At 40.5% G+C, this 55256-nt stretch overlaps 4 protein-coding genes across 4 annotated transcripts; 2 read left to right on the forward strand and 2 right to left on the reverse strand.

Annotated features, from left to right (window-relative positions):
- Nucleotides 1-1677: 1677 nt before the first annotated feature.
- slc13a5b (solute carrier family 13 member 5b) lies at nt 1678-7902 on the forward strand (the record flags this gene model as incomplete). Its single annotated transcript, XM_080459227.1, has 12 exons — nt 1678-1784; nt 2652-2780; nt 2858-2994; nt 3244-3464; nt 3588-3762; nt 3857-3979; nt 4116-4328; nt 4420-4526; nt 4610-4737; nt 5043-5204; nt 6258-6395; nt 7777-7902. Exons 1-12 carry the CDS (start codon nt 1686-1688, stop codon nt 7900-7902), a joined length of 1758 nt encoding a protein of 585 aa, XP_080315353.1. The 5' UTR covers nt 1678-1685.
- Nucleotides 7903-21170: 13268 nt separating this feature from the next.
- On the forward strand, nt 21171-31167 carry slc47a3 (solute carrier family 47 member 3). The gene is made up of 17 exons (XM_080458972.1): nt 21171-21429; nt 21567-21668; nt 21743-21811; nt 21905-22053; nt 22148-22190; nt 23321-23365; nt 24410-24507; nt 24574-24671; nt 24982-25095; nt 25172-25239; nt 25609-25717; nt 27897-27972; nt 28184-28253; nt 28371-28503; nt 28612-28706; nt 28799-28841; nt 30294-31167. Exons 1-17 carry the CDS (start codon nt 21298-21300, stop codon nt 30500-30502), a joined length of 1653 nt encoding a protein of 550 aa, XP_080315098.1. The 5' UTR covers nt 21171-21297; the 3' UTR covers nt 30503-31167.
- Nucleotides 31168-31322: 155 nt separating this feature from the next.
- On the reverse strand, nt 31323-37819 carry LOC308107743 (multidrug and toxin extrusion protein 1-like; the record flags this gene model as incomplete). Its single annotated transcript, XM_080460233.1, has 17 exons — nt 31323-31619; nt 32558-32638; nt 32772-32866; nt 32968-33100; nt 33223-33292; nt 33422-33497; nt 33578-33686; nt 33766-33833; nt 33920-34033; nt 34121-34218; nt 34302-34399; nt 34615-34659; nt 34756-34798; nt 36670-36818; nt 36926-36994; nt 37231-37332; nt 37712-37819. 17 exons carry the CDS (start codon nt 37817-37819, stop codon nt 31323-31325), a joined length of 1755 nt encoding a protein of 584 aa, XP_080316359.1.
- A 65-nt stretch (nt 37820-37884) lies between these two features.
- On the reverse strand, nt 37885-44169 carry LOC308107744 (multidrug and toxin extrusion protein 1-like; the record flags this gene model as incomplete). The annotated part of the gene is made up of 18 exons (XM_080460234.1): nt 37885-37968; nt 38806-38997; nt 40007-40114; nt 40252-40349; nt 40444-40576; nt 40851-40920; nt 41007-41078; nt 41180-41292; nt 41399-41466; nt 41563-41676; nt 41753-41850; nt 41950-42047; nt 42175-42219; nt 42301-42343; nt 42546-42694; nt 42959-43027; nt 43632-43733; nt 44062-44169. 18 exons carry the CDS (start codon nt 44167-44169, stop codon nt 37885-37887), a joined length of 1764 nt encoding a protein of 587 aa, XP_080316360.1.
- Between the last annotated feature and the right edge of the window lie 11087 nt (nt 44170-55256).

The raw sequence follows: 55256 nt of genomic DNA on the forward strand, positions 1-55256 counted from the left end.
TACATAACATGAATGCTACTGAACCACATTTACAGCTGTGGGACTGCAACATCTTTTTTTTAAGAATAGTAGTATGGCAACAGAAGAGAGAGCTTCACGCCCAGCTTGTCCTCCCATCAGCTCAGACTTGAAGCTCACAGTTCTCTTCTTTGACACAGAACTTATGCTGTGATTACTGGTCAACAAAATCTCTAAATCTGATCCATTTGGTCTTTTATCATCACAACACCTATTGATCGGTTTTCTGTGCCCGATTTATCTTGACTTGTGTCAAGCTTCCCAGCTGACATTTGGTAAGAAAGATCAGATTTAACTCCGTCCCGTACAGTTTTGAAAATCCATCACAATTCACTTACAGCTTATTTTACAGAGTCTGGCTCACAGTAGGCAGGAGATCCGGATGCAGGATCTATACCGGGTTATCCAGGGACCTTGAGAGTAGTCATCAGGACATGATCTAACAGTAGTGGTCAGTACATCAACATGATTTGAAATAATAATGTCACCAAATGGATGATTTGTACAATATGTAATGGGTGTGATTTAAACTCTGCATCACGAGGCCTATTTTGCTGCCTCCTGTCCAAAATGACATATATGCAACATGAACACATTATATCTTCACAACTACAAGGACTGTATGAATCATTTTCACACACACACACACACACACACACACACACACACACACACACACACACACACACACACACACACACACACACACACACACACACACACACATACATACATACATACATACATACATACATACATACATACATACATACATACATACATACATACATACAAATACACGCAGCCATTGGCAAAGGTAATAAAGGTGTACTGAGGAACCAAGAGACTATTATAATAGACTTATAGATAATATAGACTTTGGAATTGCAAACGTTATTTCCACTTAGTGGTGTAAAGTATTGGAAAAAAAATAGACATCAATGACAGCTCAACAAATTTGTCTTTTGACCTCCACAAATCAAAGAGGTAGACTCACAATGGGGTAAATACAGCTCCTGCCACTCATACACGGATCTATGTGTAGAATAGTGTCTGCTCCTGCCTGGGGTGAATCACGTTCAGCTTTCAGTGACTTTGCACTCTTTTTTTAAAAGACAGATTCTAACATGCTTGTGACAGCAGGATCCTATCTGTAACAGTCTAATTATGTAATAGTCCTAAATGTTCAACTTGACAGGAGTTAGATAGGGATAAAGACAAGAATCAACTCGTTCTTTAAGGGAAACGCCTGTAACAAAAACAGAAGAAGAAGAAAATGTATAGAACTTTTGACAGCAATTCTGCTGAGAGCATCAGGTTGTTGAAGTTTCAGACATTTTTATGAGTCTGCTGTGTTCTGCAGCTCAGTCAGTCTGTAATCAGCTTTCAGGATGGGGGCAATGCCAGGAGACATGATCAACACAAGGATATGCTGATCATATGTTAATCGGGCGGCAGTCCTTTTGTTTTGGTGCGAGCAGCACCCAGGACATCTCTCTCTCTCTCTCTCTCTCTCTCTCTCTCTCTCTCTCTCTCCTCATTGTGATTCGCCTCTCTCCCTCCTTTATTTGCTGCAGGACTCCCCCTCCTCCTCCCATGTGCGCCTCAAAAGCGCGTCCCATGGTGCGGAGCCTCCTTTTTCCTTTTTTTTTACATTTTCCTGCACGATGGGATTCTTCACATATCTGCGCTCAGTAAAGAATGAGATTATTCTCTTCTTATCTCCACTTCTTCTTCTTCCACTGCCTTTGGTGATCGGAACGTCGGTATGTAATGTGATCTGAATTAAACTAGTGATTATTATCTGAGATTAAAGGTTTCCACACACTCATTAAAGTTAAAGAAAAAAAAACTTAAACAAGTTTTGCGTTAAAACTTGACTTGAAATTTTAACAACACGAATTGGAACAATAATTGTATATAATTGGACAAGTGGGCGCAGTTTGAGCGCACAGTGGAATTTAATTGATGAAAATTAGGATGAAGATTAACTAGACTTTGTAATTTTCTCACAATAACGCCTGTGAATGTGTGTGACGTTTCTGTCCTGCACCTGTTGGTGGCTGAAAAGCGCACAGCAGCGCACTTTGTGCGTAAAAGCATGAGAAACGACTGTCCGGTGTGGCCTGAGGCTGGAGGTCCTGTTATTTTAACTGGTCGTTGTTAACATGAAGGGTCATATGCAGCGTGGGAACACAGAGTCAAAGGGCTCGGTCCACATTGTTACCTCTACGTGTGACAGAGACATAAGCACACATGTTATGATAGTTCTCCAACATGCAGGGAGCAGTCATGGAGAAGAGCGCATCTCACGGAGGGACAATAACCTCTCCCTCCGACCAAGTTTTCACTGAGAAAACGTTTTTAGTGCAAATCAATAAAACTCTGAAAATTGCCGTGTGATCGTGACAGTGGGGTGGGTAGTGTTTTAGCTCGGAGAGTGTGAAACAACAGAACAATTACACTTAACTTCACCTTCGAACCACCTTAACAGCCTATCTATATTACACAACAGTAAATAACCTTGGTTGTTAATAAACTTTATATTGCGGGTTCATCACAGAGAGTACTGTACAAATAAGATACTGCGTACTTGTCTTTATGCCATGCACTGTGATTTGTTTTTAACGCAGGAAGCAGAATGTGCCTATGTGATAATCCTGATGGCGGTGTACTGGTGCACAGAGGTGCTGCCACTGGCTGTGACCGCCCTGCTCCCGGCTCTCCTCTTCCCCCTCTTTGGCATCATGCAGTCCAAAGATGTGCGTCACATCACTCACAGTGCGTATCAATACGTTGAGCAGGATCCATGTGTCTCATTCTGGCCCTGCCGTCTCAGGTGTGTATGCAGTACCTGAAGGACACAAACCTGCTGTTTGTCGGAGGACTGATGGTCGCTGTTGCTGTGGAGCACTGGAACCTGCACAAACGCATCGCCTTGAGGGTACTGCTCTTTGTGGGTGTGCGTCCAGCGCTGTGAGTGTTAAAGCATCACACCATCTCACACTGAACCATCACCTGATCTTATCTAATCATCAATGACTTAAACAACATCGACTGTGTATGAGACTAGAGATAAGCATGATACATACAAGGGCTTCATTGCTGTCATAAAGTACTGTCTTAGTCTCTCTTTGATATTAACTGATTGTATCCCATCCCTTCCAATAAAAAAGCCTCTATCTGTTACTGATGTTTTCTTTTTTCTTTTAATCTCTCCAATAGTTTGATGCTGGGTTTCATGGGTGTGACAGCGTTCCTCTCCATGTGGATCAGTAACACGGCCACCACTGCCATGATGGTTCCCATTGTCCAGGCAGTGCTGGAACAGCTCAACAACAGTGACGCCGAGATTCCTCAGATCCTCAGCTCAGACGAACAGGTCCTGACATCAGACACCGACAGCAAACTTCCTCTGCAGTCCGAGAAGCAGAGCGAGGCACAAGGTGAGGACTCGTGAGCTCCGAGTAGAACTTAAATTTAGACTGAACCGAAAACGAACAGTATCGGCATGATTACAAGGTTGGCGAAAGATCTTTTCATCCTATACTCTTGGTTCTTAGGCCCAGTGGTGGTGACCTTCTTAGATGCCACGGTGGAGACAGCCAAACAGAAAGAGGCGGATGAAAGACGGAAACTGTGCAAAGGGATGACCCTGTGTGTGTGTTATGCTGCTAGTATTGGGGGCACAGCCACACTGACTGGAACGGGTCCAAATCTGGTGCTGAAGGGTCAAATGAACCAGTGAGAGCATTTCCATCAGTTTGCACTGGCAGTTCTCCTAATTTCTAACTGTGTTGAATAATATTTTTCACTCTTGTTGTGTTCTTTCCACCAGATTGTTTCCAGAAAATGGGGATGTGATTAACTTTGCCTCCTGGTTTGGCTTTGCCTTCCCTAACATGATCCTCATGCTCACGTTGGCCTGGCTTTGGCTGCAGTTTGTCTTCATGGGATTCAAGTGAGTTTGATGATGGTTAAAGCCTAATTTCAGTGACACAGACTTGAATCAACTTCAAGAAACCTTTTACCGCGCCGGCAGCTTGATTGAGTGCAGAGGTGACACAAAGATTATTTTCCCCATGTGATTACTCAAGCTTTAAGAAGACATGGGGCTGTGGGGCGGTGAAGACAGAGAAAGACATTGCTGCCTATAATGTGATCCGTGAACAGCACCGCCTGCTGGGGCCCATGTCCTTCGGAGAGCTAAACGTTCTCGGGGTCTTCGTCTTGCTGGTGGTCCTGTGGTTCACAAGAGATCCCGGCTTTGTCCACGGCTGGGCAACCCATATCTTTAATTCCAAAGCAGAGTGTGTATCTACTTTTAAAGTATTTATTCTTCACCAAATTATCAATTATTGTAGCCTAATTATAAATTTTGGGTTAAACTCCACTCCGCAGGTATGTGACAGACGCTACGGTGGCCATCTTTGTTGCCGTCCTTCTCTTCGTTCTGCCCTCTAAGCCTCCACGTTTCTGCTCAAGGCGGAGTCACAGTTTTGACACAGGTGAGAAATCAGGTGTCTTACACACGCAGTTGAGGAGACGGGTAAGGCCGTGCAGTGATTTAACTCCAATGTTTGATGCATAGGATCTGCAGCAGCTCGTCAAACTGGTCCGACGCCACCTCTCCTTACCTGGAAAATCGTCCAGAAAAAGCTGCCATGGGGCATTGTGCTTCTTCTCGGAGGAGGCTTTGCTCTGGCGAAAGGCAGTGAAGTGAGTAGCAAGTTGAAATGCGGGAGAATCTGGTTCCAGGGCTTTTTTTTTGTTCTTTACAAAAAAGTGTCTGTAGCTGTCATTAGTGCCATTTTCAGGGTTTTGATTACATCTCATAATGTCAACCTCACACTTATTATTAAAGTATTAAAGATGTCCTGATGACACTTTTGCAAAAAAAAACATTTTCACGTATAATTGATATCATGATGCACAGACTTGAATTAAAATGGACTCAAAGTGAAATGAAAAGTTTCCCAAAGCCTTTGCTCACCTTCGTGTGTGTTTAATGTACGTCTCGCCAGGTATCGGGACTCTCCAAGTGGATAGGCGATCAGATGACACCGCTGCAAAACATCCCTCCCTGGGCAATTGCTATCATCTTGTGCCTACTGATTGCTACTTTCACAGAGTGCACCAGCAATGTGGCCACAGCAACACTCTTCCTACCTGTCTTAGCTTCAATGGTAAGAATTGTCAAGAGGAAAAGGCTAAATGAGTTCGATGCACAAAGGCAGAATGTCAGACTGCCAGGAGACAGTTTGGCAGAAGTGATTCATTGAGGTGAAGGGCTTCCTCGTGTACTTTCTTTTGAAACGGATTCCCCCAATTGGAATGCAGCATTGAAACTACTCCCAGCGAGAGACGGCCTATTTTCCCATGTTTGGTTGCCCATCTAGTTGGTCATTCAGGCTGAATATGTTGGGTCCCCCTACTATGGGCCCCTCCTCCCATTAATAAGGAGCCAAACAGACCAGTTCAGCCCAGTGCATGTAACACTGCCTTTCCCATTGCCGCTGAAGAATAGCTGTACTGTGCCCACTGTTTTACCAGTAGAGAGCTAGAGATGGGTTGTGAAAGACCCAGCCAAGTAGACGGCATTCAGACTGACATTTATTGACAGCAGAGCCAAGCAAACGCAGCGAAGTTGCCCAAGCCTGGTTTATCTATAAAGGCAACAGAAGAAGACGAAATGAAGTGGTACGATCAGTCTTATACGAATAAGACACTTGAAAACATGGCCTGGGGCAAGTTGTCCTCCTGTCAACTTGATCTTTATTTAGATTTAGAACACCGTCGTCATGATGACATGATTTATAGCCAACAGTTTAAAGAAGACCTTCTCTAAAGTTTAGTTCCTTCCACTCATTGTTTATTTTGACAAACATAAATTACTGTGCTTCTGTAAGCTGCTGCACTGCAGGATATGTAATTCAGAAGCAAATTCCACAGAGTAATGTTGCCCGTGTCTCAGTAGTCTGCCATTATCGCTACACGTGTACTTCTTTTCTATTTTGAAAACCATGACTCAGCGCCATGCTTGCAGGAAGTTCATCTTAATTACACCCACCTAATGAGAGTTTTCCCTTCACACAGAATTGCACCGATTTCACTCTGAGTTATGAGTCAGTGATTATAGCTGCAGAGAAATAGCTGGACGAACGAGTGAAGGATTTTGTGATCGAGGCTGTCGTCGCCCCTGCTTCAGACTGTTGAAAATGTCTGTGTGATTATTGCAGTCTCAGTCCATCCAAATCAACCCGCTGTACGTCATGGTGCCTTGCACTCTCAGCGCCTCCTTCGCTTTCATGCTGCCTGTTGCAACCCCTCCGAACGCCATCGTCTTCTCTTACGGATACCTCAAAGTTGCTGACATGGTGAGTACGTCGGTGGTTTGTTCACTTTTTGTGGTAATTATATGTTGAACAGGCAGCGTTGAGACTTTAATGCCACAGTTTTAACTTTTCTCTTATTGCAGAATGTGTATTCATTATCACTTGCAGCTGTGACCTGAAACTATCAAAATGATTCTCGTTGCTGAATAAATGGGAACACGAAGTGCATTCTTAAATTCTGTTCAGAAAGAAAGGGATTTCTTCTCCCTCACTGTGACAAGTTTCACTGCTTGACTCTTGCATTCTATGATGAGTAAGCAATCAGTGTCAACTATGGAAATCTCTAAATCTCAATCATTTAAAAAACACATACACCAGCAGTGTGTCCAAGACTGCTCTTGTAATGTATTCATGTTTTAGACTTATTTGATTATGCTACGGTTGGTGTGTTTCCTTCACACTTGAAGCATAAAGTTTCTAACTCAAGGATATGCTAATTCTTTCCGAGATCAAGAGCTTCCATTTCAACTACACTTCTACACTCGTTTTCTGTCTGAACATTTAAAGAAATTTTCCAAGGATTCTAATTTCATCATAACACTCATAGAACTGACGATGATATCTTTTTTTTAGTTCGTTTTTAGTTTTAGTTAGTTTTATTTCGGTTGCATTCATACAAAGCAACAAACAAGAACATTATGCCCCAAAAATTTACCGTCCAGCAACCGAAAGAGGAATCGGCTGAAGCCTGTACCATCAAAGGATTACTACAAACAAAGATCAGTAATCAAATACAAAACTAAATGACAGTTTAAATTAGAAATCACTTTTCGGGTCATAAGTAAATATCAAATTAACAATTCACAGCATAACCTTTAATTATTTGACATCTTAAGCTCTTTTTGAAAACACACAGAGAATTACACCTTTTCATTTCATCATTAAGTCCATTCCATAACCTCACTCCCAAAACTGACACACGTCTGTATTTAACATTTGTTCTTACTTTACAAGTTTCAAACATTAACACCCCACTTAAATTCTTAATTATAATTTTGGACTACCATATGGAATGCTATAAATCATCACACGGAACATAATTTCTAATGTTTTTATATATGTAATATCCAGAAATTCTAATGTGGATGATTGTATGGAAATCCTGGTATCCAGCTCCATTTATGATCCTAATCGCTCTTTTCTGCAATTTGATTATTGAATCCAAGTTAGTTTTATATGTATTTCCCCATTAACACGTCATATAAGGCAGCACAAGTGAACAATATAATAAATGTACACATTTCTCATTCAGTAAATCTCTGGTTTTGTAAAGAACAGAAATGGTATCCAAAAGAAAAGTGATGAAACTGACAAACATTTGCCTCTGCTACTTTAATATGATTGTATTGTTTTCCTCTACCAGGCCAGAACAGGAATCGTTATGAACATCATCGGCATCCTCTGCATTACACTGGCAATCAACAGCTGGGGCAGGGCCATGTTCCAGCTGGATTCTTTCCCAGCGTGGGCCAACGCCACCGGGGTGTGAGCCTTGTTCTGCCACCGGAGTTGATCCACGCACACCCTGCCTTTCCAGTCCACAGGTGCCAGGCGGAGACACTGACCTGCGTGTGTCTGACTGCTGGAAAGACTCAAGCTTCGCCGGGTGGTTTTCTCTCACACTCGAGTCTCACTTTTGAAAGAAAGTAGTGCTGAATTTGTGTAGGAAGGCCGGTTAATGAAACTATGTGTGGGACTATATGTAGGAGCATAAGGAAGTCGTGATGAAATAAGTGAAAACGGTGTAAAAACAATGTGTGACTGAAATATTGTGCTACTATTTATAATCCTAAATATATTGTGGTTGGGTCAGACTTTTTACACAGCCAGTTTTAGGGAACTCTTTCTATTTCTCTAATGAATCAAAGGTGTTATTAATGCGGTGAGCTTTACTGGAAGCATTTTGCAGGGACACATGAGGCCACGTTTCTTACATGCAAAAAGTCCAACTTTGTGGTTTGAGGGGAAACAAAAAAAAGTGTTGAGGTTCCTTTATGCAAAGTTTTATATTGTTTGCTTTCTTTGCTCCATTTTATAAGAGCATGAAGCTCTTTCCTTTTCGTCATACTGGTGTACAATTTCTCGATGAAAGAATATCCCACTTTTGTAAAACATGATTCATTTGTACAGTATCAATATATTATTATTATTATTATTATTATTATTATTATTATTATTATTATTATGTAGTTGTTCATATAAGCACTGACTTGGTCTGGTATACAACTGTAAAATACCACTTAGATAATAACTTGTCTACAACAATAACAAGATAATAAAACTACAAAGAATTCAATGACGACCTGAGCAAATCAGCAACCTTGAGTATTTTTATGACGATTAAACCTGATACAATTCGTGTCAAGATTGAATTTTTTTCCTGATTTAAGAGTCGCTTAAACAAATAGTTAATTAAATTGAAAAAAAAAAATTTACTGCTATGCTATGGTCTTTTAGATTTCAGTCAATCCTCTGCTGTCAAGACTTGAGTGTTTTTCAAGTACAATATTGCAGAAGTGATTTAGGTTCAGCATATGACTCCAGATAAACATTTATTTTTTTGACCACACAAATGCACAATCACATCTGAGGTGTGACGCATAAAAAAACCCTGTATGTGCCTTATACATATATTCAAGTGTATGATATAAAAGTCTCTTAAAAGTCTCTCTGCAATACTGACTTCTGAATTATCTGAAATAAAAGGATATTTAATAAATGCTTTATATATGTAACTGAGTTTCTTTGAGTTTTGAATGGTTTGCACATTTGGAATGATAAAAAACAAAAAAAAACTAACTCAGATTTCTTGTGCTTCTCTTTAAACCTTTTCACACAAAGTGTTTCAATAACACTGAAAACAGATTTTCTTTCTAATATTCAACAGGCCACCACAAAAACAGCGACATTCATCATTTAAGCTTGTGACCTTTGACTCATAAGCGGGAATTATACATGGAGTAATACTTCAGAATGTTTTATTTCAACACACATGTTGAAAGGAGTTAGTTTCAACTGTAAAAACAGCGTCATCATCATCATCATCACTAAGTGACGACCAAAACAAAATTACCTCACTTTCCTCACCGGTCGGCTCCTTCTCAACTTCTGATGACTACGCGCCGCTTTAAAGTGCACATGTGTTTCACTCCTGCATGCTTATTGACCTTCTTGTCTCAGGCGTAAAGCTGACACAATCCTGTAAACACAGTGTGGAAAGCCGCAGTGATCCAGACCTGAAAGGCCACACCTAATAGATACAGGGAGAAGCTCGTGGTCATTGTCCTCCTGTGAGGCATTGCGTGAGCCAAGGGTCAAGGCAGTAATATTGTCGAGCGTCGAACCTGCGTCATAAACATTATGAGCTCAGTGAAGACACGCCGCACGCCTCCATTCAAAGACCTCCTGAGCACTTTATTACAAAATGAGTGACTTGTCACTGTGATGGGGGGGTTATGTTTTACAGGTTTGACAAAAGATCATCGTCAGCAGCAAAGACTTTACATGCATGACGGTAAACAACGCCAAACCACAATGGTGGCATTGTGTGACAGTGGAAGACACACTGGGAAAGGTGGAGAGAAACACAGATGAAAGGATCACATCAAAGATCTGACCTCACTTCTGTTGGACAATTAAAATGTCCGATGGCTGGTTGGTTAACAAGCAGTTGGGTGCGTGGAGCAGCTCAAATCACTATGATCTTGGGTCCAACTGGGGAATGAAAGATTATATAATTACAGTGCCTTTCTCTCCTTCGGCTGCATCTGAGCCACCCACACATTATCCAATTGAAACACATCCTTGTGTATCGCAGTCCATATTATTGGCTATATTTACATGTTCACATGGAAAGTGAACCTGCTGACTGTTGTCGCTGCTGGAAATCCTGCAGACTCACGGCACAAAATACAACCTCTGATGAAACACATCTCTTGTTATCAACCCGGGGGCTTATGGTTGCAGAGTAAGCAAGAAGCTTAATGATTGATATCCGAGGAAATATTAAATGACTTAAGAAGTGGAGAAAATCTTACACACACACACACACACACACACACACACACACACACACACACACACACACACACACTTTTTAAAACCACACTGGCCTTTTACCTCTTCTGTATCAGTTACACATGAGCACAATATACTGCCTGTCTGATACAATCAGCCCTCCCTGCTGCATAAAGACGTGGGTATATGAGGTTTCACTTAACAATTGAAGTACCTCATAGGCCACAAGTTAAAAGATCCAAAGGAGGACAGAAGGTCTTTCTTTGCACTCATGCAGGTCCGTTTCAAAATATCTTTAAGATACATATAAATTTAGCAAGCGAGTGCATGCACGTATGCTTTAATAAAGCCAGCACAACAACAGATCCAAGGTTCAGGTTGTGCAAAGACGCCCCAGAGACGGTCCTGCAGGATCAGCGTACATAGAATGACACAACCAAGTAGCTGGGATAGTGTAGAGAAACATCCGTACCCAGTATGGAGTTGAAGTACCCAAATCCTGGTGGAACGTCCCCCTGAAGGTGGTAGAGAACAACAGGACTGAGACCCGGTGAGACTTCTTGGCTAATCAAGACGAACTTGGTGGTGGCTGACAAATGATAAATGTGGCAGCACCAGCTGACAGCAATATCACAAAGAAAGAACAGGAAGAGGTTGAGAAGTATCAGGGGTTAGAAGAACAGCTGGAATAAATGTGGGGGTTAAAAGCTGACACTCGGGGCAATGACATCCCAGACGAGGAGAGTGTCGGCAGCAGATCCCAGGAATAACATCTGAAGCCTCAGTACATAATGCAGTTGATGATTGCCAAATTCATAAGAACTTTATCCCCTGTGCATTTAAATTAAGACTTGAGCTCGGTGAAAAACATCAAACAGAGGGAGGAGCCTCGAATTCAGTGATGATCAATCATTGTATGAAATTAGTTCCAAAGATTATAAATTTAATAATCATATTCTTTTTCAGGTAAAATTATGAAGCCAGAATTAATTTCCTTGTGTATTTTATCAAAACCAACTCAGCTGTAAAATAATGCAATTCCCTTCTGTGTCGGTATCCACGGCCTGCAAAGTGCAATTAGAGCTGCATACCTGGAGGAACAAAGACACTTTCTTGCCATGTCACAAGGTGATTTTGAATATTTAAAATGGCAACATACACAAATAAAATCAACAGAAACGTTGCCTCTTATTAAGTTTGGGAAAAGGCATTGTTGGATTTTGTCCACCACAAAATAAACAAATAAAGCTTCACCTTTGTGTTCAGTGACTAAATACTGTATCTGGATGTCATTGTCTTAGTAAAAACTCTATCACTATTATTTTGTGGTATTATACTGTGAGGCTGCAAGTTATCAGTCAGCTTATATTTTTAAAACAGTCACAATCTTTGAGAAAATTTAGAATTGTGGATTTCTTGGTGACAATTGGAGTTCGTAACTCTATTCTATGGCATATGTGAGATTGTGAGTCTTCTCGAGCAGTGTTTGACCAACCTGCGGTAGGGGACACACATGGAGGCCGATGGAGATGCATGTGAGGCCCAAGTCAAACGCAGGCTGGGAATTGCTTTTTTAGTATTGCACACTTGCCACTTAAAAAAAGCAAGGTTAACTTCCAAATCAGATCAAACTAAAACAAACTTCATTATCAGACTGGGTCCAATTCTCAGCCGACACTCTATGAATAATTGAACAAAGCAGGGAAATGGGTGAAATCTGGGTTTTGGTAAAAATTATTTTCACAGGAAAAACTGTGGTGGTGCTATTGCACAAGTCAACAATAATTGCACCAAAAGAGAACTTATCAAAATACTCAGTGTGCGAACTATGGCCCCGTTTACACGACAACGTATTCCACAAAAAATGTTCTTCACTTTTGGGGGGTTCGTTTACACGGCACCAGTGTGCGGATGCACTGTGTCCGCAAAGTTTTTAATGCGGCCCCCAAGGTGGAAAGATTCTTTCACAGCCGCTATTCCCTCCTGCAGAGACTGATGGAGGCCTGTTACTGCGCATGCCCATCCCCCCCTTCCTCCTGCTCATCCAGTTGTAAACAAACATGGCGGCCCCGTTGTGGTACGACTCGCGGTCCGTATTCTAGTTTTATCGTCCATATCAGTAGTTTAATAGTTGAGACTCACCCCTGATAGCATCTGTTGGGATTTATGGTTGGTTATTAGCATATAATTACTGTAAGTAATGGATTATTAAAAGTAATAAATCACTGGAAGTAATTTATGAAAAATTTAAATTATTAATGGAAGTAAACGGTCATTTACTCATTAACAACTCCTAAAGTAATTGAATAATTACTTTAAAAACAAAAAAAATGAAAAATTATCAAAAATAATTTTTAATAATTTTTTTTATTAATTTGCATAAATTTCTTATTCATGTATTAATAATAAATCGGGGCACCACCAGATAAACTGGAAATAGCTAATACCAAAATATCAGTCTCGTTTGTAAAAAGTATATTTAAGTTAGTTAATATTTCTGCATAAAATATAACAATCTTAAATAGAATGGAAGGTGTGAGATCCGAGCACAGACTGTTACAAACCAGTGAATTGTCAACAATAAATACACAATAATCACCAAGAAGCGTACAATTCAGCTAACAGGCGTTTATTAATAAAAATGTATTAATTCATAAATAATTTGTAAATCATCTCATAAATCAACACATTCAAATAGCAAACGACATCTAACACGGCGATCTAATCTATTAAACAGCACACACTATGTACAATGTGTGTGTGTGTGTGTGTGTGTGTGTGTGTGTGTGTGTGTGTGTGCGCGTGCGTGCGTGCATGGTCTGGAGTGACGAGGGGGTGTAATGACCTCAAACGTCCACCAGGTGGAGGCAGACATCCTGGGGTCAATGTGAGGGCGTGTCATGACCTCGAACGTCCACCAGGTGGAGGCAGACGTTGGCGGGTCAATGCGGTGACTGTGACGACCACTAGGGGCGTGCGGCGGCGCGCAGAGGGAGAGCGCAATGACTTGATGTGTCCACCAGGTGAATGTCAAGAGGGATTGCGATGACCCACGCGACCACTAGAGGCGTTTGACTCGCTCTTTCTGGGGACGCGGCAGTTGCTTAGCGGCCAGATAAACAAGACGTCCATTGAGCGCGCGTGCACGAGGGCGGTCTCGGAGCGAGTTAGTCTACCGAGGGGGAACAAACGGGCGGTTCCGTTGGCCCGGTTCTGAGCACCTGAGTCCTAAGTGGAGGTCGGGTCCTGCAGTTAGAACTCTTGTGATCAAAACAGATCTGCTCTTGCAGCAGCTAACAGATAGTTGTTACATGCAGTGAATGGAGAAAGGGGGGGCGCATATCTGCGGGTTAGTGAAATAGGGGGAGAGAATGAGAGAGGATGAAGACAAGAGAAAGACAGAGAATTCTGCGCGGCTCGGTTCTGAACCCTGGTTCCTCCACACAGAGCTCCCAGTGGGCCTGGAGCTCACTCGGACCTCTGGTTCTGAGGTGGAAAACCAGAGTCCTGGACTTGGTTGGTGCGGCCTTCTGAGCGGCACATGGAAACACATTGCATTTTCAACAGAACATCATTCTAACTATTCTCTGCCCAGACAACAGCTCTCACCCTTCTTGGGTTGGTTCTGGACAGCACCGTCCGTGGTTTGGACTACAGAAGATGTAGTCCAAACTGGATCCTGCTCGTCCAGTGGCTGGTGTTGGTTCTGTCTCTTTGTTTCTGCTTGGTGCTCTCTAATACCATCCTGAGGAGGGAAAGAGATGTCTCTCCCTCGATGGTCAGATTGAAAAGCAGAGAGATTTGGTAGAAAGTGAGTCTCACCAACTTCAGTTTTGGACCCCTGTGGTGTTCGGGTCGGATTCAAGCACCCTCATTGGCCACTTCCGGGGTCTGGCTCGCTCCCCTGCTGTTTTATGGCCTATCCATTGTTGCTGGTGTTTTCCTTCGGGGGAAAAACCTCTGGAGGAGTTCATGAAATCTTCAGCCCCCAACACATCCCATGAATCATCAGTAATGTAGGGTTCTCTCCATTTTCTTCACGTTTAGAGTCTTTTGTTCTCTGCACACATCTGTGTAGTTTCATTACAAAATCAAGCAACAGCGCCCTTCTGTGGCCCGGCATACTAACTACACCATTGCCTTTGTGTCTGTTGCTGCAGTGAAAACACACTCCTTTTTTTTAAAGGATTAGGTGTTGTCAAGTGAAATGTTGTCGTGTAAACGGGGCCTATATCACGGCATTAATTACACAAGCCTACTTGTTTTCTCCACTGAGCCAAAACTGGTGTCCAGTTGAGGCTTCGGGGCCACAATGGGACACAAAATGGCACAATTAAAGTTTTTTGTATGAATTTCCAGGACATTGCATGGATGTCTTTTCTGAGTCATATGAACATCAATGAAAAAAAAAATGCGACTCCACCGGAAATCAAATCCACATTAACATGCACAAAATAACCTCTGAAATATGTTAACACGCATCAACAAACCAATTATTGACAGCAAATACGCTTGACCATCAGAATTAAAAAAAAAAAAAAATGGTCCAGACTATCAGAGTCCTCAGCACCATCTTATCCAACACAGTGCTGAATATCAATAATACAGTTTATCGACATTACCTTCAGACAGAAGCCTCCGCAGACCTGGATCAGCTTCCTGTTGCTGCTCCTCAGAGTCCCCCACATTATTTTTCTGAGGCAATCCAAAACTTACGAGGTTTCCCTGTTTGAAATTGAGCGGCTGTCTGATTTTAAAGTGACGTTTCAGACTAGCGCCCACACACTTCAATGGTGAGGACAAGAATTACATGCAGGCCGGCAACTTTATTCAAGTGAAGGAGTGAAGATTCACCCTCATGCACAAGTACAGATAAAAAAAAATAAATTGCCTGATTTTACACATGATCATGACAAAACTGAAAACAAAAAAAAAAAGAAAAAAGAAATGAGTAGGAAAAAACAGCAATTTACCAATGTTTTAGAGACCCACCAAAATTTCACAAATCATGGTTGAAGGGGGGCTCCTGGCTCATTAAGGGGGGATTCGCCATTAAACAAAAAAAAAAACAACAAACAATTTTCATTACTTGTGGTTGGATTAAGATCCAGTGACCAGCAGAAATCAGATCATTAAATCCTCTACACCTCTTTATCCAGCTGAGACCACCAGGCGGTTGATCTGATCTACACTGGCAAAGAGGAAATGCAGAGTCCATCACAGTCCACCACAAGGCAAAGACAGAGATTCAATTTAGAGTTGACAAATTACTTCTCATATTCATGTACTTGGAGAGAATACAACACATCCACAGCATGGAGTGGGAAGATACCAAGACCCAAGTGAACAAAATGATGAAGTTAAGCTGGAATCAGACAACACAAGAAAACACAAAAGTGACCACATGTATGGTTTCCTGAGAGATATTTCAATAAAGTTTTTGGGGATTTCATAATTTCATATTTCTAAACATTACCAAGTCTTAAAACTTTCTTTTTAATTCTTCAATACTGAAAGATCTAAAGTCTGTGCAAAAGTCATTCATTTAGTGAAATGTCAGCATCTCTAACACTTTACCTTCTTAATGCTGCTCCAGCCTTTACCTTAAGGGAAATTCTCCTTTTAGATTCTTGCTCATGAGCACCGAATGACAGGGTGAATGATGAGTCACGAGACTCTACGACCACAGTTCATGTGTTCTTGGTGCCGCTTTACTCTCAAAAAAGAGCATTTTTAGGTGTAATTAGAGGGTTGAGGCGCTGCTACCCTGCTATTGTGTCCCTCTTCCTCTGAAGTTCTCCATAGACTGTTATGATGAAACTGCAAGCACAATTGAGCCCCAGACTGACATTTACATTTAGCCGATTCAAACTCACCAAACAAGGTTTTCTAGGTTTGAAAACGTGACCTAGCATTTAACGTTTTTTTTTTTTAATGTGACAAACCAGTGGAAGATCAGCTATTTCTGAACCGATTACTATAGAGATCCAAGCAATTGTTTTTACATGCTGTTTTCCAGTGACCATAAATGCAAGTTTAGCCTGCTGATGACACACTATTTGTCTGAGGGATCAAACGTGTGAAATGCAGCTCCTGTCGTCTTTGTTTTTCCATTCTCTTGACTGTTAATTTGAGTGAAAATTGTAGGTCTCTCCACTCTACAAAACAATGTAATTTGGCCTTGACCTGGATAATGTCACCACCATCTTTACATGACTTTAAGAGTCATATTTATGGCATTTGATTGTAGATACACTAAATTGTAATTGACAAAACCACTTAAATCAGTCTTCATTTTGAATTATGTTAAAATTAAACAAGATAGCAGACCCATCCGACTTAAAAGTCTATATTCCCTCAATTTCTCATATTCAGTATACCCATATTTAAGAAGAAAAAAATGTAAATCCAGCATTTATGATGGGAATTTGTCACAACCCTGTCTGTGGGTAATTAATCATGGGAAAATCAGTCCATTAATGACTGCACAGGCGTTTTAATTTCAGGCTGTGGTACTTAAATAATATATCTGGATTAAATCGCTTGATTAAAGCCAGTTTCCCAGAGATACTCTCTGTAAGAATATTTTGAATAATGTGTTTTTGGTTAATGAATCATTTCGATTTCATTGTTCTGCACTCTGTGAATAAGATGGGAATGAAAGCATTTTGACAAATCTTCAGAGTGATGAAACAGCTCCATCTGTTGGTACAGAAGGGAGGAGGTCATATAAACGCTTCCAAACGAAATTCATTGGAAGAAGGAATTAAATGTTGAATTTTGTTGTTTTAATTAATTAATTACTTAATGAAAAAGAGATTTGTGTGAGTGGTTCAAAAAGACACTAAACAACAGAGTCAGGAGAGGCGGCATGGTGGAATAGTGGTTCACAGTGAGGATTTTCTCCAGTTGACATCCAAAATTCTGGCTTTTTAAAAAAAAATCATAATTTAGATCACATGATATGATAAGAATGGGATCCAGTTTCCCAGGTCATAGTGGATTGTGAAATAAAAACAAAAATAGAATAAAATAACCTTGTTGTAATCAGTGAAGCACCTCTACATTCTCAGGGGGTCATTTCAGTTAAAGGTCCCATATTATGCGAAATTCACTTCCTAATGGTTTTCTAACGCAGTATGTGTCCCCATAGCCTGTACGAAGCCCCACAAGTGAAGAAAGTCTGTCATCTTCCTCTCTTGCTCCAGTTTTCAGTGAACGTGTGCTCACACAGACAATTCAGAGATTTTCCCTTCATGACATCATGCAGGGAAATAACTGCCACCTCTGGAAGTGATACTCACTTTGACCTTCCCACAGGGAGATAAAAACTTACTGATAGATTGACTAAATTCAGTGTAATATGAAAAACCACAACAGTTAGCAGGAGCTAGCGTTAGCTACTTGCTAGTAACTGGAACAACACATACGACCAAACTAACACATATTATATTTTTTAACTGACCATCTGAAATGTCTTGCTGCAGCCACAGAGTCTGAACGTCTTCCGGAGCTTCTCCTTCTGGCACAGATTCTGATTCAAAATGGTTTGGTTGCAAAACAGTGTTTCTACGAACCATAGCGATAAATCTACCGTAAACATTAGGATGAAATTCAGGACCAAGGCTGGATATGAGGAAATACACTTTGAATACAAAGTTGTTGAACCTCTGACACGATGTCAAATTAAACTGTTTTATATGGGCCCTTTACAATGGCCCCAAATCCTGAGAGCACATAGAGATATAGCTTTCTTTATCCCCGCCAGCAGCGCCCTTCAGGCTGCTCTGAGTGCTGCTGCATCCCCGTCCCTGAATGAAGCATCACTGTTAGATATGTCTTTATATTTTAATATTGACAGTGGGATGTAGCATGTAAAGCACAAATGAAGATTAATTCGAGTTGATCCCTCATTCTCAGCAGAGAGCGTACCTGCCTATGCCAAGTTTTCCTCCTGCTTATTTAAGTTGTTTTCCAGCATCTGTGTTTGCATTGTGACTGATCGGTGACCTGTCCCGGGTGTCTCCTTCTTTCAGCCAGGATAAAGACATTCATGAAATTGACCATGGTCTGTCCTTCAGTATATGCAAAACAAGAGCTGTTTGGAGGTCTCATGGACAAATATGAAAGACAAATGTGGTTCATGGAGTCCAGTTCAGAGCTGCAGCTTGCAGGGAGGTCTGTCATCAACACAAACCTGCACAGACAGCAAGTAGGGAAGAAGACCACATGATATTTCACATCCTGCACACGCCAAGCTTCACGGAAGGGTGGGTATGGTAAATGTGCCAGAAATTACATCTATTGTTCACATCAGCCGCAGAGAAAAATTGTAGGTCAGTGGAAGCTGCTCTGCGCCTGGAGGTTCACCTATTTTCAGCGGCACACATTTCTTGTCACTTTATTGTGTCTGACAGTGAAGGAAAAAAAAAACTTGCAGCTGCTGGTTAAATCAAAATCCTCACATTTCTACCTTTTATGGAGGCGACACAGGAGGGAAAAATGTGTACTTTATATCACCAATGACTGCATCTGAACTCTGAATTCTGATCTGTTTGATTATGCATTTGCAAGTTTTCATAGACTGCGTATGTACAAATGGTAGATGACATCACAAATGATGTGTTTGGTTATTTCAGCAACACACTTTACCTGATCAGACATATCAACCCTTTCACACAGCAAATTTCTAAAAACGCCTTCAAAGCCTAAACACAAGAAGATATCCAGAAAACTAGGAAGGGGTGGAGCTCTGAGCTCAAGGTGATGAGTAAACTGGCAGCAAGGAGACAGAAACCATGTCTGGTTAATTACATGATGAGATCCAACTGGAAAGATATAATATGGAGGGAATATCTCAAACAGGAAGTAAACCGACAGGATGTGAAATCGTGTACAACTGGAGGATTCATTACAGAAATGAATATATACGGCCTCACTATAAGCAGAGCTTTTGATTGGTTTGAAAAGTATATTAGAAAATATGTAAACAAGCATGACAGACTGTATGTTCCCATTTGTCCAACTAACTACAAACAGCTACAGGTTGAGTATCAGTACTGCTATGGTACAAGGTCGCTCTGGGAAGTGGCAGAACAGATAATAAATAAAAGGTAAATGTAATATGGGAAGAGCAAAAGAGCTTGAGAGCCTCCATGCTGCAACATGTGGTCTGACGAAATGTATTAAAACAACAATAAAAACAGTCACACCAAAATGTGGTCACTGACAGATATCCCTGCATAATGAAGTAACACTGTCAATTTGCCATAAAAACACATTTGATTATCTCATTTCACATTATAAATCTCTCACACACATAGAAGAGAGCAGGTTGAAATACTAATAAAAACAGAATTGGATTTGTCACCACAAATGTTTTTTTTTCTTATATTGGCTCAAAATTTCAGCGTCATCGACTGTACAATAACGTGTAACATCATTGTCCTAAATACTTTTATAAATGTGTCCTGTCACGTTCCTGTTTATGATGCCCTCTGACTCACATTTTTATGATTTCATCATGAAACCTTTTCATTTCCAGATTATACAAGGCACAATAAAGTAGGTTATATTGTATTTTCTACAATTTTCTATTGTCACACAGGTGTTCCCTGCTATGAGCTGTTAGTCTTGTGAATCCAGTCTTTTCACAATAATATATCCTCCATAATTGCGTAAAATGTGATAGTTTCACAATTTCTTCCACTTTTCTTCTTCTGCATTCTTCTCTGCTTTCACATCTGTATTTTATTAACAAAACTATCTCGGGTCTTTGTTTATGTGTTTTCCCCCATTTTCAGACTGTGGCTTTTTTCAGCTTTGAATAGTGTTTGAAAAAAAGTACTAATTGGAGTCTAAAACAAATATTTAATTAATTAAATGGAATAAAGTCAAATCAAAATGGTAAAATAAGCTAAGCAACACAACCATAAGCATACAGGTGCAACGATTGAGTGACTGTTTAAAGACTTACCAAAACATCTAAAAAAGTATGCTGTTGGTTTTTTTTTGAAGCAGACAATATTAACAGTGCTGTGCAAGTTATTTAAAAGAAAGAAAGAAAGAAAGAAAGAAAGAAAGAAAGAAAGAAAGAAAGAAAGAAAGAAAGAAAGAAAGAAAGAAAGAAAGAAAGAAAGAAAGAAAGAAGGAAAAAATATTACATTTACATGAATTGTTTTTTCTTGATCAATAGTTAAAATAAAAGTCAAGCCATTTATAATAATAATAATAATAATAATAATAATAATAATAATAATAATAATAATAATAATAATAATAATAATAATATTAAATTTGATAGAAGAAGAAAAGAAGAAGAACAAGAAAAAGAAGAAGAAGAAATTCTATTTTTAACGTAATGTTCATTCAAACGATCTCAAAGTGCTACAGGAAGAATTTAAAAGGTAAGTGAAAGAAAAGAAAAACAGTTAAAATTGTAGGTATTATTGTGTTTAAAATGAACACATAAAAGACAATTAAGAGAATGTATTTATTTTGTAGTTAGTTTAGTTAACTGTTTTCGTACAGTTTCTTTTTAATAGATTTATATAAAAGAGAAACATGTTTGGTCTTATATGTTAAGGAAGCTGATTTTTCTTCATCTAGTGGCTATAAACTGTCTTGTTCGACAGAAGATCGATGAAAGCACGTGGAGGCTGACAGTTCTATCGCGAGCTGTCAGTTTGTAAAAACGTTACCAGCTGTGTTGAAGTGAAATCTGCTCGTGACCAGCTGACTCACACCGGAAGTGACCACGTGGGTCGTTTCAGAGTAGAATTACAGCCACAGTCTCTGAGCCGCTCCAAACACAACAATCCAGCCAACCAAGCGGGGAGAATACTGGAGTCCTCAGCGGCTGAAGGACATGGAGACAGAGAGCCAGAACCCGCCTCAGTATTCCGGGAAGGGGCGCTGTTTGTTCAGAAGGATCCGCACTCTGGTCCCCGTTGGCGCTAAGGCTGAACTCATAGAGCTGTCCAAACTGTCCGGCCCAGTGGTGAGTGACCTGCTTCCACTAATGACCCTTCATTCACCGTCATGATATACGCTAAGGCTAATTTGACGTGATCTGAATTAAAGAAACAGAACAGTAAATTATTTAAACTGAGACCGGTTTTTTAATTTTCCATTTAGACTTTGGCCCAGTTCATGATTTATGGTGTGAGTTTGATCAGCACTATTTTCTGTGGCCACCTGGGAAAAAATGAACTGGCAGGAGTCTCTATAGCCATTTCTGTAAGTACAATGATTGATCTCACATTCTCAGTCTGTGGATTCCCTCTCATAGTGTTTTACTGTTCTATGTCCAGGTCATCAATGTGACAGGTATTTCCATTGGTATAGGTTTGGCATCGGCATGTGACACTCTGATTTCACAGGTACGGATCTTCATCGCAAATGATTTGTTTGTATGAATCGTGCTGATTTTCATAAAGTTCTAATAGGAATCAACCTTTTTACCCCGTCTTTAGACATACGGGAGTGGAAATCTCCTGAGAGTTGGCGTCATCATTCAAAGGGCCATCCTCATTTTGCTTCTGGCATGTTTTCCCTGCTGGGCAGTCCTCATCAACACCGAGTCCATCCTTTTGATTATCAAACAGGACCCCGAAGTGGCGAGGTTAGCTTATATATATATATATATATATATATATGTGTATGTACCTCCATTCTGGGAATTCAGACTGTAATTCTTAATATAACTCTCTCTGTAGGATTTGTCAGCTGTACATAAAGATCTTCATGCCGGCTCTTCCTGTGAGTGTGACCACTTTAAACTGTTGATGCCCTGGATGAGGAATGATGGAAACATTTAAGAAAACTCCAAACCAAGTCAAAGGCGGGACAGGGTGATGATGAATAGAAGGAAGGCTCAATTAATTCATTAATTAATCAATTTTTTCTGGAATAATCCAACAAAAAGACTAATCAGAAGTCAGAATTAGTGCCCAGCTGAATTTGATAGCATGTAGAGGGTGTGCGAACAGTAATGTGTAGAATAGTGCACATTAACTTCAACACAGATGAAAATATAGAGATATTCCTTATAGACATGATACATACCCTTCAATTATATCTCTCTACAAATACCCTGAGCTGATCCCTGTATATAGCACAGGTCGTATGCCTTCACAGGTTTGCAAGTGGAGTAACAGAGGTTAGATCAGGAGTCTGCAACCTGCATCAAAATTATATGGAAACAAACTTTTAGCATATTTACACACCAGTTATTTTCCAAAAGACTCATAACCCTGGGCTAAGGGCTTTTAAAAAAACAACTAAAATGAGATATATTGCTAGAATAAATATAGGTGGGGAAAATGCTTAAACCGCTTAAAAAAAAGAAAAGAAAAACACTATGATTACTAAAAGAAAAACAAGCTAAAAAAATAAGAGAAAAACATGCACAACTGCCTAAAAGAAACCCAAAATTGTCTGAGAATATGTTCAATAGGAGGCATGAAACGGCTAAAAACAGCTGAAAATGTAATTAAATGTTTCCCATCCTAAAATGTAATTGAAACTTCAGGAATCCAAATGTTTGTGAACATTTCATTAGTTAAATGAAAACTATACATGGAACTTCTAAAGTTGTGTTCGCCTCATTTCACAGGTAAACGTGTTGTAATACCTCGGCTGAAAGGTGCTAAATTCAAACCAAAATACAAGAAATATTTTGTACTATCCAACTGACAGTAATTCACATTTTACCAGAAAAGCACTTGCATCAATCTGTAGCCCCAGAAATCCACGAGAACACAGACAGTAAGAAGTGTGTGTATTATATGTAAATGTCATGGAGCTTTTAAATTATATTTAAAAAAAAAAAAAAGTTTGTCAGATGTTCAGAAATCTTTTGTGTTTTTCCATTTTGCTCTGTTTTACAGGCTGCATTTATGTTTTCACTAGAATCAAGATATCTGCAAAACCAGGTGGGTTCACCTGGTTCACCCGCTTTTACTTTGGTCGTCAGCCATCTCTTGTTTCTTTACATTCATATAAATGATGCCAAACTGCTTTAATGTAGTGTTTTAGTAATTCATACTTTCCAGTGGCCTGTACTACGAACTGTGATCAACATATCCAGGATCTCTCTGTTCATGACTGATTCTGATCACCATTACTTCCAAGCAGGTTATCAACTCGCTGGTTCAACCCAGACCTACGTGTGCGCGTTCACGTGAAAGGGGCGGAGTCTGCAGCGTCTGACCAATCGCACACAGAGAAACTCTGCAGCGCATCGTCACTGATCTTCTTTTACTTTAGATTTTCCATTCAGTTGTTTTGAGGCTGAGTTTCTCTTGTGTTTTGTGTTGGAATATTAATTCATCACCGTGACTGCACGAGTAGTTCTGGTTCCATAAATTCATGTTTCTGCAGTTCTGTCAGGTGTGATCATGAACCTCATTATTCCAGATCAACACTCGTGGAACGAAACAAACTTGGAACCAGTCAAGAATAAAAACCTCCTTCAAAGCCTCAGTGGCCAGGATTTATTTTATGTCAAAAAGATCTAAATTAATTTCTCATCTCCGCTCCGCTGCACCTCAGCGCTGAACCTGAGCACCAATCACCGTCATTTAAGAATGGGCGGGGCATTTTCCAAGAGATCTGATTGGTCAGGAGGCGGAGCTTTGACCTCTTATCGAGACCATAAACTGCTCCGGAGCAGGGTAGACTTTCAGCGTCAGTTATCAGGTGATTTATCCTGGTGAGAAGTGAGTGAGCGTCGAAGTACAGAAACCCAGAGTTAATCCTTGAAGTTATCTCGATAAGAGAAAATCTAGCGTCGTAGTACAGGCCTCAGGTCTCTGTAGTTCTATGGTCATAGTTCTATCTGCACTACTCACTTTACTTCGCAAAATAATTCGCAATGTTTTTTTAATGTTTGAAAGTGATCTGGATGTGACTTCCACCACTTTTCCAAACCTTAAAAGCACAATGTGATATTTTTTTCCCTTTCTTTTTTCTCCTAGGGTGTTGTTTATCCACTAATAATCACAGGCTTTCTGGTCAATCTGCTTAACGTGCTCATCAACTACATCCTTCTCTTCGTGTTTGATCTGGGAGTGGAGTGAGTATGTTTATTTATTTTCTTCATCCTCTTGACCATTTCATTTAAATAAAATTTTGATTACAGAGGCTCGGCTATCGCCAACTCCATCTCGCAGTTCTCCATGGCCGGGAGTCTCCATGGTTACGTCATGTGGAAAGGTCTCTATAAAAGCACCTGGGTAGGTGAGTGCCATGTCTGCATTGTACCACGGTGATATTCAGCATAATCAGTGGTATACTGCAATACAGAGTCCAAAACTGCAAGGTGAGTCAGCGGTGAGAGTTACAAATTCACAACTGAAACCGACATAAGCGCTTCAATTCAATCAGGTTTTATTCACACTTTATGAATAATGAACTGAACTGCATCATGGTTCTTCTCATAACACACCAATGAAAACAACATATTTCCATCTCGTGATATAAGGTTGCTAAGCCCAACAGCAAAACTGCCAATCTAAAACGAACTGCACAATGTGCTTGAACTGTACAGGCTGGTCCAAAGAGAGCCTGGTGAACTGGGACTCGTACGCCAGGTTGGCCATCCCCGGGATGATCATGCTGTGTGCCGAGTGGTGGACGTATGAGATTGGAAGTTTTCTTGCAGGTCCGCTCACAGGGTGGTTTCTGAAGCGTCTACCTGTTTTAAACAATGATGTCTAACAGTTGTTTGTCATTTGAAGGGATAATCAGTGAGGTAGAACTTGGAGCTCAGTCAGTTGTATTTCAACTAGCCAACACTGCGTACATGGTGAGTTTACCTTTTTTTTTTTTTTTTTTTTTTTTTTAAATGTATATTTATAATTTTATTTGATTTAAAATGCAGTCATACCCTTTTCTGGACTAAATAATACAAAAAAAATGTTTTAATGACTTATTCACCTTAATGTGAATATATGACAGGATCCACTCATCCCTGTACAGTTTCATTTTAATCCTCATTATCTTTAATGCCTCTACAAATCCGAAATGTGATGATTCTTAAATTGCTATAAAGTATAGTTGTCTTTTTTTTTGTGTGTGTTTCAGTATTTTGGTTACAGTAAAACACGTATACAAAGTAAAGTATAATCTGTGTTTATTCATGGACAGGGTGTTAATGTTATGCTTTGGTTGTTAGTTTCCGTTGGGTTTTGGTGTCGCTGGCAGTGTGAGAGTGGGGAACGCTTTGGGAGCCGGACAGACCGAACACGCCAAGCTGTCTGCTAAACTGGCTCTGTTCTGTGCAGGTCAGTAGATATGTCAATTTTTACATCTCAAGGGGGCAGCAGTGGTCAATAGGGAGCCCCTGGCTTTGCCTGGTCCAAGGCAATTAAAAGACTTTAACTTTTTTATTAAACCCAGAACACTTTTAGGAAAGTTTGCATTCCTTTTATTTTGAAGGCTTCTGCTTTTGTATATCTACTGAAGAGTATTTGGGGCCACTGAAATTTATAAATTTTTTAAATTCTGTGGTCAAAGAAACCCCCTCATGCACTTAAAAAAAGGTCAAACATCTGAGTTGAGACTTTTTTTTTTTTCCACTGAGGAAAAAAAATATATAATTTTTTTTTGGGAGATTTGTTTTGTCAGTGGCCCTAATACTCTTCCGTAGTATATCAGTGACATTGGACGGGTACATCAACACTGCAACATGATTTATAATTTCACTTACAGTACAGACCAAAAGTTTGGACACACCTTCTTATTCAAAGAGTTTTCTTTATTTTCATGACTATGAAAATTGTAGATTCACACTGAAGGCATCAAAACTATGAACTAACACATGTGGAATTATATACTTAACAAAAAAGTGTGAAACAACTGAAAACACGCCTTATATTCTAGGTTCTTCAAAGTAGCCACCTTTTGCTTTGATTACTGCTTCGCACACTCTTGGCATTCTCTTGATGAGCTTCAAGAGGTAGTCATCTGAAATGGTCTTCCAACAGTCTTGAAGGAGTTCCCAGAGATGCTTAGCACTTGTTGGCCCTTTTGCCTTCACTCTGCGGTCCAGCTCACCCCAAACCATCTCGATTGGGTTCAGGTCCGGTGACTGGGTGGAGGCCAGGTCATCTGGCGCAGCACCCCATCACTCTCCTTGGTCAATAGCCCTTACACAGCCTGGAGGTGTGTTTGGGGTCATTGTCCTGTTGAAAAATAAATGATGGTCCAACTAAACGCAAACCGGATGGAATAGCATGCCGCTGCAAGATGCTGTGGTAGCCATGCTGGTTCAGTATGCCTTCAATTTTGAATAAATCCCCAACAGTGTCACCAGCAAAGCACCCCCACACCATCACACCTCCTCCTCCATGCTTCACGGTGGGAACCAGGCATGTAGAGTCCATCCGTTCACCTTTTCTGCGTCGCACAAAGACACGGTGGTTGGAACCAAAGATCTCAAATTTGGACTCATCAGACCAAAGCACAGATTTCCACTGGTCTAATGTCCATTCCTTGTGTTCTTTAGCCCAAACAAGTCTCTTCTGCTTGTTGCCTGTCCTTAGCAGTGGTTTCCTAGCATATATTCTACCATGAAGGCCTGATTCACACAGTCTCCTCTTAACAGTTGTTCTAGAGATGTGTCTGCTGCTAGAACTCTGTGTGGCATTGACCTGCTCTCTAATCTGAGCTGCTGTTAACCTGCGATTTCTGAGGCTGGTGACTCGGATGAACTTATCCTCCGCAGCAGAGGTGACTCTTGGTCTTCCTTTCCTGGGGCGGTCCTCATGTGAGCCAGTTTCTTTGTAGCGCTTGATGGTTTTTGCGACTGCACTTGGGGACACTTTCAAAGCTTTCCCAATTTTTTGGACTGACTGACCTTCATTTCTTAAAGTAATGATGGCCACTCGTTTTTCTTTACTTAGCTGCTTTTTTCTTGCCATAATACCAATTCTAACAGTCTATTCAGTAGGACTATCAGCTGTGTATCCACCTGACTTCTGCGCAACACAACTGATGGTCCCAACCCCATTTATAAGGCAAGAAATCCCACTTATTAAACCTGACAGGGCACACCTGTGAAGTGAAAACCCTTTCAGGTGACTACCTCTTGAAGCTCATCAAGAGAATGCAGAGTGTGTCCATAGCAGTAATCAGAGCAAAAGGAGGCTACTTTGAAGAACCTAGAATATAAGGCGTGTTTTCAGTTGTTTTACACTTTTTGTTAAGTACATATTTCCACATGTGTTAATTCATAGTTTCGATGCCTTCAGTGTGAATCTACAATGTCAATAGTCATGAAAATAAAGAAAACTCTTTGAATGAGAAGGTGTGTCCAAACTTTTGGTCTGTACTGTATGTGCACCTACGTCAGCTAGAGGTTTCAAATCTGTGTTACCAAGAACATTCAGTAAGGGGTCAAAGTGAATGTGTTTGTCTCGCTTCATTATCTCACTCCCTCTTTTGGCTTGTTCTTCATCACAGGGTCAGTCGCTATCTGTTTTGCAGTTCTTTTCGAAGGCCTCAAGGACAAAATCTCTTATGTTTTTACATACGACGAGTGAGTATATGAATATTTAGTGTTTTTGGCACTGCGGCTCGTTACTTTGGGAGAGCCAAGTGGTTACCTCGATGGCCTTTTACCATTTTGTGGCCCATAATCTTACACTTATTAACAGTTAAATGTTTTTGTGGTTGCACACTGCCGCACTGCGAGGCTTAACAGAATATTTTCCGATCAGTCATGGAATTTTGTTTGTGTATTCTTTCAGGCAAATTAGAAAAAGAGTCTCTGAGGTTGTGTCTATTTATGCTCCATTCCTAATCATGGATGGAATAGCTGTAAGTAACTTCCACTGTGTCAAAGCCACATAATGTCTCCATGTGATTTTTATTTTTTATTTTTTTTAAGACATATTGTCATGTCTAACCACATCTTATTTTGTCCTGCATGACTAGGCTGCCAGCAGTGGCATTATAAGAGGAGCAGGTAAACAGAAAATTGGAGCTTTTTGCATCATTTTGGGGTATTACGGCATGGGTCTTCCCACTGGAGTGATACTGATGTTTGTGGCCAAATTAGGAATCGTAGGTAAGACATACAGCATAGAAATATTTATTTTTGGGTAATTTCATGAATCTTCAGATTCCCACTGCACGGTCAACATTTCACTCCAAAAGTAATATGAACTGTCCTCAGGTCTGTGGCTCGGGTTGCTCGTCTGTGCCTTCTTCCAGTGCTTGTTTTTGACCGTCTATCTGATGAGAATGAACTGGATGGAAGCTACAGTCGAGGTCGGTATTCACTGGTTAATCGGCCCTTTTAAGAAGGCTTGCAGCTGCGTTATTTTAACACGATCTTTCCTCGTGGGTTTTCCTTCCTCCAGGCTCAGGTCAGAGCAGGAGTTTGTAGCCACTCCACGGACAAAGGTAGGATTTACACTGCTCCGGTTTAAGACCTTGTTGTTGTATTACTTCACTGCTGCTGCTGTAAAACATTGAGTTCATGTTTAAATGTGGACAGTAATTGAAGAAAGAGCGCCACATCAGTCACATTATTGACAACAAGCATCAGAATGTGTAGAATGTACATTGATTTATCATCGCCGGGTAATTGGAAGGTGGGACTTTAAACGGTGGGAGCCTTTGCTGGTCAGGTGTCCCACTCGGAAGAAGACGAGAAAACTTTGACCGCTGAAACGTTTAATAAGACGAGTGGACAGGTGGGAACTATGGAGGCTTTATGTGCATGTATTTGACTTTAGGGCACGAGAATAAGGATGTTTGTGTTTTGGCTCAATTCCCAAACGCACCTTGTTGAAGTTTATTTCTTAAATTATGAATAAAAACTAATCCGGTACCTTTTTAAACCAAGTCATTTTCTCTTTGATAGTCTCGAGGATGTAGATATAGTAAATAAAGGAACTCTTGTAAAAGTTTATGACCCAGTACTGACTCACTTTTAATGTATAACCTTTGTAATGAAACACACGACATAGCTCACATTATGAAAGGCTCTTATGTGATCTTATTACTACGCTAAAGCAAATACACTTCATAAGATTATCTCAATTATTCATCCATTTCATCTTGCATCCACCATTTTTAAATGTTAAACCTCTGATTTCCCTTCTGCTCCCAAATTCTCTACATAAAATGTAGACAAGCATTTTAAAAAGTTATAACTTAAACCTACACAGTATACGTTTGAGCACTGTGGACATACAGACAGCAGGCTTAAACCAAAAAAAAGTAATATATTGAAAAAGTAAAATAGTGATACAATATCAAACAAGTAAATGATACTCATGGTGTGAGGTATTGTATGAGGTTGCAGTTGTCATTTACTACTCAGAGAAACAATCAAAAATAAACTTTACAAAACAACTTTATTTAACAAATGTTCACATATATGTGAACAATGTGAATAACCCTGTTATGGGATGAATCAATTATTTTGAACTCTGTTAGTCAGGTGTCAATCCACATAAAAGCCAAATTTATTAAGAATTTTATTAATCGACTAAACTATCAACTCAAATATATTTAATTAGTCAAAGAACAATGAACCTGACTATCATTGATTTCACGGAAAAAACATTAGCTTTTAATAGTAATCAAAATTAGGATACATGTTTGAGAGTAAATCAATTAAACAATCTTAAAAAAATTGCAATGTCTCAGTCAAAATTTTATCTAAACTGTAATCTAGACAGTTTGGATCGTTTGGACGTTGCACATCATAAAAATCAACATGTTTTGTCTCATTCAGCTTATTGTTGTACTTCATATTTATTTCTATTAAACTGAAATGTCACATTGTACCTTTTTTTTTTTTTTTTTAAATGGTAACAGTTAATGCATTTTGATTCATACGTTCAGGTCCTGAACCAGAAGATCAAGAGAACGCACCAGAGCAGACTGACGTCAGTGAGCTGATCGAAGTGGAGGAAACTGCGATCAAAGTGAAGGAGGTTTCGCCCACTTTCAGGATGCTGGTTATCCGTAGGGGCCTCACTCTCGCTGTCATGCTGTCCATTTTGATTTCTGGTATCACTTTGAGCTTTTTAATCCCAAACTTAATTACATGACGTAGAGTGCAGGTTTCAGTGGGGGTAACTCGTCGGCCAACATTGCTGGAAACGAAGCGAGCATTTGCTTCGCTGGTAACCAGAGCAGCACAGAAGAGATGCAAAGGAGCATAAGGTTGAAGGGCACGGAGACCGAGAGGCGGCTTATGGTCAATTGATTAATCTCTGTAATCAATCATAAGAACCAGACAGAAGATCACTGGTAAATTGAAGCAAATGCAAGAATGTGAGAGAAATACTTGGTGATATTTGTTCTAACAGCATTACCACCATAGTGTTTGGCCCCTTTTGCTTTAACAAAATGTCTTAAAGTCCCAGTTCGTGCAGCTGATTCATACATTCACGTTAAGAATATGAAATGCGAAACACTGTACACATCGGTATTGTACTAGAAAACAGCTGCAATGTTTTTAAACACGCACCCAATGAGAGTAATGAGTTGTATTTAGTGCACTTTTTTTGACACATTTGCCTTGACATTCTACAAAGTGAAGATTGTTTTAGTGTCGCGATTATATATAATTTATATTTACAGGGAAATGATCAAAATAGGTGTTATTTGGGTCAAATTGTTTTCACTGTGCAAGAGATTTGATTGTATAATTGTTTCTTCATATTGTAAATCCTTAAAATAAAGAAATATCCTTCACAATACCTTTTGGATTAAAATGATCAATTTACACATTTTTTTGGAGTGTCCCGCAAAGAGTTAGCAATTCATCTATCAGCAATCTGTCCACAACAACATTTTATCAAAGTGAAATCGGTCTGTTGAAATCATGTACCAGCCATATCGTGGTCGTCTTTCACTCACTGCCATTCATTCATTGGGAAGCAGCACAGTGGAAAAAGGCTGATCAGGCCAGTATGTGGTATTGATCTGGTCCAGAGTGAGGTTGGTATTGGAGGACGGAGTCTCTGGCAGCGGCACGAGGAAGTGCACAGCAGCTCCCACAGCAAGAAGGACGACTGCTGCACATAGGGTGAGACCTCGTCTGATGACCAGTTGGGTGGTGGAGAGATGTTTCCCCCTCGGCTGCTGGGCTTCAGGTTCACCCTCCGTCTCGATGATCCCATCAGCACACTCGCCGCTCACAGACCTGTAGCCATCGGCTTGCTGGGAGAAAGCACAGCAGTCACCATGAATTGATTTTGTTTAACATTAAAGGTTCCCTATTTTACAGTTTTCCAACAAATTAAAATTCCTCCAGTCTAAAAGTCCCTCCAGTGACTTCTACTGAGAACAGGCTGTTTCTGTGCACGCCTTCTCCAGACCACTCTCAGGAAGAAGAGCTCTCTGGTGTTTCAGAATAAGTGGTCTCCCTGTTAACTGGTGACTCTTTAGTGTCCCTTTTTGCTGATAATAAATGTTAAAAATGTGACAGAAATCCAAACTCTAACCTTTAATGAGTCTTATTTTGATAGATACTGTTATACCAGCAATGATGAATGCTAAATGATGTTGGTCACCATTTAATAGGGCAACCAATTAATCCAAATCACCGGTACAATGTGCTAATGTTTATGGTGGATTTATTGCTAGGACTAAACGCTGCTGTTCAACCAGTTTGAACCAGAATCTGACCCAGAAGGAGAAGAAGGCTCCTGAAGATTGTTATTTACAAATATTGCGTGTCTGCATACGTTACTTAGTTTGGTTGTATGCGTTGCTACAGGTATTACCAAGCAGCTAGCACTAACTGTAAGGGTAACCATTACAGTTTTCATATTATAGTGAATGTATTCACTATATCAGTAATCTTTGTAAGTTTCTACCTCCAAAATGGGTCAAAATGAGTATCCACTACCAGAGGGAGCAGTTGTTTCCCTGCATGACATCATAAAGAGAAAATCTCTGAATTGCCTGTACGACCACACGTCCACTAGAAAGTGGACCAAGTGAAAGAGATGACAGATTTTCTTCACTTCTGGGGCCTCATACACATGTTAGTGTTAGAAACCATTATGAAGAGAAGTTTGCATAATATGGGACCTTTAAAATATGCTAGTAATTTACATTAATAGAGACAAAACAAAACTTATCGCAGTACTTACATCCCTGTTATTTGCTGACTGGTCAGTTGTATTTTCACCCAACAGCGACATGTGCGTGTTTTTTTGAGCTCGTTTCACAGCCTGCAAACAAGCAGAACAGAAATTTTCATTTTATTTTTATTCCAGTGTGTCGGTTAGATGAATTATTATTAACTCCTGGTGTCCAAACTAAAGCCCTGCAGGAGTCCGATTGTGAGATTCTCCTCGGGCACACCTCCTCAGTCATTCTCTCCCAGTTCATCTTGAAGATGACGATGATGTAGAAGGTGGATTGTAAGATGACACAAACGAGCAGTCCCAGCCAAAACCCTGCGGAGAAGAAGGCAAATTAAGCAATAAAGCACCCAGCGGGCTTCACCCGCAGTGCCACTTCTGGCGGATAACTAAAAAGAGTTATTTTGGGAAATTACCTAAAACTCGCAGTTTTGCAACAAACGTTAAAGTGACGCTCAGCGTGAGCCCTATGCAGTAGTATCCGATGAAATTAGCCACTGCTGGTATCTTCTGTTTTCCGGTGCCCAGGAAGATGCCTGTGCACACAGACTGCAATGTGAAGAGACAAAAAAATGTATCACGCTGTCACTCATATGGTTCCCAGGCGATAGCCACTGAACAAAGACACATTGTCTGCTATTGTGTGCTACCAAGAAAAACCTTCAACTCACCACAAGACCATCAAAGAACTGCAGGAAGCAGTAAGCATTCATCAAGTGTGAAACCAAACCTATAATCTTCCTGTGCAGAGACAGATTTATGAGGTTTATACCGTTGCACATCCCCTGCAAACAGCCATTTTACTTTTGTATCTTATATAATAGATTATTACTGTTCTTAGTATGTGTATGCAGCCATATATAGACTCACTCATCAGAGGTGAAGATGTAGCCAATAACTGTTTTGGTAGAGGCAAGCACAATACCTTCAACCACTGCAATGCTTCCTGGAAAGGAAAAGATTTCCAAATTGTAGAAAAACACTGAAGAATAGATTAGAGGGAGACGCGTAACATTTCTGACTGACCTGCGAGAGTAAGAGCCACTTTGCTGCTGAGGACGGCCCTGGCTCTGTCCCCGGCCCCGAGAGCATTACCCACCCGAGCACAGGCTGCAGCTTGGATTCCAAAAGGAAACTACGGATTCACCGTTTGAGAATAATTAGGGAAATCATTTGCTCCTGAAAGGGTTCATAAGTGATTAAATACACGGTACCATGTAGGTGATGACTGACACCATCATCAAGGCATGTTGGGCTGCCAGTTCATTTTCACTCAGCATCCCTGATAGTTAATGACCAAGAAAAACAACAGCCATAACTGTTGCCTCAGTTTGCATTTTCTATAAAAATGTATGCTGTTTGGATTACCTGCAAAGAATCCTCCAAACTCAAACACCCACCACTCAAAGCATTTCATCAATGCACTGGGAATGGCCAACTTCATGAAGGAGCCCCACTCCTGCAGTGATTCCACAGTCCAGCCTGCAGAGGGAGTAAGACTCCTGTTTATAGAGAAACAAACTGGTCCATGAGAAGGTACAGTCTCCTCCCTGCTCGACTGTCCCTCACCTCCCCATGTTGTCACATGGAGCTTCTTCCACCAGATGAAGGCAAAGAGAAACGCACAGATGTAAATCTGAGACAGAGTGTTGGCTGCTGCAGAACCACTGTGACACACAACACATGTTGAACACTTTTTTGTTTTAATAACTGTTATATCCAGGAATTTAACGTGTCAGAGCACACCCACCTTACACCCAGATCCAGCCAGTAGAGAAAGATGTAGTTGGTCACCACGTTTGCAATGTTTGCCATCGCTGCAGCGTACATTTGTGGTAGAATTATTCCCTGAGAACATAAATTAATTAGTCACACCGATTCTGTTACTGCAGAAATTAATTTGGTGTGTGAGCAGAAATTAATTTGGTGTGTGAGCACAAGGAATGGTTTAATATATGAAAAAGCAGCTGGAGCTTGCAGGAAGTACAGGAACCCTGCCCACACTTTGAAAAACAAACAAACAAACAAACAAACTGGCGTGAAGAATTATAGCATCGGAGCACCTGGTTCTGCAGGTAGGACACCTGAAGGTGATGGAGAAACATTGCCTGCAGGGAAAAAGATCATTCATGAGTTATGTATATCGCCACACACAATACACAGAAACCTTTTGACATTTTGGTGTGAGAAAAGTAAGAACTCACTGGTACTGCAGGGAGGAAGACTGTAATATACAGCTGAGCTATTCTGGAAACAAGAAGCTCCAGTAAGAACCGATTGGTAACCTGATGTCACTTTAATGATCTTAATCTCTTTTACTTGCACATTGAAAAAATTACTAGAAAAAAAACAAACAAAAAAACCCTAAAATTACATTTCGGTTGAGAGTTATATGCATTGGCTGCATTGGAAGATGTGAAGATTGAGGATGTGAGTTTCCTTCCTGCTCAGCTGCTCCAGAGTTTCTGTGGTTGAACTTTGCAGCATCGCCCAGCCTTATTGCTCTTGTCAATCAAGTTCTGTCAAGTAGCTGCAGCAGGCAGCTGGATTCATTCTGAGTTCGTTTGGCTCTCTCAAAGTACCAACAGAGCCAGCCAGCAGCTGATGGAGTCAAGTAATCAAAAAAGCTCATTTTTAAACGAGTGCAGCCATTAAAACGCCACCTTGGGAGGCTGCAACTGTGAATTTATTAACACTGTGGTCTAAATAAGGGCTCATTGACTTGCACATGGATGGATAGTGTGCACAGATCCTTTAAAGCACTGCTAAGGCTCAGTGTCTATTTAATGAAATTAAAATGACATTATACTGAAAAGAAAACTAGATCAGAATTAATAGAAGAGAGTGCTGGTGTTGACTTTACCCAACTAGCAGAGGTCATTTGTTCTCCCTCTAGAATACAGAGTTTCTGTTTATGCATCTCAGACTGGCTCTGCTCCGCGGGGACCTGGACTGATTTTAATGTGGAGCTGGTCGCTGCAGTCCTTCACTGATTCACATTTGCCAACATGGCTTGCGTTGACGGCCCGCCAGTAGGCGGGGAGGACGTCCCAGCATCACTGCCCTCCTGCACCTCAACTAGCTGGCAACTTCTGCTCATTTCAATCAAGAAGCATGAGCTGTGGTTAACCTGCTAATTTGCATGTTGGAGGTTTAGTATGACCAGTCTCTGTCACTAGACAGCCATGTCAGCCTGCTGACACTTTCCTGCTGTTTCCACCTGCTAAACTAAAAGGTGTGGTACCCAAGGTGGAGCAGGAGACGAGTTTACATGCTTTCATCTCTTCTCGTTTAGACTAATGTAACGCCCTTTTTACCTGTTTAAATCAGTCATTATTAGACCGTCTTCAAAGGGTCCAAAATGCTTGTCTTTTAATGTTACCCCTGTTCTCTCCTCTGTTCACTGGCTCCTGATAACCTTCTGTGTTCATTTTAAAATACTAGTGCTAACTTTTAAAGCATGACATGGCCAAACACCTTTTCATATTGCCAACCTCCTTCACCCTTTTGCCTCAAATAGAGGCTCAGGTCTGGCCAACAAGTGCTGCTTGCGGTCTCACACACCAAGCTCCCCGTGGTGACTGTGCATTTGAAGCTCTTCCACTTCAGCTGAGATGTGTTGACTCCTGCGGTACTTTTATGAAGCAGTTAAAAACATTTTTATTCAGGCAGGCCTTTGACCTGCAGCTGCTCAATTAAAATTTTATGTATGTTTTTCTTACTTCTATATTTTTAATGATCTTATCTCTGTTTTATTTTTTTCTGTTTTTAGTGCTGTAAAGCACCTTGTGACTCATGTCTGTTGAAAGTGCTATATAAATAAAGTTCTATTCTATTCTATTCTATTCTATTCTATTCTATTCTATTCTATTCTATTCTATTCTATTCTATTCTATTCTATTCTATGAGAACAGAGCAGTTGCTGATGCCCGTCCCCTTGAGTTTTTCTATGACCACGGTATACTGCGGTGACATATGTGAATCTAACCATTTGCATTGAATTTCCATCACTTCCTGGTTTTTGACACGTGGATATAAAATCAAAGGTTTCCACGATCACTCCCAGCAACCTTGGTAGAAACGATGGTCACTACCACATATTAATAGCAGTCAGTCACCTGGCCACCCGGGGTTCCTGGCCCAGACACAACAGTATGGGCTGGGCGTTGATGAGGAGACCCCAGCAGGGCAGGCAGAACAACAGCAGGATGACGATGCCCCGCTGCAGGATCACTCCCACCCGCAGGAGGTTCCTGCCACCGAACGTCTGCACAGCATCGTGGCAATTGTTAGAGAGCAGGATAGTAACAAACGGAGGAAACCATCAAAAAATTCCTGTGTGTTACACGATTATATCAAACGGGTGTTTCCGACCTGAGACACCAAAGTATCACATGCCAGTCCCAGACCGTATCCCGTCGCTGCTGTTGTGACATTAATGGTCTGAAATAAAGGCACAGTTTTATAAGCAATGTGTGTCTGATTTACAAGAGAAAGACGTGCAGTAAATTAGATGTATAAGTCAGGGGTCATTCCCGGCTGATTGCAGGAGATTTATCTTGATGAGTAGGACGTCATGTTGTTTTTCACTCCCTCAGCTGCCATGTAATTAAATCCACTCGTTATTCTCTTCATGTTAGCTGGCAACACGTCCAGGGAGATCACAGTCAGCCACTTACAGCAGAAGCTAATCCGTAACCGGCCATCACTTCATTTCCCAGACGTCCACAGAACATTGTGACCACAAATGGAAGTAGATAGTTGAGGATTCGAGAGAGCAGCTAGGAAAACAAACAGTTACATTCTCGTGGGTCATACAGCCACCAAATTATATCTGGTATCAGAGTGAGCTTAAGAAAACAAACAAACAAATAAATCAGCATTCAGATTCTGTCTTGACAAATGAGCTTCTACACTTTATTTTATTATTGGCAGGATTCAGGCAGTGCTGACACCTGCCAAACAGTTTTAGCTCCATCGATTTCTGCCTCCAAGTCTCAGATGAAAAAGTTTGTTTTCCTAACATCTTAACCTTTCCTCTGGCAGAAATAAACTGTCATCAATCCCCTCCTGTAAACGTGTGCGTTTCGGCAAGGGCAACCTAAATCCACACATGCTCTTGCAGACAAAACAGTAAGTGCGAACAGTGCCAGTCCTTACCAGAGGCCCTGTCATTCTCAGGATGTGGTACAGCTCCTCTCTGTGGGCGGCGGGAACCCTTCGGCGCACCCACCTGCAGCAGAAAAGCTTGTCACTCGGCCTCTTCATGTCCTCAACGTGGGATGCTAACATGGGACCCTTCCACCAAAGTGTTGCTTTTTCCTCTCACGTACTTATCTTAGCTGCTCCGCAGGAAGCTGAAGAGGATGGAAATCTCTGTGCAGTTCTCTGCTGGCCCGGATCCACGCTAAGGCCAGCTGAAACAACACAGATTGTGAGTGAAAGACAAGAAAAAGCCCTGCACAACAAACACTGGGACGGAGGACTTGAAAGCAAGAATGTTATTTATCCGAGTGATTGAACCTGTGTTAAAACACAATTATGGGCCTCAGGTTGTGGTCATTTGAGGAAGTCCTGCAAGAAGAATAACACTGGGTTGGTTTCCATCACTGAAATAATAAAACATTGACTTGATGACTGAACAAAAATATTGGGACTGTGATGAGTGAAACTGAACACCTGTTGGACATTGAGCAGCTACAGCTGCTATAATGATCAAATTCATTACTGAAAACAACATGATGTGTTTGTTTGGATACACCAACGAAAGGGCGATGACAAGTGCCTTCACTGGAATGTGATTAAAAAAATAAGCAAAGACTCACTCACATGTATTATTTTATTAAAAGAACAATTGACAATTATCAAAATTTTTCAATGTTTAAAACAAGTCATAATCAGATTAAAGTAAAAGTCTGGATCGGTCCAGAAATATACAGTTAAAAAAAATAATGTTCCTATTAACTTTTCAAGTAAAGTGTCACTATAAGCTGAAAGCAACTGAAAGATTTAATAGCTTCAACTGATAAACAAATTAACTTGTGTTTTGCACAGCGCGACTTTACACAGCAACATTTCCCAGCCTGGCTTTCTGCTGCTCAAACATGAAGTCCATGAGTGCAAACAATGATTTACCTCCACCGGTTTTACTGTTATGCTGCATTTAGAGGCACCAGCACAGTGGAGAGGATCTGATCAGGTGTATAAGAAGCATTGTTTTGGTCCACAGTGAGATTAGTACTTAAATGTGTGACCTCCGGTAGGGGCACAACGAAGTGCACACATATTCCCACAGCCAGAAGTACGACAGCGGCACACGCAGTGAGGCCTCGTCTGATGATCAGCTGCATGGTGGAGAGTTTCTTCTGCTTTAGCTGTGGTGCTGCAGCGTCTTCCTGCAGCTCAGCCGTCCCATCAGGGCTCACAGATGTGTAGCCGTCCACCGACTGGAGGCGGAGAGAATATATGTCAGGTGGTTAAGGTGGGAATTATTAAGACTTCATGTCCAACACAACCAAAACACCAGGTCTTAAATTCTGAATGATATGCTTTATAAATGTTTAAATCCATCCAGTTTGTTTTTAGGTAATTTCTATTCAAAATAAAATAAAATAAAATAAAATAAAATGAAATGAAATAAAATAAAATTAAATTAAACAAACAAAAAAATTCAATAAATAATAAATAATAAATTAATAAATAAATAAATAAATAAATAAATAAATAAATAAATAGATAAATAAATAAATACTAGTCTTTGTACTAAACTCTATTCATTTCTGATATACTTATGTTCCATTCTATTTATTCTATATTTTTTTTCTTTCTTCTCTCCTGTTTTATTGCCTCTTTATTCCATTTATTTGCCATTCTGTTCAATATGGTTGTTGTTTATTTTGTTTTTATGTAAAGAGCTCTATCTAATCTTATTCCACTGTTTAGTTTTCAATCCTATTCAGTGTTTTATTCCTTTCATTCTGTACTTGGTTCTATTGCCATTCACTGTCATTATACGTGTGCATCTATACTAATCTATTCTTCAAATGAAACATCTCACATGGGATATATAATACGATTAAAAGAAGAGTGTGTCAGGTGAATGTTTTTGACTTAGTAATTCTTAATAGGTAAAAATTACACACAAAGTAAGATAGTAGAAAGCAGAGTTGTTATGACACCTCTTTCTTCCTGTGGTATGTTTCTTTTGGCTTTTCTCAGCAGGAGGGTGGGGTGCTGGGTGGGGAGAGGAGCTCTCTCTCACACAAACCTCACTTTAAATGCTTTTAATACTCACATTCAAATGTTTTGGTGACAACTATGACGTTTGTGTCACAATTAAATATTTGTTTGCCACTTTAACCTGATGTGTCTCCCACAATTTGCAAAATGAATAGAAAAAGGTGATGCAAAACATCATATTTCCTGCATATTTATGGTAAATTTACATCTACTTACATTCCCATTACTTGCAGTCTGGCCGATAAAAGGATTACCCTGAGCATCGGTTGGAGAGTCTGTGTGTAATAGAGTCAGGGTCGTCTTTTTCTGAGCTCGTTTCACCGCCTGAAAACAAGGAGATTAAAAATATTAAATAAAAATTACTTGATTTTTCCTGCTTGTCCCAGGAATAAAACATGTCTGAGAATGAACAGCTGATGCTCAGCATGAGCCTGACACGTCATCTGAAGCATTCACTGCACCTCCTCAGTCATTGTCTTCCAGTTCAGCTTGAAGATGATGACGGCCGTGTAAAAGCAGGACTGTATGAAGGCGGCAGTGAGCAGACCCAGCCAAAAACCTGCAGACACACAGACAAATTACGATGTTAGAAATACAACTGTGCAATAGTTGACTTGTCTTGTTTACTATGATAAAATATTTTACATCATTACCTAAAATTCTCATTTTTGCAACAAACATCAGGACGACAGCAAGAGGAAGCCCTATGCAGTAGTATCCAACAAAATTAGCCACGGCTGGTATCTTCTGTTTCCCAGTGCCCAAGAAGATGCCTGTACACACACACTAAAGATGGGAAAGTACACTTAACTTTTTGCATCACACTGCAGGTATACTTGTTTTGCACACAACTAAGGTGCACACACACACACACACACACACACACACACACACACACACACACACACACACACACACACACACACACACACACACACACATACACACGCACACACGCACACACGCACACACGCACACACGCACACACGCACACACGCACACACGCACACACACACACACACACACACACACACACACACACACACACACACACACTCACCACAATACCGTCAAACAACTGAAGGGCGCAGTAAGCATCCATCAAGTTGAAGACCAGGCCTACAATTTTCCTGAAGCAATAAATATCGTGTTGTTTATGCTCGGCAGTGACAGTCTCACAGTTATAACATGAGGTGATGCAGGAGGACAGACTCACTCATCAGACGTGAAAATGTAGCCAATCACTGTTTTGGTGGAACCAAGCAAAACACCTTCGACCACTGCAAAGCTACCTGGAAAGGAGGGGGGGTGTGAAATCTGTCCAACGGTGGAAAATGTTGACTGTATTTATTGATACAGGAGACGGCAACAGAGTGCGTTAATGATCACTGACATGCCAGACCAAGAGACAGCTTGGTGGTGAGAAGAGCTCTGGCGGTGTCTCCAGCCCCGAGGGCGTTGCCCACCCGAGCACAGGCTGCGGCTTGGATACCAAGAGGAAACTTCATAATGTTTGGAAGAAATGAAATAGACATGTTAAATGTGAACAGCAATGAATTCGAGTTTTGTGAGCTTTGAGACATTGCACTTGCAGTCTGGACACGGTACCATGTAAGTGATGAATGCGATCATTATCACAACATGTTGGGCGGCAAGCTCAGCTTCACTCATCATCCCTGATGATCAGACACAGAGGTGGAATTACAGCCATGTCAGACTGCAGCACAACCTGTTTTGATATAATGAATTATTCAATCTTGCATGTTGCCAACCTGCGAAGAATCCCCCAAACTCATACACCCACCACTCAAAACAAGTCATCATTGTGCTGGGGAGGGCCAGCTTCATGTAGGAGCCCCACTCCTGCAGTGATTCTGCAGACCAGCCTGCAGGGGGAGAGAGGCTCTTATTTATGATGTAGGAGGGAGATCCAGACAGGCCCGTGAATATTAGGTCCCTCACCTTCCCATGTCGTCACATGGAGCCTCTTCCACCAAATATATGCAAACAGGAAAGCACAGATGTAAATCCAAGACAGCGTATTGGCTGCTGCGGACCCACTGGGAGACACGAGAACAAGATATGGTGACAGTCTATCAATCATATGGAAACTCATACTCAGATTAGAAATGCAGCACTGGCTGTGTGAGGACACCCACCTGACACCCAGATCCAGCCAGTGAAGAAAGATGTAGTTTGTCAACACATTGGCGACGTTTGCCAGTGCAGCAGTGTACATCTGTGGCAGAATGATTCCCTGAGAACACAGAGAGCCCAAGATGAGGGTGGATGATCCCGGCCTCCACTAATGGAAGTGATTGATATACAAACTTTTGATGAAACAAATTGAGGGTGCGGAGTTCATGTACAGGACGTTAATGCACCTGGTTTTGGAGATAAGACACCTGAAGACCATGCAAGAACATTGCCTGAAAGACAGAAACAGGGTTCTTTACAGCACTGATGGCTTCCTAACGATACGTAGAGATGAAAGTGAAGTGACAACTCACAGGCACTGCAGGGAGAAAGGCTGTAATATACAACTGGGCAATTCTGAAAGGAAAAAAGCAGATTGAGGCAAGATGCACTGTTTCATGTCAGCAGTTCATCCATTTCTCCTCCACTTAAAATGGCTGGAAGTAATGAGTTACTGTATGATTCTGTGGTGACCAGAAAGGGTTTATGTATTTGTGGGAGCTCAGCGGGTACGGTCTGATCGATTACAGAGATACTGAGTTCTACAGGAGGGAATTACCTGGCCACCTCGGGTTCCTGGCCCAGACACAACAGGATGGGCTGGGCGTTGATGAGGAGACCCCAGCAGGGCAGGCAGAACAACATCAGGATGACGATGCCCCGCTGCAGGATCACTCCCACCCGCAGGAGGTTCCTGCCACCGAATGTCTGTATGGCAGAACACGGGAAGAACACAGACAGAACACGGACAGAACACGGACAGAACATGGGCAGAACACAGGAAGAACACAGACAGAACAAGGGTAGAACACGGACAGAACACGGACAGAACACGGACAGAACATGGGCAGAACACAGGAAGAACACAGACAGAACATGGGTAGAACACGGACAGAACACGGACAGCGTTAATCATTAAGCACTGGAATAAACAACAGGATGGAATGACAGGAATATAAAAGTTTTCCAAACCTGAGACACCAGAGTATCACATGCTAGAGCTAAACCAGTGCCTGTCGCTGCCGTGGAAACATTGATTGCCTGCAATGAATGAATGAATGAATGAATGAATGAATGAATGAATGAATGAATGAATGAATGAATGATACAAAAATGCACCGCATTTTTTGGCTTCTCCTAGAAAATAACACAAAAGAGGCAAACGCACACTGACATGTTGAGGCTGCAAGTAAAACTTGACTCGTAGAAATCGTCAGTGTAATTATAAATAATGAAAGATCAAACTGAAGCTGAGTAAACACAGGATGAATGTCTCAGTGTGTTGGTTGGAGTGAAAACAGAGGCTACAGGTCTTGTATTAAAGCCGTTTCTACATCAGAATCCTTGACGTTACTCTGGGCTTCCTTTTCCTTTGAGTGTGCTGCTGCGACACAACATCTCCAGACAAACACACTGACAGACACTTGAGGACTCTGTTGGAACTAATATTTCCATAACTCATGAGAGTAAATGTAATAGTTATTGATCAAACCAGCCTTGTGAAAAGCTTTGCAGACGAGTTTATAGGTTGTTTTCTTTCTTTCTGTTTTTATTCCCACGCTGTCAGGAGCTTTGAAATTCTATCTCTTGTCATTCTCTTCACATTGGCCTGCACGTGTCCACGGTGCTCGAGTCGACCACTTACAGCAGACGCTAATCCATAGCCAGCCATCACGTCGTTTCCCAGACGTCCACAGAACATTGTGACCACAAATGGAAGCAGGTAATGGAGGATTCGAGAGAGCAGCTGCAAAGGCAAACATCCTCCGTTGATGCAGGTAAAACACACACACCAACATACAGGCGACGTGTCGTCGTACAGTAGAACACAAACACAATCACGTCGCATGGCTTTCCCTGCAAATAAGCTGCCATTTTTCACTGAAAACAGCCAGACAATTCTTCACGTTGATCGATTGCTTCCTCTGAAATTCAGACATCAAGTCTATTTTATGTCACACGTTAGACAAAACACTCATCAATCTTCTGCCGTACGAATCTCGGCTTTATTGCGAAGGTGACCTTGAGCCACGTTCTGCACAAATTGGGAGACACAAACTGGAATCAGGACTCACCAGAGGCCCCGTCATCCTCAGGATGTGGAAGAGTTCATCTCTGTGGGTGACGGGAACTTTATTGCGAAGCCACCGGCAGAAGAAGACCTTGTCGCTGGGTCTCGTCATGTCAGCAGCCTTCAAACCAAAACCACAGAACCAAAGTATCCCTGATGCCTCCTAAGCTGAATTCACCACCGTCCAGTAGAATATTACAGCTTTTTTTTTTTTCTAAAGGTTACTAATTGATTCGGTTGGGGTCCGTTGTGCAATCAGTTGTATGTTTCACTGTGAGAGAAGGTAAAACATTTCCATCATGTAAAATGAGAAGCCAGAGAATTTTTTTTTTATTTTTATGAAGCACATGGTGGACACAGGAGGGTATCAAGACTTCCACACAAGTGAAAATGATGAAACATGAAGGCTGTCACTTAGTTCACTTTATAATATTATAATACTATCTGTTGATTGGTTAGTTAGAGTATTTCTTTATTCATCTTGCTTTGGGCTTTCCTCTAATACCACAATATTATCAGGGACAGCTCACACTCTGGAAATTCCCTGTTTGAGTGTGAGTTTGTTTGTTTCATCCCTCTATTTTTTACATTTTAACACTTTGTATTGGTACTTTTATTGATTTCATGGTGCACTGATGGGTTGGCACTTTTTGGTGACAATGACAATAAAGTTTCTATTCCATTTTAGTAAAGAGAACGACGGCTTAATTTTTCTTTTTTTCTTTTTCAGTGAAAGACTTACAAACATGTAGGACACAAGTTTTCCTGCTCAAGCTTTGATATCACTGAACATCACTGAACAACAATGACATGAACGCTCTGCCTTTGAATATATATCATGTAGTAACAGGTTGTGAATATGAATTCATGTAGTTTGTGTTCCAGGGAAAACAGCTAGTATTACGACTGACATTGACTTTCTTTTAAGGTGCTCATGTTGAATCAAACAGTATTTCACAGAGAGAATGATTCGACAGCACATACTAAATACGCTGCTCAGGTCCCAGTGTTGTCACATATAATATGAGAGCAGGCAGCAGAAGTGAAGTCATGATTATTCAGGGAAAGAGTCAGCGTTTTAATGGCTTCGTGGTTTTTCCTTAGAAGAGGAGGAATCAGTCCAGCGTTTCTTCATCACGTGTGTCACACGGCTGAGAAGCGAGTCTGTCGTTTCTGTGTTTAGTGATATCAAACATGGACTCGTCACATTTCCAGCTCCTGCTGAGACGAACCCGTGAGTTCTCCTCCTGCAGCATCCAAAATGAGATGCAAACCTCTGCTGCCATCCGACAGAAAACCTGTTCAAACAGACAGCGAGTGACGCTGTGCCGGGACAGTACAACAGAAAACAGGATTTCTACAAGGTGCTCTGAAAGCAAGACTTTACATCTTTACAGAAACAAAAATTAAACTACACAGCCTCCAGAATTTCCCGCACACAGACAATAATAAAAAAAAAAGGCGTTTTCAAGTGTTCTTATTGTAGTTCTCTGCCAGATGAAAACATAAACCATGTTTTCATCTCGCAGAGAACTAGAATAAGAACCCTTGTTTGGAGCGTCGGTGATTTACACTGAAAGGAAAAGGATACCAAACCTAAATATAACATTTGGTTTCCGTCTTGTTTTCATGCATTCATTTTCTGGACTGCTGGAGCCCCCAGATAACAGTAACACTCACATCTGCAATCCCATTAATAACACAGGTTATGATTTCCAAATGGAGCGCAGTAACTTTATTAGTTACTACTGGTGAAAAGTAAACGAAACGTCTTAATGTGCTTCTGGTTCTATTAATGCCGTGTTGATGTGACACATGAGCAGAGCTGTCAGAACTGAGTGGATCAGGATGATTCTCTCATCATGTTCAGCTGAAGTTTCATCAGTTAGTTGGAGGAAGATGCTTGTAAATTGGAAGTTTGCAGTTCCAGAGAGAAACTGATCTGTGCAGCGGCAAAACTACTAATATGTAGACAGTTTTTATAAAGGCAAGCGGACAGTTGTTCTTGTGCCTGCCTCAGAGCAAGGCGAAAAGATTCCTACCCTCGTTTCATTTCATTTCATTATTATTTTTCTGCAGTTTTTTCAGCGAGTGACAAGTTCCACACCGCTGGGAGCACAGACACAAAAAGCACATCTAAATGTAATGGAACGTTTGGGAATAGGTTGCCCGAACGTTTGTTAACGATTCGGCTGACCGTTTCCTAAAAAAATCGCAAAAAACTGTGAAATAAAGTCCCATACAACGCGAATGGGAGAGGCGCCTCATGGAGGAGATCAGCGTCTGTTGCCATGGAGACGCTGAGATCAAAAGAGCGGTGGGCACACAAAAACCTTCCTCTGGAATTTTCTGCTTTAACCATAGAACCACTTTCCATTTTGCTGACTTTTGATTTAACCCCAATATTTCACTATTTAAGCATTTTAACTTGAATGTCTGGTGTCTTTTGTGTTCAGCACAACCTCACCTGTGTGATTCTACAATTGTTTATTCATTTTTGATGCACTGGACGAACACACCGACCCTGAAATCTGAATGAATAAAGAAACAAAGAAACAAAGAAACAAAGAAACAAACTGATAAATAGATAGGTAATAAATAAATAAATAAATAAATAAATAAATAAATAAATAAATAGATAGATAGATAAATAGATAGATAGATAAATAGATAAATAGATAAATAGATAGATAAATAAATGTTAATATTGACAGTCACAAACATGTCCAACAAAACATTTTCACATCTTAGAAAGCAGATCCAGTTAGTTAAAGCTGAAATGCATCAGTCTGGAGAGGATCTCATGTCACACCAATATCTTTCAGGACTGAATGAGTTGATCCTCCTTCAGGAAACTGGAGTTTAATGAAATAACAACAACAGCAGCTTCAGATCAAGACAGACTTGATCCAAGAAACTGTTCAAATGAGCCGGACAGAGACAGGGACAGAGACAGGGACAGAGCTGCTCTGCTTTGTCCACCTATGACAAAAATAAGAGTTAATGAGCTCGCTGAAAATGCAGTAATTGTAACTGTGTCACTAATATCATCACAGTAATCTTAACTGTGGCTACAACAAGTTACTCACGTTACGCAAAGTATAATGATAAGATGATGTAGTGCTGCTCTCTTAATTAAATTCAAAACAGACGAGAAAAAGGCATTTTGAAACAAATGTTCAATGAAAGATCAGACATGATAAATTGGAAAAGGTGGGTGAATTTTAGCCGTGTGTGTGTCTCCTGTTCATTCTGTTTGTCCTCGATGAGGTCCCTTCATCGTGACGAGCCAGAGGCCTGCAGGCTTTATGTTGGCTGAATCAATCAGGCTGCAGCACCATGAATACCTGGAGCTGCAGTGCCACTGATTTCTGTCTGTCACTTATTATTTTCTCTTACATTGTTCTTGTCCTACAGAGTCCATCAGGAGGCACCTCATGTCTCCAGTCTAGTTTGCACAAACCTCCCCTTCTTTCCTTTCTCAGTGTCTCCTTTGTCTCTGAGCCCAGACCTTTTATGAAGACCGCTGCTTCCATCTATCTGCTGAATGAGTGGCTATTAAATCTTGATATGAAATATTGTTCTCAACCCCTCAGGATAACAGAAAATTGCAACGACCACATCAAGTGTGATTAGAAAGCCATACAACCTCTCCTGCAGGTGATTATGTAAATGTGTGTGACAAAGCCTTTGCATGGACTCCTCACTTTCATCTGTCTTTGCAGTTTAGTCACGCAAAATGAGTCAGGGAGGAAAAACGAAGGGCAAAATGAGTTAAACACTCACAGGATTACTTCAACTGACTGATACACATTTGATGTATTTTGTGTTTCTATTAGTATATGAGACACGTGAATTAGTGTCTATTGCAGTGATCCAGTTTCTTTTCAGTGTTTGCTTTGCACTTTGGAATAAAACAAAGAATCATCAAGGACTTGATGTGTAACAGTGGTGATTTTATATATATATATATATATATATATATATATATATATATAGAGAGAGAGAGAGAGCGAGAGAGAGAGAGAGAGAGAGAGAGAGAGAGAGAGAGAGAGAGAGAGATTTGTCACTGTTTTCAGTTTCTGCATTTTGTTGAAATTGAAGAAATACTAACAACCTTTTCTGATTCTTCCTTCCTCAAAATATTAAGTTTTCCTCGTCTTCTCTGCAGGAACTGTCCAAGCCAGTGGTGCAATTTGTAATGACTTCCTGTAGTGATGCTTTGAAATGGGGAGCAACAACCAGTTACAACACAGTAATCTCACAGGGTGCCGCATTGCCGGGCTAACAACTTTATCAGTGACGTGAAAACAAAACAAAAATGTCACTGGGAAAATTTCTTCATGAAGAAAGAAGAGCAAAGGAGAAAACTGGGTCTGTTTCAATAATCCTACTTTTAGAGACACACAAAGGCAGGACGCTGCGCTGCTCTGGTGATACGCCACCATCAGGTTGTAAAAATAAAGTCCAGTTAAGCCATAAACAGTCAAACAACAGAAGTCGGTCTTAGAAATTGGAATTCTGCTGGTTTCTTTCAGGAATGTGAGTCAGGATCAACTGGAGGCTTTTCACAGACCTGTAGGGTCTTTAAGAACCATCACGACACCGAAACCTTGAACTAACAGGCACATGGACCAGTTTCTCATCTTCATCTTCATTTAGAAATATTTAGCAGGTGAAAGAAAGCAGTCATCGAAACGTGTTAAATATCTGCGCTAATCCTCATATTGTCCTTCCGTTACTGTTCAGCCTTGTGTGTGTTTTGGCTGCTTTTAAAGCACGAGATCTAAACATTTATCACCAAATCCTTTCACCGTGTTAGCATACAGTATATATAGTAGTTATTGTTGGAGTGTATTATAGCATAGCCTTTATGTAATGAAATAATTCCTCTTTTTTTAATAGAATAAGCACAACATAGATAGATAGATAGATAGATAGATAGATAGATAGATAGATAGATAGATAGATAGATAGATAGATAGATAGATAGATAGATAGATAGATAGATAGATAGATAGATAGATAGATAGATAGATAGATAGATAGATAGATAGATAGATAGATAGATAGATAGATAGATAGATAGATAGATAGATAGATAGATAGATCGATCGATCGATCGATCGATCGATCGATCGATAGATAGATAGATAGATAGATAGATACTGGCGATAAAATAACTTACAAATCCATGAGATAAAAGAAACAGAATTCTAATCTATTGGATTTGTAATGAGCTTATAGAATCACACACGTCATTATCAGGTAGTTAAATTGAAGAAAATCAAAGTTATGACATGGAAACTTTTGAAAACAACAAGAGGGTTATAAGATTCTAATCAGAATCTTGATTAGCAGTTTTTCAGGGTTTTTTTTCCAATAAAACATGATCCCACAGTTTGTTCTGAAAAGTGTCCCGTTAGAGAAGCCGTCCAGTCATATTTGTGTTAAAGTCTTCATATTGACTGGTTAGAGAAAGTTGATATTCATGTTTTAATCTTTCTCAGCTTTCTTTGTTACATTAAAAAAATCTTTCAGTCACAATATACTGGTGCGTTTTCATACAACTGAAGAGAAAAATACTTCATCAGAAGAGTTAAACATTATCTGTCCAGGTTCATCTTAGCTAAACATTATTTAAGCTTCAGTCTTTGACATTGTAAGATCAGATCTGAACCAAGTGTTTGTGTGAGAACTTGTGATCTATATTTTAAATACACACCAGAGAGCAGGGAGGTGTGTGTCGTACATTTGGTTTTCCAGTCATTTCTCACCTGCATCTTGTCTCATGCAACACAGTGAAACAGGCCTGATGTCAATGAGCTTCTGAAGTGAGACTAAAACAGAAAACTGGAGCCGCACGATATACAGTCGCATTGTGTTTAATACGAGACATTTTAAAATGTTGTTGATATCCTGTTAAAAAGAAGTTCCTGAACATTGTGGAGAGAAATATTCCTGGCTGCAGTCCTCTGATTAAGTTTGGTCAAATGTTAGCGCCTGTTGTTTCTGGTGCTGGTGAAAGACGTGAGTTCTGCCATGCAGGGATGGCGGCCATCAGCCATCAGGTCACTTCAGACGTCGCTGTGAGCGGTGGAATGTGGCTCCGCCATCTGACCCACATAACTGCTCCCTGTGATGTAAATCCACGCTTTGCTTTTGTTCCCTTTGTCCTGAAAGTGATAAGATTCATAAATTCTTTTCTTAAAATCTCTTGGATCGGGATTTCAGATGCAGTTTGTCAGCAAATAAACAGGATTCTGATCTTCGGAGGCATTTAAAGCCACAATCCTGTAATAACCTCCTGTGAGGATTTTAATGCATTCATATATAATTAGTAAAGAATTTCATCACTGGTACAGCAAACAAAGAGGTGGGTACGGAGTACGGGACAGAGACGGAGGTTCAGTCTCCACGTCGTCCCTGGGTTTGGGCTTTAATACCTGCTGTGTTATTTTTACTATCCAAGGTGATTCCTGTTGTAATTCAGTCAGGTTGCCTGGCTCCAAGACCTCACCGTCCTCTTCTCCTCCTCCTGTCACTCTCTCCTGTGGCGGCTCTCGGCCGTGGATCCGCTCACATTCTAATTCCTTCCATTTGCTGCCCTGGCATTTATTAATCACCTGTAAGATCGCAGGACAAACGAAGCCCCAGTCTGCTGTCTTGGAATAACAACGAAGGAGCGGAGCTGGAGGTCACCGTGTTAAGTTGCTGCTAGGTAACTGGCTGGCTGGTGTCACAGTATCGGGTTGACAGTTTCTAACTCAGCGTTTCACATTCTGCATGTTATGAACGTCAGATGTGCTTCATGCAAAGAGTGGCCATGGAGCAATGGCTCATGGGAACAATGTTATCAGCCGTCCTCAGAATACACTCCCTGTGGATGCATCGGCCACAGGAAGACATGCATTTTATCCTCACTGGAGGTAGAGCAGCTCAGAATTCACGTTTCAGCTCCATTCGTCTCTCACAAGAATTAAAGCTTCACGTCCACCAGAGTTATAGAGGCAAGTGTAAATGTTGAGCTTGGTAATGATAACAACACCGACCTCACTGAACACCTAATTTTCCGTATTAATTGATTTCATCAAGAAGGGCAATACAGATAAACATTTATAAAGAGCAGCGGAGGAGAAATAATCTGCAGCTTCCCGTCCTGATTAGAAATAATGCGACTGAAACGAGAGCAAACGCCACAAGAGGGGAAAAATTTATCCTGATATAAGAGTCAACATGAGTATGGGAATTACATCAATCCAATTACTTCTACTAGTGTAGACCTTGATTAGGATTAGACCATTTATAATTTTAGGTAAATACTGTATATTTATACCACAGCCTGAGATGGAAAAGTGGGAGGCTCAAAAACTGTTTTTTCCTTTTAAAAAGAAAACTGTAAATACCACGCTCTCTGTTTTAACTTATTTAGTCTCTGTTTTAACTTATTTCCACTTACATATTCTTGCACTGCATGTTAGGCACCTTATTTTATCTCTGGGATTTTTAAATGATCTTGTCTCAGGTACTTTTTGCGTGTTTTATTGTTGACCCTGCATCAAAATTATTTCTGCAGTGCATCTCTGATGTAAATTGTCAGAATGACAAAAAGTTATCTATCTATCCATCCATCCATCCATCCATCCATCCATCCATCCATCCATCCATCCATCCATCCATCCATCCATCCATCTATGAATAGTTAAGATTGTGACTCATTTATCACAATTTTACTCTTGCTGCTTTATTGAGAATAACTATTTATGGACTGAGACGCAGATGTAATGTATTCATACAGGAGAGTATTTACTGTATGTATGTATGTATGTATGTATGTATGTATGTTGTTTGACCCATTACTTGCTATTTTAAAGCTAAAGTGAGTCAAATTTTGCAGAAAAAGTCCAAAGTTCCAGTTTCTCCTATAAAATAATGTCACTTTTGTGCTCAAAATGAGCAACCACACCTTCACAGAGATTCACAGGAACAATCTTGATCTGCTGAATTGAAATAGATATTAAAAAAAACCTAACTAAAACATATAAACTAACTATAAAAAGTTTTGCAACTGGGATTTAATCAAGGTGGTTACGTATCTTTTATCATGAGTTTTGGCAGTTTTGACTTCATGCTCAGTTATTTTTGATCTAATGATAAATTGCATTGTGGGAGTCAGCCAGATATATACTGCCAACTCATACTGAAAAAATACCAAATATTAATTATCAAATGAATTTGGGTTTACGTTGAGCTGGCCAAGGACCAGGACACTAAGGTTCAGGAAATAGTAGGATGGATGGAAAGACGCCATTCAGTGTTTTGTTAACGAGACATTTAGCATCTATGCAGGTATTGAATGAATTAATAAAGTGGTTAAATCACACCACCGATTCGGTGTCGTAGTAGGATTCACCTGATTGGTCATGCTTGGACTAGTTTAGTTTTGCATTGTGAACTAAAATAGTTTCAAAGTTCTGATTAAATTTAAAAAATGTAGGTAGTTCTTTCTGATGGCTGAAGATGGAGGTAGTGAGGGTTCACGCTTACTAAGCAGTCTCACAGGAAAATTACCTCGATTCAAAATATCGATCGCTGAAGTGAGTTGTGGAGAAAAACAAGTGGAGGAGAAAATAAGGTGCAATTAACACCGTCACAATTCACAGAATCAACAGGGAGACATAATGGAAGGACTTAAATGAATGAAATCACAATTCTGCTTCTTCTTGGTGAATGGTGACATACAGTATGTGGCAGGAAAGCAGCTGCTGGCCGGACGTCATTCATGACGTTTGAATGTGTGTTGGAGAATCGCAGCTTGAGTTCATAACACTTCATACAGAAGAAATACCGCCGAGGTAATTGTTGCCGTCACTATGACGGAGGAAGGTCGTCTTTTTGATATAATCACTTCTTGTGTTTTCAGGATCTGTGCGGTGAACCGGTACAGCGAGGTCACACCGCTGTTAGCACCACTGCAGACTTCTGATTTAGTTTCAGATCATCTGAGGTGGATCAACTGGTGCTTGTTAAAAATGTAAAGGTTTTGGATCTTGGAAGCCCAAAATCTGCCATATATCAGAATATATAATATAACATGGCCAAATAAGCCAAGTAAGAAAAAATTCAAGAAATGATTGTTGCTACGGAGGAAAACACTTAAAGTTTAAAGAACCTGATAAAAGTAGTAAATCTGCAGGTAACTCATACGGAAACATTTAGTTATTTCTCATAAATCTTTATGGTTGATGTCTTGACTCTCTGCTAGTGAGAATAACATTGTGTTGAGTTTTCTGACGCACTGACATTTAAAAAACCTTCACTAACAGTCTCATTCAGAGCGGTCTACAGCTATGAGTGCCTGAAGTCAGTGTCTCCTTCTATTAACATTGCGGCGTACACGTTTGGCGTGCAGTGAACGGATGACTGATTTAATTTCCAGCGATCAGGACAGGCTTGACAGCCACTCACTGATTAAGGAGCAGCGCCGCTCTGATCGTGGGCGAGCCTGTTATACATCAGGACTAAGTCAAACTGGCTGATTCACAGGCCGGGTAATGCAGTTAAGCAAGTGAACAGTGGGGAAGAGGAGAGCTGTGGGAAAGGTTTTCAAAGCCTGACTTACAACCCTGTAAGTCCTCCATACTCTACCTGAGAGGATATTTTACTTCTCTCTCATGCCCAACTGAACCCTGAAGTGAGAAAAACTTCTTGCCGGTGACTCGAGCCTCCGTCTGAAGCCAAAAGAATTCATATGGAAGAAATAGTGGAACACTCATGTGGCAAAGGTAAATTCTTCCAACTGTGAAATATCTTTATTTATGCAATAATGAGAAGTGGACTGAGTCCAATAAACACAGTTACATGTTCATCATCACAGGACTGTACAAAACAATCATCTGCAGCAGTGAAAACAGGCCTTTTGCTTTTCTTCTTTTGGTCAAGGGGCTGGTGTCAGAATAATAGAACAAAGAAATAGAAAGTTGGAACACAAAGTTAACTGACCGACACAGATACTGTTAATTAATGGCAAATGAGGTCATTACCCTGGGGTGCAATTTGCTGGAGGGGTGAATATTATCATGGAGAGAATAAAATGCATCCTAGTTTTATTCGTCAGCAGACGGAACAAACGCATCAAATAATTATATGTTAAACTCGAAGCACATCAAAACCGCCATACATGGTTCTGAACTGAAGTGGAGGTCATGAGGGTCGGTCGCTCTCTAGAGCTGTTGCCCCTTCAACGGTTCACCACTTCAGTATGTTTTTATTACATTATCCTTAAGAAATGTCTTTTAATAAAACTACTTAATCTTCCTGTCCGTCATGATTTTTGAGTTTGTACACAATAGTTAAGTCATGATTCCACAGATACTAATCATTAGTATTTAGTGAATTGTTAATACATTTACTGTCCAAATTCAAAGTCTGGGGTGAATGCAAGAGGTAAGTAATAATGCATCACTTCATCCATATTTACAGCTTTTTTTTGTGGAAAACAAATTGATTTGTCATAAAGTTGGAGTATTACTCACCACTCATCTACTGAGAGCATATCAAATATTGTACCAGAAACATGACAACCCAATGCCACCATTAAACTGTATCCAAAGATAACGTGCGTAGAGAAAACCTCATTTAACTATTTGATCATTATTTGCCATTTACTAACGCCATTGTGCAAAAGTTCTGCCCAGCCCACATTGTTCATCCCTCCGGTGTATCGTCACAGCATTAAAGTAAATAGTATGAATTGTACACACGGATGGAGTCACTTTGATTACAGTGTGTAGCTTCATTTGTTCCATGGAGAACAATGTTTGTTTCAGTGTCGACCATCTAAAAGCAAAAAAACCCCCAAAAAACCAAAAGAGTATTCGGCATTGTTTGAACAACATTATAGAAATACCAAGCAATGCTAATTGGTGCAGTGTAATTATATGGGCGGCACAACGGGAAATCACACGTACCTAGTAGTAATCACATGTTTAATAATAGCTGGGCCGCCTGTGGAGTTCGGGAGGCGGAGCTCTGTGAGAACGAGACACCCGAACAACTCAGGGGCTCATTTTTCTGTCTCCGACACGCTGATTCATTCCAGCACGATATAAAAAAAATATCCCGTTCAGAAAACCGGCAGTAGCGAGCTGCAGGGAGAACATGTGGATACGGTAACGCTGTTCTTTACTCATCACAGCA

Source organism: Lipophrys pholis, assembly GCF_963383615.2.
Source record: "Lipophrys pholis genome assembly, chromosome: 3".
NCBI classification, from domain to species: Eukaryota; Metazoa; Chordata; class Actinopteri; order Blenniiformes; family Blenniidae; genus Lipophrys; species Lipophrys pholis.

Coding starts and splice junctions, on each gene's coding strand:
- slc47a3 (XM_080458972.1), top strand. CDS start 21,298: ATGGAGACAGAGAGCCAGAACCCGCCTCAGTATTCCGGGAAGGGGCGC. Junction 24,672..24,981: donor CTATAAAAGCACCTGGGTAG/GTGAGTGCCATG, acceptor TGAACTGTACAG/GCTGGTCCAAAGAGAGCCTG. Junction 28,254..28,370: donor TAATCATGGATGGAATAGCT/GTAAGTAACTTC, acceptor CTGCATGACTAG/GCTGCCAGCAGTGGCATTAT.